Source organism: Mixophyes fleayi, chromosome 4 (genome assembly GCF_038048845.1).
Source record: "Mixophyes fleayi isolate aMixFle1 chromosome 4, aMixFle1.hap1, whole genome shotgun sequence".
In the NCBI taxonomy this organism is placed as follows: Eukaryota; Metazoa; Chordata; class Amphibia; order Anura; family Limnodynastidae; genus Mixophyes; species Mixophyes fleayi.
Genome location: NC_134405.1, coordinates 218908450 through 218972439, shown reverse-complemented (window position 1 = coordinate 218972439; position 63990 = coordinate 218908450). Strand labels below are relative to the sequence as shown.

General features: G+C 40.6%; 2 protein-coding genes across 2 annotated transcripts; both read right to left on the bottom strand.

Moving 5' to 3' along the window:
• Window positions 1–4834: 4834 nt before the first annotated feature.
• Window positions 4835–6907, bottom strand: MYF5 (myogenic factor 5). The gene is made up of 3 exons (XM_075205316.1): window positions 6279–6907; window positions 5473–5545; window positions 4835–5262 (listed from the first exon to the last, which is right to left on the bottom strand). Exons 1-3 carry the CDS (start codon window positions 6771–6773, stop codon window positions 5069–5071), a joined length of 762 nt encoding a protein of 253 aa, XP_075061417.1. The 5' UTR covers window positions 6774–6907; the 3' UTR covers window positions 4835–5068.
• A 6447-nt stretch (window positions 6908–13354) lies between these two features.
• Window positions 13355–19748, bottom strand: MYF6 (myogenic factor 6). The gene is made up of 3 exons (XM_075209351.1): window positions 19182–19748; window positions 17364–17454; window positions 13355–16964 (listed from the first exon to the last, which is right to left on the bottom strand). Exons 1-3 carry the CDS (start codon window positions 19689–19691, stop codon window positions 16831–16833), a joined length of 735 nt encoding a protein of 244 aa, XP_075065452.1. The 5' UTR covers window positions 19692–19748; the 3' UTR covers window positions 13355–16830.
• Between the last annotated feature and the right edge of the window lie 44242 nt (window positions 19749–63990).

Sequence of the window (63990 nt, the reverse complement as noted above, 5' to 3'; positions counted from 1 at the left end):
ACACCAGGCAATGGGAAGCTGTGTACTATGTGGCCACACCAGGCATTGGGAAGCTGTGTACTAAGTGGCCACACCAGGCATTGGGAAGCTGTGTACTATGTGGCCACACCAGGCATTGGGAAGCTGTGTACTAAGTGGCCAAACCACGCATTGTGAAGCTGTGTACTAAGTGGCCACACCAGGCAGTGGGAAGCTGTGTACTAAGTGTTCACACCAGGGGTTGGGAGGCTGTGTACTAAGTGGCCACACCAGGCGGTGGGAAGCTGTGTACTAAGTGGTCACACCAGGCGGTGGGAAGCTTTGTACTAAGTGGTCACACAGGCGGTGGTAAGCTGTGTACTAAGTGGCAAAACCAGGCGGTGGGATACTGTGTACTAAGTGGCCACATCAGGCAGTGGGAAGCTGTGTACTATGTGGCCACACCAGGCAATGGGAAGCTGTGTACTATGTGGCCACACCAGGCATTGGGAAGCTGTGTACTAAGTGGCCACACCAGGCATTGGGAAGCTGTGTACTATGTGGCCACACCAGGCATTGGGAAGCTGTGTACTAAGTGGCCAAACCACGCATTGGGAAGCTGTGTACTAAGTGGCCACACCAGGCATTGGGAAGCTGTGTACTAAGTGGCCACACCAGGCGGTGGGAAGCTGTGTACTAAGTGGTCACACCAGGCGGGGGAAGCTGTGTACTAAGTGGCCACACCAGGCGGTGGGAAGCTGTGTACTAATTAGTCACACCAGGCAGTGGGAAGCTGTGTACTAAGTGGTCACACCAGGCGGTGGGAAGCTGTGTACTAAGTGGCCACACCAGGCAGTGGGAAGCTGTGTACTAAGTGGTCACACCAGGGGTTGGGAAGCTGTGTACTAAGTGGCCACACCAGGCGGTGGGAAGCTGTGTACTAAGTGGTCACACCAGGCGGTGGGAAGCTTTGTACTAAGTGGTCACACAGGCGGGGGAAGCTGTGTACTAAGTGGCCACACCAAGCGGTGGGAAGCTGTGTACTAAGTGGTCACACCAGGTGGTGGGAAGCTTTGTACTAAGTGGTCACACAGGCGGTGGGAAGCTGTGTACTAAGTGGCCACATCAGGTGGTGGGAAGCTGTGTAGTAAGTGGCCACATCAGGCGGTGGGAAGCTGTGTACTAAGTGGCCACACCAGGCAGTGGGAAGCTGTGTACTAAGTGGCAAAACCAGGCGGTGGGATACTGTGTACTAAGTGGCCACATCAGGCAGTGGGAAGCTGTGTACTATGTGGCCACACCAGGCAATGGGAAGCTGTGTACTATGTGGCCACACCAGGCATTGGGAAGCTGTGTACTAAGTGGCCACACCAGGCATTGGGAAGCTGTGTACTATGTGGCCACACCAGGCATTGGGAAGCTGTGTACTAAGTGGCCAAACCACCCATTGTGAAGCTGTGTACTAAGTGGCCACACCAGGCATTGGGAAGCTGTGTACTAAGTGGTAACACCAGGCAGTGGGAAGCTGTGCACTAAGAGGCCACACCAGGTGGTGGGAAGCTGTGCACTAAGAGGCCACACCAGGTGGTGGGAAGCTCTGAAAATAAGTGGTCACACCGGGCGGTGGAGAGCTGTGTACTAAGTGGCCATACCAGGCAATGGAAAGCTTTGTACTAAGTGGTCACAGCAGTCGGTGAGTGGTTCTGTGCTTAGTGGGCCAAAGGAAAAAGTTTACAAATATGGTAGCTTTACAAAGGGAAGAACATGGTGAAATGGGCCAGTGCGTTAGATTAGCCACTTCTAGTATGTAGTCAGCCCTCACAAAATAAATTGTGTTATCACATTTTCAAATAACCTTTGACAAAGGACAGTACATGTTAAATGTATGCCCCAAACACTGAGACCTTCCTTATTAAGTGACATATCTGTATGTATTTACAATGTAATCATTATTTTTTCAAGTGAACATATTTCCTGCAGTATCAGCTTTCAGACCTTTTGACTTTTGCTATGCCACCAGAGGCGATTATAGAAGTGGCTCATTTGTTCTAGGAAATAAAGTTGTTAAAATGGTGGTTGGTTGATAAAATGTACCATTAAATATAGGGGTATATTGAGCCAGTGGATAAACCCTCCCGCTATTTTTTAATGTTTACATTTGCTTAGATTAGCTGGAATAATAGCCTCCTGAAATATTAAATATATTTTTTGTTTCTTATAGCATTCAAGAACATTTTTTGTCATATAATTATATCAGGGTTTCTTCCCAAGATGTAATCAGGGGCCTAACAGTAGGAATGCATGGTGGCAATGGCTATGGGGCCTAGAAGTTAAGGGGGTTCAGCAATACCTCCCTCCTCTAAGGCCTACACACTGCATGAGGCCCCGCTCTGCTTTCAAAAGAGTAGAGTGGAGATCGCTTCTGAGCACCAGAACTATCTGCTCTACTGAGCCTGGCAGGCGTCAGCGCATCACAAGGCTCAAGGCAAATTGGTGCCCAACCATGCCCTGTTCCGCCCCTGGGTGTAATTAAGAAACTACCATGGTCCTGCAAGGTGACCTCGCCAGAAGCAATTGAATATAGTGTTTTTGCTACCAAAAGACCCTCCTTACATGCTTAAACTTGCCACTCACTTTGTGGAGACTTCAGAACTGTAACACTAAATTAGTTAGGAATATCATACTTATTTGTCTTGTCACAGTAACCAAAATTAAATAATAAAAAAGTTTTATTACCTCTTTCTGGCCTACTACTCTTATTATCTGTCATTGGGGAGAATAAAGTGGCTATGCATGCTACTGATATGTATTGGTTTGGCATCCATAGCAGGGCCATCTCTTCTATTGGGCACAATGGGCAGGTGCCCAGGGGCCCTGCGGGCAAGGGGGCCCGTCCAAGGCAGCGCTGAAAAAAAAATCCTGCAAAAAAAAAAGAGAAAGAAAATACTCACCTTGCGGTCACGTCAGCTGGCGATTCGGCTCCCTCCCTGGTCCCCGCTCCCGTCCCATGCTCGCAGTGAATGTTGGGTGTGATGTCATGCCCACATCCACGGCAAGCACAGCACGGAGGAGCATGAGAACAGAGAGACTCAGCGTGGAAAAAAGAAGAGAAGGGGATCGGACTTAAGGTAAGTTAAGGGGGCCCCTATATATATATATATATATATATATATATGTGTGTAAAAAAAAGTGATTTTATATACATATATATATATATATATATATATATATATAAAATCACTTTGTTTTACATACATATATATATTTTTTACACACACACACTATATATATATATATATATATATATATATATATATATAAATATATATATTTATTTTTAGGGGCCCCGGAGCACTGCATTGCCCAGGGGCCCATAATGTAGTTAAGGTGGCCTTGAGCCATAGTCCCTATTACTACACCTGTCAGTGTTTCATTCACTATGCATTGAACATATTGTGGTGCAGCTTACTATGAACAGAGTTCAGTATACCTTAGTACACCTGAAATATCCTTTGGAATTGAAATCCCAAACAAGGTTTCACCTTGCCTGCACTGGCTCCTTGTTTAATATATGATTATCAGTAAGTATGGACCGTTGAGAACTTGAAGTCATCAAGTGAAAAGGGCAATATATTGCATTGTTACTGAGCACAAACTTAATGCTTGATAAACATTTTTTGCTGTTTGAACATAATTGAAAATTATCTGATTTATACAATAAGCATTAGATCAACTATATTTCTGATAAATATCTGTAATTAGATATATCAGTGATTCAATGATTCAGTCAACAGTGCTGTAACTATATTAATATAACATATTACACTTTGCCTTGATGCTCTTAAGCTTTGATGGTTTCCGACATGGGCAACAAAGTAACTTGAGAGTAGGTAAACACAAGCATTCTGGGCTCTGCCAGTAGTGAGTTACTCTGAGCAAAAATATAAATATGTTATCCTTATGTGTAAACCCAATGGCTATAATTAGTGTCATTATTTTAAGTGGAAGAAATTCATTGATTCCAAATTTTACATCAGTTCATCATAATGCAGTAGCATTTTAGTGGTGTGTAAGTTTTTCTCATGTGAAAGGTGGGGCAGACATTGAATTAAACTGGGTCTTGTAAGAGGATGGATTGATCTACAGCGTAAAAATATGCACATTCTGCACTTTTATGTATGAGTGGGGCTGCAGTAATGCGCTGACTTTTGGGAGACCATAGGGGTAAGATAAATGATTTCTGATTCACAATTAAAGGCCTTGTCACTGAAAACTCTCATTACCTTACCACAAAGCAATGTTTCATCCATTATGTATTGAACTCAGCACCTAAATGGACCTGAGATATGACCTCATTCAATTGCTATCTCCCACCACCATTGGTTAAATCCCCAGAATAGTTCTAAATTCCCAGCACTTTCCTCATGTAACTACAAAGGACCCAGAAAGTGTTCACTTGCTTAGGGGTTAATTAAAGAGGAAGCTTCTTCCAAAACAGACAATCTTTAAATCTGAGATATAGTTCAACTGTAAGTGCTTAAATACAAATTAAATGTTCATAATATGTTATAAATCAGGTTATATTACCAGTACCGCTATCATATATATGTACATGTGTATAAGCATAAATATTTTGAGAGAATGACTCTATATTGTAATAACAAGAAATATATTTTGTATATAAAATTTGTATATTCCACGTTACAAATTACAATACTCATTCTTGAAATGAATACAATTCGATTTTATCTTAAAAATGAGTGTTGATCAAAAACATGGATATCATGCATGTTTGTTTTATGTTAAAATTCAATTTCTAAATGACAAAGTGTGCTAAATGCCATTTAAAGTTCAGAAATCAATACAAAAAAGCAAGGCATTTTTAGATACATGTTGTTGCTAACTGTTCATTGCCACAAATAATGTCATTTCAGAACGGTTCAGTTAAATAGGATATGTAGCCAAGTAGAAATATAATTTAGGCATATAAAAAAAATGTCCTTTCTGTACAAATTTATATTTGTACCACTTCTTTACAGGAAGTGATAGTGATCCTCTGACTTAAAGGAAATGTCTTTTAGGTACAGGACCTGGAATGCTATAGTTGAATTTAGAGCACGTGGTACACTGGTCTGGAGTCGGGGGTCTCAGGGGTACTTGGCAGAGAGTCAGTGCTGTTGGAAAGAGATGAGGAGATGGAGTCTTGAAGAGAAAGAACACATTGCTCAGAGGAGGCAATTCGATCCACTATATTAGACAGGCAGTCAAGGCTCGAGAGTGCTGTGAGTTTGTTTGCAGGAAAGGCTGTGGACAAAGAGATATATTAAAAAGGATTCATTAATATCCAGATTGATGACAAAATGTGATTATACTTGATATGTAAGGGTGCAGAGGTAGCCAAACTGACCCTTCTGCTGTTGTGGAACTACAAGTCCCAGGGTAACTGCAGTTAGAGATCAATAGAGTTCCTTAAGTCTGTCTTTAATCAACAAATAGTGAGTCTGAAATACTTACATGTTGGTAAATCAGCGCAATAGGCATTGTCAAACCGATTTCTTCTAGACCATTGTGGGCTGCTGCATTCCGTCTACAAAATAAAATTAAGTGACAATAAAATCTCTGTTTGAAAAAGACATGTTCAAAAGGTTGTTTTAATGTAATTGTCTGTGTGCCACATTAGGAGCCCTCTGTGTAACACCTTAACTGTGTGGTTTAGATTTATTTTTTTTTCCCCCCTAAAAAAATCTCCTAGGCTTTTATGACATTAACTGGTGCTAATTCAGAGGTTTCTTGTAAAACGAGCAGCATAGCAAAATTGAAATCTCACAAAAATGTGTAACATGTTAAGCATGAAGAATGAATTGGGGCCGGGGGAGGCCACACTAATTTAACTGGAGATTTTAGTTCCCCAGAGTTTTTCAGAACCTGGCAGATATAAACAAGAGGACAAGAATACATGGTTTCTGAGGGCTCTTTTCACATGGGAATATTTAGAGAGTTCTCGGCTTATTGCCCACTCTCATATGTAAACCTTCATAAATGCCTTACACAGTAAATCTTTATAGTACCTCTATATTTATTACTTTCCCCTGTAATGACTACTACTTTTTATATCTGCACTTCATAAAGCAAACTGAAAAGCTACTGTATAAACATGTCCAAAGTACTGTACTTAAAACATGCAACACTTAGTCCAGGTATACACAGTGTGCACATGCATGAAAACTGATTCATAGTATACATGTAAGAGTAAACAGGGATGCCATACATATGTATGGCAGCATCACAGATCACAGTGATTTATTTATTTCAGCACTTACCATGCGATCTGAGCAGCTGGACACAGGGCTGTTAGGTTCAGAGCAGCTTTGTCCTGGGAGACTGTAATAACTCTCTACTTGTTCTCTTAGCAGGTCTTGGAGGCTCTCTATGTACTTGATGGCATTTCTTAAGATCTCCACTTTGGGCAGCCTTTGATTGGGGTTTGCTGTAGTACATCTCTTGAGAGTTTCAAACGCCTGATTTACTTTCTTCAGTCGTCTCCTCTCTCTCATGGTAGCTGCCTTTCTCCTGTCCATTGTGGATGATTTTCTTTTGCAAGCTTTGCAAGCCCACATGAGACAGTGGCCAGCCTGGTGATGGCCAGTGGGTGCTCTCACGTGCTCCTCTTCATCTGATTCCTGGAAGTCTTTTTTGTGCGCTCCATAGACAGACATCCCATGCTCAAAGTCATCTGTAAATTCCTCCTCCGGAGAAGGGATGCAAGAGCTGTCATAGAAGAATTCAGATGGGGAAAAATGGCAACTATCCACCATCTCGACTCTTTATGTGCAAGTAAATGATAGACTGCGCTTGATCTGGTTGAAGTGATAAAGGCTCAGGAAATGGCTTTGGAGAATCTTTGGCTGATTTCCTCAATAATTAGTAAGACTAGGCTAAGTGCCTCTGTATTGAAACACCAGCTTTATATAGATCACCTTTAAAGGAGGTTGGTCCACTGAGACTAATATCCATTAGCATATCCCAAAACATCCCCCTACTGGGGGCTGTCTAAGAAAGCCCTTCCCTCCCCAAAGTCTGGATGCAGTTTATTGACTTTTTGACACTTTACTATTTGTTTTAGGTTATTTTATATGAACAAGGAAACACATCATATGGTTGCCTCCAACTTAAACTATGTAGTTTATTTTTTAATTTTTTGGGATATTTGTGTGTGTGTGTGTGTGTGCGTGTGTGTGTGTGTGTGTTTTAGAAAATACCCTGCAACAGGCATTTGCTTGAGAACATTTACAGTTTCAAATGATTCCCAAATAATGAATCTATCAGTTAATTTTACCATGCAAATTTAAATTATATTTTTTTTCTTTCAAATATTTGTCTAGATATATCGGATGACAATAGTGTTAAATGATGCAGACGATGTGGTTAATGAGCAAACCATTGTAATTTCATGCTTTATAATTATGACTGAAGACGTTCAGAGTCTAATATTGTGTGAGTAATTAAAGGTGTAATAGCTCTGGAGCAGCCCACCATTTTCATATTGCTAAATGGCTTTTTGCTAGTGCAGAAATAGTAATTGAAGCAAGATGCTGCTTGTGTTTAATTTAAAGTATATTCAATATTATTATTTTATTTTATGCCACTCTCCTGCAATGTACCTGAGCTTTAGTTATCAACACAGTACAAGTAGCAGCTTCCTTGCACTGTTCCAGATGGGTCCCAGCTGCTTTAGGAATCTCCACCCCTGGCTCTCTCAGCCAGTTCACACAACTTATTGACAAGTCTCCCAAAAGCTGCAGCACATCACTGGAGCTGTTAGGGGTAATTAAAGTGGTAATGAAGCCATTAGCAGGCTTCTGCCAAGGTGCAACAATACTTGGGTCACATTGAGCTGGTGGGCACATTTGGTTCAGGAAGGAGGATGGTAGAGAGGATGTCAGCAATTCAGTGCATGGTTTTCTCACATATCAACCTTTAATGTATGCCCATTGACGATGTAAATCATATAGTAACTTCCTATAATGGATTTCATGTGGATAATGTATTTTTAGGACAACGCTGATAATGTCAATTTGCAAGCTTTTGATATCTAGGGTGCGTAGCTATAAATTATTACTAGCACAATGATAAAACTCTAAAGATGTGTATTTTGTCATCTTTAAGACCCTTTTGGTGCACAAATGTAAAATATGTGGAAAGGAAAACTGTGGCATATTTACACTAGTTTTGCTATCTTCTTTTTGCTTAAATTTCTTGTTTGTTAAATGAGTATAAATGTTTTTTCTTGTGTGGTTCAAGCACATTATGCTGTTTTTGTATACTGTTTTGTTAACATTCGCTAGGTATATTTTATTTTTGTGACATTCTTGCTATTGAGCTTGTGCTCATTTAGGCATGCATGTGTCAATATATAATATCATCATCATCATTTATTTATATAATAAATATATTTTACTGTGTACCACATTTTTGTGGGGTAATTTTAAGATCCAGCCATAATGATGTAGATACACTTGTGTCTTTTGGAGTTATGAGATACAACTAGATCTTAGTTAAAATGTTTTGAGCATAAAATGAATTAATAAGTTGCATTGTATATATATATAAATATAATATATAATATAAAATATTTATTACACATATCACCATGTTCTCCATGTAAGCATAGTGCAAACACCATCTTGGACTTTATATTGTTTGTGTAAATTGAGTACCTGCATTATTGTATATTCTAACAGCTTAGAAAGGAGCATTAACAGTTCTGTGATTTTGCTGCAAATGTTTTGAAGTAAACACATGTGTTCTAACTTAATATAAATTGTAGTTCGCTATAATAGCAGTAGTATTAAAAATGCATGCACAGTTTTATATCGAAATTCATAATTTTATACCCAATTTGGTTTTACTAACATCTGTGCACAGTACCAGGGCTTATTTTTTTTTTTTAATACATTTTTATTATTTTTCACAAGTTAATAGACAGAACACAAACATTGCTTTGTGTCCATAGAGTATTATCGTGTAGGGATTCTTACAACTCAAACACAGCAATTATCAGTGTGTACATCCAGTAACTGTTTTTGTCATTAATACATTTTGTACCATGTGTATGTTGTGCATACTTTTTATATCAGACATTTAGGTATTCATTTTGTAGTGAAGTAGTATAATTTCTTTCCTAAGTAATAGTTCACGGTTTTAGTTGGTGTTATGTTTGAAGTTGCAAGTGAAGCAGAAAATCTCTCTCTCCGCTGAGTGTCACTGGTTTATGTGTGGTGAGTATCCCTCAGGGATTACACTTTTCTTTTGTAAATTGATCTCCAAACAAATTAAGCAAAACTAAAGCAATAGGCAAGTGGAACTAAATGGGGCAAAAGAAAACACCAACTACAAGGTCAGTTAATGGGGCAGCAAAGAATCTGTGCCTCTGGGATTTGGGTATTGAAGTGCTGAAAATGGGATCACAGTGCACCCAAACAAGGTCTGGACAAGACGCATGTAGCCTGTCACAGTGTACTGACACAACGCCATAGTAGCCCTCCATATCACATCACTTGTCTGAAAATACTGAGCTAGCATACTAGTTTCTTTATCTTCTGCACAGTCTATGCGTCAACTGTTTTGTAATGCAGCAATGCATAAACATTTACCTTTTTAGAGACAATGGGCTAGATTTACTAAACTGCGGGTTTGGAAAAATGGAGATATTACCTATAGCAACCAATCAGATTTATTTAGTGCATTCTACAAAATGACAGCTAGAATCTGATTGGTTGCTATAGGTAACATCTCCATCTCCATTTTCAAACCCGCAGTTTAGTAAATATACCCCAATGTGAAGAATTAATCAAATAAGTTCCCAGCAGAAGTAACATAGCTGATGAGGTTGAAAAAAGACACCAGTCCATCAAGTTCAACTTATTTGGGATCTCCTGAAATCCCCCTTTGACATTTGAAATTGATCCATGTGAAGCAACCGTTTTTCTGTTTCAATCAGGAAAAAAATCCCTCCTGATCCAATATTACAGTTCTGTGTCTCCCAGGATCCACTACTATCCTTCATTTTAATTAATGGTCATAACCTTGGATAGTCTTTTCCGCTAAAAAATTGTCTAACCCTTATCAAACATATCAATTGAATCTGCTATCACAGCCTTCCCTGGCAGTTAAGCAGTAGAATTATTAAGTGCATGGGGCAAGCAGTGAGGACTGTTTAAGCACTTAAAAATAAGAAAAAAAAGGAACATAGAACTCGGAGTAAATCTGTAGTCCCACATTGCTGCTTTATGTGCACAAGTGTATCTATGTGTCTACTAGGTGCATATTAAGGTACGGGTCCATTTCACGGCTCAAATAAACACCCAGGTAGAAGAACTCTGTGCCTTGTTTTGCAGGTTGGCAGCAGAAAATTTGCCAAGTGCAATCCGTAATCTGAAAGTCTAACCTACCATTCTGGAACCACAGCCTTTATTCATTTCAACTTTTCAACTTTGCTCTGCCAGTTTTACTTCATTAATGTAATTTCAGTTTATGAGTAGTGTCAGTGGATGTATTGTGTGTACATTTGTGTTTAAATTCATTGGTCAAAGGAATGTGTTATGGATGAAACCCCAGGTGAATGTGACAAGCCATGTCCCAGGCATGTCCTTGAACTTCCATCATTTTGCAGGGTAGGTAAAGTCTGTAGGCACTCTTGAAAAGCAGTGGACATCCCTGTATATGTGCTTTCTCTTTACCCCTTTATTACATTTTGTTACTACATTTTAGTTAAAAAATAGGCTCAGCCAAGCATCTAACTCGGACTTATACTGAAACACACTTGATCCTCCCATCAGCTGACATAAGCTTTACCAACCCTGCAGAAGTTGTCATGGCAAATCCATGTGCTTTACCATACAACTAGTGTGAGCATGAGATCACGAATGAGCATTTGTGCCGCAGCTTTGCATTTTTGTGCTTCACAATGGACCCTCAGTGTCCTAATTAGTTCAATATCAGGGAGAATACAAAGTTCTGACAAGAAAGAAAATGATTAATAGAGGTGAATACCTTTTATTAAACAACTTATTATTTGTAAGCATCTGTATTTCTGGTGCAGTTGTATATAAAGACTATTACACCTCTGTTTCACAAGTAAGCCTTTAACCTCTACTTTGCCTGACTCACATCAGGTGGAGGAAGTTAAAATTCGGTAGCCCAGTGTTGTGTATACTTCTCGCTGTCCAACGTGTGAGGCGTTTGCTGCCTTTGGGCTCTGGGAACCCTGCACACTTAAGCAAACAAATTAGTACCTGGTAGAACTGCAGGAAGAATGTGTGTGTGTGTGTGTGTGGAAGACAGCTGAAGAAGACATTGGTTTCTGCTTGGATTTTGACTCCCAAGGGAGATCAAAGAGATGAATACTTTTAGCAGCTCTGGGAATACAAGGAGTTGCTAGTTCCTGCTCCATACTGAGGAAACATGAACAGGAGTGGGACTATGAAAAAACTTTGTGTAACCCCTCTCCTGAGCCATTTCCAATGTTTATGTATCCGTGTCAATTACCGATAGTAAATCATTTTCATGTTTTTATTATTATTGCTCCTGGATCGATAATACACTGACACGTTAGATAAAAAATAAATAAATGAAAAAGTCTGCAGTTCCACAGTATATTAATGACTGCATGTATATAAATGAAAGTGTGTGAATTCTATTTTAAAAAAGTTATAAGTGTACACTATGTGAACCCTATCCTAAGATATTAATATCTTTATGCATTTTAAGAAAATATATTTACGTCCTTTAGTCTTTATACAATTTATAATTTTTTTTAGATTCTCATTTCATTACTTCATTCTTTTATTTCAATCTATCCTTATTTGTGATGGTTATGGTATACCTATTATATATACCTAGTACAATATTAATATGCTCTATATTTTATAATCAATATTTTATGTATTAAAAACAGTATTTTCTTCCTGCAGTGATTGTCTTATACAATTTTCAGGGTTTTTTTCTGGTTCTTTTGACTATATTATTGGTCTAAATCTCTCATTAAATATTTAGTATTTTAATGTTTTTTTTTCCTTTGTGGAACTGATTATTTATCTGGTACACTTATATAATTAACTATATAAATTGTCTTATCATTTTTAATGTTTTCTGCTGCTTGTTGTATTTTTTCTTTTGCTTTTGTAAATATCAAGAAAATGTTCATTTTGTAACAAATATGTGGTGTTAGGATGTCCTCTACATGACTATTTTTTGTGGTCTATTTGTCCACATTCACATTTTGTGCATAGGGTATAACACTTTTATATACTGGAAATAATGTACTCCTGCTGTAAAATCAAATGCTATTAGCAGTCGTTGATGAGTGCCAAAATATATTGAAGTGCAATACACAAGTTCCCATCTGTGACACAACATGGTGATTGAATGAGTTAGTCTTTATATCTGGGTAAGTGATGCCTCACTGATAGTCATTCATCCCATCATGGTCTATTTTCCCAACGAGTCATGTGACATAAACAATGTCATTATTCTACAAATAGAAGTCATAACATCAGTTCAGAGATGTATGAAGAATGTATTTATAGGCTCCAGCATCATGCTAGATGTATTAAAGTGCATGTGAATCTGATTTACACCAGGGGCTAGATTTACTAAGCTGCTGGTTTGAAAAAGTGGGGATGTTGCCTATAGCAACCAATCAGATTCTAGCTGTCATTTTGTAGAAGGTACTAAATAAATAAAAGCTGGAATCTGATTGGTTGCTATAGGCAACATCCCCACTTTTTCAAACCCGCAGCTTAGTAAATCTAGCCCCATGAGTTTTTAAAAGCATATTTTTCATTTGCTTGAGAAACAGGATCTCTGAACTAGTACACAAACTCTAAAGTATAAAAACAATGATTATGGAATGAAACTGGTTTCTTCTTTAACGGTTTAACTTCTTGCCCACTTAAAATGGTAGACTGGTGACCTTTAACTTGAAATGAAAGGGGCATTAAACAATAAATAATTTTACCTATTTTTCTATAAATTAGAAAAGTAGTGTATATTTAATCCAATTTACTAGCAAAAAAAAACTATATTGCTCCAAAGAAGAAAAATACACATTTTACTTCTATAGATGCACCAAACGAAGCTGACACAACCTCAATTCTCACTCCAAATTGGTTTGACCACAAAGTGGTTAAATTAGAGAATTTTCAGAGAATTTGAACTTTTTATTTTTACTTATCTATTTCACAGTCTGGGGTTGCACGCGTAAAATATGAATATACAGAAATGCAGAAATAATGATGTTTTCATGATTTCAGTCTAGTAAATGTAATCCTGAATAAAATAAAGAGCACATCAATACCTTTGCTGAAAGCTCTACAAAGCATGATAATTAGCATTGCACTAGAACTGATGTCATAAATAAGAAATATGAAAATTATTACATTTTGGTTTTGGCTTTTCTATATGAGAAAATTAATTAGTGCATTTTTATTGGAACGAAACTCAACGTTTTGTACTGGTATTTTATAGTATCATTTCTGTTTTCTATTTTGTTGAACTACTTGTAATTAAAATATCTAACAACAAATATCGGTAACTGCATGCTATTGTAAAATAATTTCCGTGGCGTGGATTAGTTTATTATGGCACATGTCACACTTAAAAAGCTACTATACGATGTGCTTTGGACAACGGCCAAGCAGAATAGGCTATTTATACCTCCCCCACACACACCACCACACCCAATCCACTTGTTATAGTAAAGGGTAGAATTGGAGAACAGATGGATAATGTGACTCCCTACCACAGCTTGAAGAGTGCAGTAATTTTTTTGCACTCAGATATTTAAAGATCATTAAGGATGTGTAAAGGCGAAGAAAATCACTTGAGCAGATTAACAAAAGCAACCTAGCATTTCTTGTCTTCAGTGGTTTCATCCACTAGGGGGCAGTATACTTTACAAAAGTATGGTATACAGTATTTATCACAGTCTATACTTGCTGTATACTGGCTTTGTCGTCCTAATCTTTGTGCAGTATGCAATCTTCTATGCATATTTATCGTGCTGAGAAGCATACAGGTGTGAAGGTGCAGTATACTTTGCATGGAAATGGGAAAGTAAAGAAAATTTGATTATTATGTAAAATATGGGAATTATTCAAACTAGAAACAATTTTGAATCCACCACCACAGAAATATAAAATTTCAGTGCCCCAACCCCCTTCCATACAGATGAGAGTGAAGCTAACAGAGTCAACCACATAACAACCTAACTGTGTGAGATGACATATCATCATCATCATCATCATTTATTTATATAGCGCCACTAATTCCGCAGCGCTGTACAGAGAACTCATTCACATAAGTCCCTGCCCCATTGGAGCTTACAGTCTAAATTTCCAAATATAGTCACACACAGACAGAGAGGGAGACACTAGGGTCAATTTAATAGCAGCCAATTAACCTACCAGTATATATTTGGAGTGTGGGAGGAAACCGGAGCCCCCGGAGGAAACCCACGCAAACATGGGGAGAACATACAAACTCCACACAGATAAGGCCATGGTCGGGAATCAAACTCATGACCCCAGTGCTGTGAGGCAGAAGTGCTAACCATTAGGCCACTGTGCTGCCCACTATGATTATAACAGATGATGTATCTATTATTATATTATATCACTGGCAGTGCATGCTTTTCCAGGCATTATTAGCACATTTTCAATAATGCACTATAAGAAGACAGTGGTTATTAGTATTGGAAATTTACATTCGTGTTGCATTACCGTTTGGAGCCTTAGCTTAGAAATACTTTTGCTGTTAGTATTCTTTACTACCCCATTTATGTCCAGAAAGAAAAATTAGTTATGTAGCTGAGTGTAATTATGCAGATAACAAAATCTTACTATGCAAATAATGCAATACGTTTTTAATTTTAGATCAATTTCATATACTGAAAAAAAAAACATTTACAGTAATTTAAACAAACTGAGTAAGGTTGCTTCTTACTGTAAAAACGTTGGTTTATTGGAATAAACTATTATTAATAATGTGTCGCAATACATGACAGCTTTAAACTTGTGCTTTGTTGTGGTAAGAAAGAACTTTGTTAGTCTGTGGTAAACTCCCCTACAAGTGGATAATTCCAAAGCCCATTCGTACAGACTTATCAATAATGAGGTCCACACCCACGGGATGAGTCACGCCATGACTATGATGAGTAGTTGCAGGATTTTTGCCCCAAATCTCCATTCTGCATATTTATGTATTATAAAAAATAAAACACTATTAGCTTGCACTTTGTTTTATTACAATTTTATAAATTTATTTAGGAAGCCTTAAGGGCCTTCCTGAGCCTTTAGGAGATATTATTTTTGAAAACAGACCTTGCCTTTGTAAGTTTGTATTTATAACATACTTGTGGACAATTTATTAAAGACAGATAAAAAAAAGTGGATAGCCCTTGGAAATGTAATGTACAGTATGTTGCCCTTTAATGTTATGTAGGAGGACATATATGTTTGTGCATGTTCTATATCAAAATTCCCAACATTTCAAAATACTTTCTAAAGATGGTTTTCTGCTCAGCCTGCGCATCCATGTAGGATATGTGCAATACTGCTTTGGTGGCCCATGGAAACCTTCATCCCCATTGTGTTTACTGTTCTTTTTATCAATTTTAAACACTCCACCTCAATAAATAATACTTATAAAGCCTAGAGAGTAGGAACAATAATAATTGTATTTAACATGCAGAAAAAAAGAGTGACTTTACTTTTCTATACTGAAAAATAGGGACATTCCCAGGCACAAAAACTTGGGGCTTCCCCTGAAAATTAGGGACAGTTGGCAACTAAGCAATATCATCATAAAAGGTGAATATCTGGAGATATTTGACTTTGATATCAATCATAATCAAAGTGCAAATGCTACAACTGTATCTATCTATCTGGGCCCCATAACCATGATGATATTAACATATTCTGCTGGAAAAAGTCCCTCAGCCTTTGAACCTTTTGGTGAATCCTCTGGTAACTTAATATCAGTGTTTGCATATCTAGTATCTTGGATAGTTTGCAAATGAGCATTGCTGAAACTCAGCCACAAAACCTGTAGACCAGTGACCTGTGACCACTGTAGACCAGTGACCACTGTAGACCAGTGATGGTCAACAGGTGGCCCTCGGAGCCTTCACCTGTGGCCCCCAGCTCCATCCTGTTTTATTGTCAGATGTGTTTGTTATAGCTTGTAACACTTCATTAAAATGCCTGCTGATATGTTTTTCTTACTACTGAGATTACTGTGGCCCTTTTGAAGGTTAGAGGGCCGCACAATATGGCCACTAAAATGTATCAGGTTGCCCATCACTTCTATAGACCATCTGATAACGCCTCTAAGAATATTTCAGAAAATCATCCTGTTTTATTTGCAACATTGGAGAATGGACCTGGAATATATAATTTATAGAGCAAAATGTTTTATTCAACAACATAGATATATATATTTCTATTAATAATTTTACATACATTATACTATCCCATATTTGAAATGAAACACTCACTTTGGTAATTAATTAAACGGCACAAAAGAAGCTAGGGAATTATTGGTATGTAAATAAGAATATAAAATAGCATCTTTGCACTTTTCAAAGACAGGAATGAATTTGTGCTGAATGTGAAGGAAATAAATGTTTTTCACAATGAAAGACATTTCAGTAACAAATAGAATTGTGCTTTTCAAAAAGATTTTGAGGATGTCTTTTAAGCATTAAATAGTATTTACAATGTTATCTAGTTGGGGGACCATAGTGTCCAGCTCTTTACTAGTGGTAGAAGAAATGGCTCTTGGTGTCCTGCGCTGGCGGACAGTCATGATCTATTACATGGGGTTACTGTTTTCTACCAGTTCCTGAATAGTGCATGGGACCTTCGGCTCCTCAGATGATATACTGTCCACTATAGAGGAGAGACACTGGAGGCTGCTGGAGGCTGAGGACTCGTGAACAGATCCTTCTGTAAAACAAATGCACATATGCTACAAGTGAGCATAATTACAGCTAAATGTGCAGTGCAATGATTGTGGCATTCATGTATCAGTATAAAACTAGTGTGTGTTTCAGCTTCTTACAATAGGGAAACAGATCACTGTTTTGGGAGATAACTAGTGTAATCTTTTTTTTTTAAAGTGATGCTCATGTATTGATATTTATTTCAAGTTTGTGTGACTTGATGGCTGTAATTCATCTTCATAGTTTGCTTTTAATGATGTCTTTTTAGTGGTAGGATTGTGTTGCTTGTAATACTTCTGATTTATTAGAAACACTTGACACCAGAACAGGGGTGGGTGAAGTGTATAACTGGCTGTCATGTACATCGGAATAGTGTAAGCCATTGTAGAATGCATTGATTTACCTTCTTTAGGATTGAGTTCTGTCATTGTGGAATGATTGGGAAGTTTGCGCCAGTCAGCATGGCAGTTACATAAGAAATCTTCTCTTTGAACCTGAGATAATCAAAGTACATATATTACATTATTTTCATATACACACAATTCACACACAGATGACTGGTTGCCACTAGACTACAGTACTTTATCAGTCTGAATTTAGGGTGATACATTTTCTAAATAGGGTCCTGTATAGCGTGTGTAAACATTGTAAAGTTAGAGATGCACCAAAACCAAGGTTAAGTTTGTGATTTTAAGACTTGTCCAAAAAAAAAAAATTCTCTCCCCAGAATAAATGAATAAAATGTCACCGGTGCAGCTGAGCCCAGCTCCCCAGCTATACTGGCGGGCAGCGGTAGTTGGAGCCGTACCATTCACCAGGCTAGTGTAATGTTTTTTGCGCACTGGAACTGGAAGCCGGGACTTGAACTTAAAGTTCCAGATTCAATTTAAAAAAAATAAATAGAAAAATAATATAAACTTTATTTAAAAAAATAAATAAATAACGCTTTATATTGATAATAAAGCGTTGTTTTCTTTCTTTATCAGCACCCCGGCTATCTCCAGATGGCGATATCGCTAAGGGGTACAGCGGTGGTACAAGTACCGCCACTGTGCCATTTTCACAGAAGTTAAGTATTGATAAATTAGTCCCTAAGTGTTTTCATCAACTTTCAGGTTTGGTTGAATCCAAACAAATGTGAATCTTGATTTACCTGCAGTTTTAATAGGCCGAGCATAGTCGTCATTTGTAGGAGTTAAAAGTAAAGAAGTTATTTTATGATTTAGGACTTTCCTGACTAATTGTCATATGCAAATTGGGATACAGCTTCTGGTCAGCATTTTTGTACTGTTTACATTTTGTAAAAAGATTTGCTATCCAGATAGATGCTATAATATGGATTCTCTGCATCCCTATTAAAATACCAGTGGTACAGGCATACATGTGTTACTTGCATAAAGCTGTCACAATTTAGTTTACAAGTGCAAATACAGCACTCTAATAATACCACTTTCACTTTGGAGTTAAGTCAGGAAATGTATACTTTACATCTCCCTTTTAAACTGATTAAAATTTTGTTAAATTCTTCCTAATTTTAGGTAGTTTTGCCTAATCTTTGCAGCAGTGTTTACATCTTTAGTTTCTTTACCACATTTTACTACCAGTGTCGGCATTAAAAAGTGCCCCATTGTATTTACATTTTTTTCTAGATTTGTTTACCAGAAATATCTTACAGCATGAGTAAGATTAGTGAAGGTTTTTTGCAGCTATTATATTATTGAAAACATTAAGCATATTGCTGTAGCTCTCTAAAATGTTCTTTTTCTATTTGTGCTACAATTAACCGGCTTGAAATAAGTTTCTGAGACAGCTGCAGCAACAAATTCTTGGCTGAAAAACGTCTGAGAGTAACATACACTTCTCTTTTATGACACAGTAATACTTTATGTTTTTTATGCTTTTGAGCATGCATTGGTTATATTTTCTGCTATCTTTTAATTGTTAGAGAAATATGTTATTTAGGTCTTTTCAAAAACAGAACTTTATACAGTTTGTGTTCTGTTTCAGCCTGTTTTGAATGCAAAATTGTATTGCTGTTGTATAGTAGTTATACCCTGTGCCACTGTTCTGCAGCACACACCCTAGGGCTATATGTTTAGTTTCTTCCTCCTAGTGCAATTGTTTGATTAAATTCATTACAGTTTCTACTGTTATCCTTACCAGTTTAACAATTTAAAAGAGTACTTTGTACAAAGTGGACCAAATACAGTTGTTTGCTTACATCAGGATCCTTAGGGTTATATGTGAAAGGTTCATCTGGTTTCTGAGGCTTGTCTTGCTGATCCAAGCTGTGAAGGAGGTCTTGCAGTCTCTCTATATAGTTTATTGCACTGCGTAGGATTTCAACTTTGGGGAGTCTCTGGTTTGGGTTGGCAACAGTTCTTCTCTTTAGAGCCTCAAATGCTTCATTAATTTTCTTTAACCTTCTCCTTTCCCGCAAAGTGGCGGCCTTCCTTCTGTCTGTTGGAGCTGACTTCCGTTTGCATGTCTTACAAGCCCAAATCAAACATTGTCCAGGGCAGTGGGTCTGTAGACCAGGTGGGACTAAAACATGTTCCTCTCCACTGCTGTCACTTCCACCGTCTCCTGGCAATTGATCCTGACAAGGGGATAACGTGCCCTCACTACCTGGGTACAAGGGAGATCCATCTGTCATTTCCAGTTGTTGAAAGGCTCCATTATCTCCTTCCAAATAAAAGAAATAGGAACTTGTTTCAAAAAGGTCCATCATTATGCTTTGCCCTTGATTACTGCAACTGTCTTGGTTAAGTGATGTGCTCAAAACAGCACAGCCCTAAAGGAATTTAATTAGTACAGTGACATAAGTCTGTGTCTTTATATAGCTACTGTAACTCTACCCAACTTTTATCTGTCGCAGTGCATCACCCTTCAAAACTGATTTCAAAAGTCTCCTGGGTGCAGCCCTCTCAGCTATAACATCTATGGAAATGAAATCCCCTTCAAGGTTAACATGGAAGCAAATGGAAAATTAAATGGCTGCTTCCAGGAGTAACATTAGCCTTAGTGCAATGAAGTCCTAGTTTCACACAAATGAACCCCCCCCCCCCCCCCCAAAAAAAAAAAACAAGGAAAAGATAAACATAGATTAATTACTAATAAACCCAGGTTCTTGGTATAATTCTGTTCAGCTGGTGCATTGCTGATACTGTACAGTATTTTAGTTCACTTTAGTTACATAAAAAGTGTAACTTAAACCACACACCATCTATGTTTTACAATGTAAAAAGAGCACTCTAAGTTGGTCAGAACAGTGTACTGAATCTTTATTATACCACTATGACCTTTATAGTAATTATGATATCGGTGATATATATTGGTACACTACATAGCTCACCCAGTTTTACATAATTCTTTATCTTTTTAAGATCGGAGACACTAATCTCTGACTGTGTAAAAATCCGGCTGTTCTTGGTTTGGTGTTTCATAGTCACAATAGCATGTAGGATAATCTGTAAAGTGATTTAAATCGAAATGACCACACATCCTGTGTCCATAGCTGCCAATTGGCAAGTCATTCAGTTCCCTCAGCATTACTTCACAACATGAAATATACACTCTGACCCTGGCACTGGTGATATCTTCTTACCAAGGTATTAAGCTTTATACCACTGTACAATTTCTTTGTCATAAAGGGTGCATTTGTATAGAAAAACAGTTAACAACATTTTACTTACTGTTGTCTACTGTTATGCAGAAGTTAACATTTGGCATTTAGCATAGTGCGGTATATTTATTGATGGGTGAAAAGCAAGGACTATATATTGGCTTTTTACTATTTTACTATTGGCCAGTGAATTTGTGATGTATGATATGCAGACTCAGTGAATTATTTTGTGATTGATCTGGTGGACGACATTGGTCCTGTGGTTACCTAGCTGACACATAAGGCCATTGTAAAGGGTATAGTATATCTGCATTCTGACCATGCAATGAGATTCCTTGTCTGCACTGAAATAAGACATGCATACAGTGCTGGAGACCCTGGGCAGAGGCAGGTAAGACTGGGGGCAGGGGGGCATCTACATTTTTTTTTTCCTTTAAAATGTTCTTAATAGGCTGCTGAGTCAAGTCTTGCCCACCGGGCTAAAATTTGCCAGCCCTCCCCTGGCCCTGAGCTAGGAGACCTTGGAGGCCCAAACTTAATATCATGTAAGAGTGTTTATAAATTTATAACCTTTAATAAGTTTACAAAAGTATGATATCAATGAAGATGTTCACACAGAACATTCATAGGGGGATCATAGCTATACACTATATACAAAGTCAGAACAGTTTTTTTTTTTAACTTTTTTTGATGCAAACTTAGCAACTAAATCATTAAAATCAGTAAGTCGCAATTTATAGTTTTCAATGCAGAGAATGCTTAGATCAAACAGCTGATCTTGGGACATTACTGAACCTTAGATCAATCTTTATCATTTTAGTCTAAAAAATGATCTTTTGCCAATACAGTTAGTAACCATTACACACAGGAACAATCTGAAAATTGTTTCCACATTTAGAAAAGCTGTCTGAATTTTCTCCTGGAATATTATTTGATACATATCTTGGTGGCTGAAATTTTCTTTTTCAGGGTGCGCTTGTTTGCTGTACAGATGGAAGAGCAAGAGTTTATCGGCTAGACCAAGCATCCTTCGGATACTGTTGCATCAACATCTCAACGCCATTGTGAATATGTTCCTTGATTGCTTGCAGGTTCACCAAACATGAAAACTTGCCAGCTACACTCCTATACACTGATGCTCTTCTGTCTAGGTTGGCTTCAAGAGCATCTATGACAGGGATAAATTAATTTACCCTAAACTTGTCTCTTGGAGAAACTTTTTCTAAGGCTACGGGTTCTGTCCCATCCTTGTTTTGGTTTTTTTTGTGTTCTCTGCCTTAATTTGACAGTTTTGCACTCTTAAATGGCTCACCGTGTATGTCCCCTTACCTTCACAAACCTTTATAACTTATCAACATTAATTAAAATAAACACACAGAGACATGTATAAGGTTGGCCAAAATGGAGGTCACAGTTTATTCATGTAAATAACATTTTGGTGGTGGAGAAAGGGCACTGCGGGACAGGTATCAAGCCGATGCAACCAAATAAACGTGGGAACTGGCGAAACTGCCGTACATTCACTAACAGGGGATCTCATCCCTAAAACTGGCATGCGCTAAATTGGTGTCAGAGTGACTGTACCCCTTCTAAACTCACGATGCCCCCCCTCATTGAGCCGGACATGGGACCCTCCTCACTGAAGGACCAAAGAGTTTCCTCTGCCTCGAAGGGGACAGTGACCTGTGGCCAAACAAACACTAGCTCCTTACTAATCAGCCGCTGAACACAGTGCCTTCCTACCAACTGTGCCTGCTCTGTGACGAAGCGAGAAAATTGGTTAAAACAGCAACAAATACCACAGTAAGCTAGGCGTGGGTGGGCGGGTTCTCGTGACGAAGAGTTAAGAAACCAGAAAATGCTGCCACCTATATGAAACCAGGACCCTCCCACAACATCTATCATTGGTCGGGCCAGAACTGCTGTTAACCATTAAAGGTAAGTGTGAGCTTAGTTGCAAACACTGTCGCCCTTTAAGTGCGTTCGACTAAGGGGCCTCACTTGTCAATATACAGTAGAGTAATTTTTTCTTGCTGTTCAATTTCATCAAAATTAGCCCAACTGTTTCATAGGAACTGAGTAGTGAGCTGTAAATATTTGCACATGTGCTCAATAAAATTTGCAAACTTTGGAGTGCCTTATTAACTTTATGAAATTGGTCTAATGTGTCCAAATGTGCAGTATGAAAATTAATTCAAATTATTCCATTTTCTGCAGAAGATTTTCAGTCTGTCATCTAGTGTTTATGAACTTTTAACTCAGGAGGAAAACTTTTTTTTATCTTTTTGCAGAAGCTGAGAAAAAATAATAATTTATATTGCCAAAAAAATTCACTATATCCAGACACGAGTCAACTGCAGTTCATCCAACTAGATTTAGGGAAAGATCAGTACAAGGAATACACTTGCACCTTTCCAGAATTTTTTGTTGAACGCAGCTATGCTTTCCAGCCATATTGGCTGCATCGTCATATGATTGTCCTCCACATTTACTGAAATCTATTTCAAAGTCACTGACGTACTTTAGTATCAGCTCAGCCATGCTTTCATTGCTGTGATCTTTCAGTTAAAAAAACTCAGAAAGCGTTCGACTGATAATCCATCACAACATAGCTAACAATGACAGTAAGTTAATCAAAATGGAAAACATCAGTGGATGAAACGACTAAACTAAATAACCTGTCTGTCTGATATAGCTCAGTATCGCTTCTCAAAATTTATTCAACTGGATAACCTCTTCACAAATGGTTTTGGATTAATACAATAGCTGACCAGAGCCTTTACCTTCATACTAATTTATGTGAGCACACAGGAAGAGATGACATTTTCAATTAATTCAAGCAATCCAAGACAATTACCATTGGCTGGTGAACCAAATGTTTCGTCATCTACCAAGCCAAGCCACATTCTGCCAATAGGAAAACACTGCAATAACTTGCTGAAACACATGCCTCCAGTAATCCTGCCCTGCTTTGATTTGCTTTTTGAGTTTTGAAGTGACGTTTGACCATGCTTTCTTGTTAAGTATGTTAACACAGGGTTCATAAGCTACTTAGAGTTTCATGGGTTTAGAACAAGATAAACATGTTGCCAATCATTGAATCATGTATAAGCTAATACTGTAGTTGAGGTACTTTAGTTTGGTTAGAGAAAAGTTTGCACACAAAACAGTAGATTTTTCCTTTTTAAGAAAATACACTAGCCATTCTCAAAGGTAGGTTTCTCCATTTACTTTGGTGGAATAGAATAAATTCTTCGAGCAGAACAGTGTTTGGTTTTTGTATGTTCGCATCAAATTGGTAAAATGTCCATCCCAGTGCTGACATACCAATGGACCTTTCCCAATCCAGAATAATATTGCCTCGTTATTTAATGTGGTGCATAAGCCTACGTCATTATTGCCTCTGAAATCACTAGTAGCATGAAGAGTTTGTATTTTTATGTCTGCAATGGGGTTTTTTTTTGCTGATATCATTTGATATTTTTTTTCAAGTCTTTAAGACTGTAATGAGCATGAACTGCTTCTTTTGGTGTAACTATCAGCGCCTTGCCTGTAGTCACTGTCACTTCACGGTCACTTTCTCCAGAAGTTTCTGTACTTTCTGCTTATCTTCTGTTTGTAAACATGAATGTTCTGTATCTGAGGGATTATGTAGGTCTGTTTATGCCTGCTGTGCAAAGCCATATGACGTGATTGGCTTTAAACACATGAGCGTTTCCTTCTGTTCTTTTTGTTGCTTTTATTTACTAGCACCACTTTCATATCACTTACTCATTATTTTCCCAAAAAGTTAAAATGAAATATTATTGTGATTCCCAATGATATAAAAGAATACTCACTTGTTCTCAAAACGCATGTTATAATGATAGACAGTGAGCTGAACACTTGTACTGCTGCATAGCTGACTTCATCATTTGATTCTGAGTAGCTTTAAAGCCTCCACGAACTTTAGTAAACAGTGAATATGCACTTGTGTGGCTGTTATCCAGTCATAGACTCATACGTCACGTGTTTAATGTTTACTTAGCAACTGGGCCTATAGAGTAAAATCAGTAAGTATTCAAGGGCGAGTGTGTTTGGCACTCCCATCAATGTGTTCCTGAATTTTCGACTTGTGCTTATACATTATTTTGGCTTAGGTACGCCCCTGCTTTTTATTATTACAAATGAAATAAAATTAATGGTAATTTATAAAAAAATATTTTTGGCAGGAGGCCAAAGCCCCCCTACATTATGAAGCCCTAACCTGCAGCCCGCTGAGCCAATATTTAAATCCGGCACTGCATGCATACCAACCTTCACAATTTCACTTTTCAGAGACTAAAGGGTATATTTACTAAACTGTGGGTTTGAAAATGTGGAGATGTTGCCTATAGCAACCAATCAGATTTTAGCTGTCATTTTGTAGAATGCACTAAATAAATGATAACTAGAATGTGATTGGTTGCTATATGCAACATCTCCACTTTTTCAAATCCGCAGTTTAGTAAATCTACCCCTAAGTCTCAGAGTGTACTCAGTATATATAGGAAGAAATAGCTTCAGCAGACTAAGTCCATGGGCATAATGATTAGGTATTCCTCATTTTCATTATTCTCCAGTAATCCCCATTGAGGCCTGATACTACCCTTTAAATAGTGGTCTTTGTATTGCAGGTTTGCTAGGTCATTGTTTGTCACTACACTGCAATCTTTGAGTCCTGTTGCTGCACATGACTGAGATTCCAGACACCTGAACTTTGGCTAAACCTGTGATGTTATGAACTTCCATTAGGACCCCAACTTGTTGTTTGGACTGTGCTTTTGTGTGCAAGATAACTACTCCACCCTTGTTTCCTGTTCAGCATATTTGCAAATATTACCAGTGTGTTTCTGTATGCAATCCTTAAGCTCCTGTTACTACAGTGTGTCTCCAGTGCTGCTATTACTCAGACTGGGTACTTACATCACCTGCTCGGCATGTTTGAAAGTACTACTAGTGTGATACAATCTCCTTAACTCCTGTGACTACAGTGTTCTTTCAGCCTGGTTATTTGCATCTGCTAATCCAGCCTTGTGTCCTGTTCAATGTGTTCACAAGTATTACTATTGTGCTCCTGTATGCAATCCTTATCTGCTGTGGTTTCAGTATAACTCCAGCCCTGCTATTGTCAAACTTGTTGTTTCACATTTTTTATATAAGCTCATACTTGCCAACTTTCTAAAGTTGGCTTCTGGGAGCCTGCCAGGGGGAGGTGGGCGTGATGGGGGGCGGGGCTCCAAAATGTGTGTCATTTTGGACCCGCCCCTGTGACGCAATGACGCAAATGCATCATTTTACAGCAGGGGGCGGCGCCATTTTGGACCTAATTCTGCCCACTTCCTAGTGAAGTGGGCAGAATTGCAGGAGATTTCCACACTCTCGCGGGAGAGTTGGCAAGTATGTATAAGCTATGTAAGTTTATATTTTAGATGATCCCCCTCTGACATGGCACTGAATGCTCTGTTGGTCTGAGAGTAAGTTACGTCCTGTGGCTGTATGGGGGATACATATTATAACATATATTATGCATGACAGATAGCTTCTGTCTTGGGAGCAGTTGCAGACCTTATATCATTTGCACCACAATGTCACACATTTTTAAAGCTGGCTAGTTGTATCCCCTCTAATGCAGCTAAAGATAGAATGTGAATTTGAATCACTGGCAGCCAAAAGCATACTTGCCAACTCTTCCGGACTGTCCGGAAGACTCACGAAATTCGGGACTCCCAGGAGAGCATGCAAGTCTGCCGCAAACCCTGCAACTGCCTGGCCAAAATGACGCGATTTGCGGTGAATCTCGTCATTTTGGCCCGCCCCCCACGGAAAAACTGCATTTCTGTCGCGGGGCCAAAATGACGCGTTTGGCCGCGCCCCGCCCCTCTCGTCCTCTAGTCGGGCCCCTCTCCCGGACTACACTTGCCGAAAGTAGGCAAGTATGGCCAAAATTATTGGGGTTATAGAGTAGTTACATCTATAAATTGCATAAGTTATTATTATTGACAGTCTAAAATTGTTTAGGAACTGTATCAGAGTGATTCACTTTGTATTTTGTCATATATAAACTATTCTTTGTTTGCATATCTCACAATTCAGGGCATGTGTCATTGATTAATTATTCCTGTATCTCCTAGAGCTCTCCTGTCAATACTGATTGAATTCTTAATGTGTGATGATCCTCACAATGCCACTGGTTGGAGCCGTGGTTTAATGGCAAGGGATATGTGTAAAGGTAAAGAAATAGTAGACACAGCTCCACACTGAGTGAGCTCATAGACTGCAAAGTAAAGTACCATAAAATAATGTGTAGTATATACATCCTCATGTGCTAGGCACAATTAGAGCAGACATTTAGATGTTAATGTCCCTTTAAGATGACACCTGTTAAGCTCCTTCATGCTGCTTCTGGATCTAGGGCGACCCTGCATATTTGCTTGTATTGTCTGAAAATAGTATGTCTCTGATAAGGATATTTGGAGATCTGGTCACATCATCATTACAAGCTCAACATTGTTTATTGGAAATAGAGTTTATTTTACATTACTTAAGAATGGTAAATATGCCCTGTATCGGGACATTTTATTCTCATAAAATCTCCATCTTAGGGTATGTGCACACAGGTGAATCTGATCCACCCCGTGTCCTGTTCTTTTTCTGCATTTGGATGTAGGAGAGACAGAGGGCCTGATTTTGAGTTAGGAGCAAAGTAAAGAAAAGGAGCAAATTTGCACCTTGGCAAAACCATGTTGCATTGGATGGGGAGGTAAATTTAAACTGTAGGCACAGATTTATAGTTGAGATACAACATGTCATAGATCAACTTTAATTGCAGTGTAAAAATAAAGCTATCAAGTATTTGTGTGGTACATGAAAAAACATCCAGTATATTCCTTGTGTGCAGAAAAATAAGTCAATGTGTACCTCTTGCATTGTAACATGGTTTGTCAAGGTGCAAATTTGCTCCTTTTCTTTGCTTTGCTTCTAACTCAAAATTAGGCCTAGAATGTGCAGAATCATCTTACCAAAAAAAGTCATGAGTATGTTTGGAAGAATGTAGAACTTTCATCATTGACACCTGTGGACTTCCTTCTTCCATGTGCCGGAAAGATGAAATGTATACTGGGTGGATAAATCCTCGTTTGTACACATACCCATACTTACAGCATACTTCCTACAGGTCTACTTGTTGTAGGTTGTCTTCAGCATATTCAACATTCTCCAGCTACAAATTAAGTAATTGTAATATTTCCATACAAGGGTTATTCTACCAATAAACATTAGTAGCATAGATCTTTCACTGTTTTCCCACTTAAGATCTGTAATGATAAATGTTTTTCTTTACATGGAATTTTCCTGATAATCAAATATTATCTCTGCTGGAATTATCTTTTAAAATATTTGTCACCCAGAAATTGAGAGTGGATGTTTTTCATGTACTGAGTAGTGTTCATTTAAATGGGTGCCGTGGTTTTAGTTTCACAATTATAGGAGCCCTACACATGTGCAACGAGTCAATGGTTAGCTTAATACATAGTTCTTAATTGTATGCCACAAGAGAATTGAAACATGACTTATGTATTGTGAAGAGATCCCTCTCTTAGCATTGTTGGTTTAAATGTGTTTGACACTATGCTGACATTCAGGGCCGGACTGGGACTAAAAATCAGCCCTAGCATTTAAGGTACACAGGCCCACCCCAGTTCCAGCAGTACGTTGTGAAGCGGGACATACCTCCCAACTGTCCTTGCAGTCGGACCAAATCCTGACTAAGGGAGACATTCACCCAAATTCAAGACTGCCCCACCAGATTCAGGACAGTTGGTAGACTGTCCTGCTCTCTCCTACCTGTCTTGGTCACTTTCACCACTTGTAGCAGCTGGTTTCTTTAGTTTAGTCTTGATCCTGGAATATTGGATGCCCTATTTTGAAAAAAAAAAATGGGTACATGAGATTTAGAAAACTCCCCGGTGTAAAAACAATAGCACTCACGTTTTATAATTAGGCCTCCCTCCAGTCCCTACAATAATAATATTCACATTTAATAAGTAGACCTATTTCCCTCCAACCAGCCCCAACATTAAATTAACTGTATACCCATTTACTCAAAACATATTTCCCTCCCTCCAAACAGTCCCAGCAATAAATTAAATAGCATTAAAGTTTAATAAATATAGCCATTTTCCACAACCACCCCCGACAATAAATAATTCATATTCACATTTAATACATAGCCCTCCTACCCAAAATCAGCCCCTTATTTAAATGATAGCCCTAAACCACCCCAGCATTAAATTAAAGGTTCCTTCACCTCACCTTAAATAATTATCCCTCACCTACACTCCACCATTAAATAGCCGACCTCCCACACTATATTAAGATCCTCCCTTCCCTCACATATTATATTAAAATACTGCATGCGCACACACACACTATATGAACATGGCCAAATGCACACTATAGCAACATGGGGCCACACAGAAACAGTATTAGCCGCACAGCCACACTATTAACCACACACACTATTAGCCACACACACTATTTGCCACACAGACATACTATTAGCCACACAATTTTCCACACAGACACACTATTAGCCACACACACTATTTGCCCCACAGCCCCACTATTAGCCACACTATTAGCCACACAGACACGCTATTAGCCACACAGACAATCTATTAGCCACATGCACAATTTATCACACAGACACACTATTAGCCACACAATTTGCCACACAGACACACTATTTGCCACACAACCACACTATTAGCCACACAGACACGCTATTAGCCACACACACTATTTGCCACACAGACACACTATTAGCCACACAATTTGCCACACAGACACACTATTAGCCACACAATAACCACACACACTATTAGCTACACAGCCACACTAATAGCCCCACACACACTATTTGCCACACAGACACACATATCATTGAAAATAATCATTGTATAAATACAAAGAAATTCATTAAAATACTAGTATCCCTTACTAATGGGTAATGAGTACATTTAATTGACAGTAAAATATATTACTTTATTTAATAATGCTGAAGCCCTATAGAAAATCTTATACATTTAAGCCCCCACACACACTATTTGCCACACAGACATATTACACAAACACACACAGACACTTACCTTACTTCCAGCAGCAGCACTCAGCGCGCTGCATGGAGAAGGAGAATCAGTGACAACCGCCTATGCGAGCAATCACATGGGACAGCACCACGTGACAGGTGCCGTCCCATGTGATTTCTCGCATAGGCGGCTGTCACTGATTCTCTATCCGCCGAGCAGCGCACAGAGTGTTGCTGCTCGGCGGACATGGGGACCGGCCCCTCTGGCCATCGGCCCTTCTGGCATTCGCCAGAAGGGCCAGATGGCCAGTCCGGCCCTGCTGACATTATATGAATAATATAAAGTATTATTGTATGCTTCTTTCTGTAAGTATGCTTCTCTCTGCTTGGCAATATAATGCCAAACAAGCTCTTTTCTATTTTAATTTTCTTTAAATTTTTAATAAATATGTTGTTATCCTTCCAGAGTTCAGATTGAATGCTTCTCAGTTGTGCTTTGTGCTTAACATTTTGTAGTGTCATAAGGTAGCTCATATTATCCAGTCAGTTTTAGGGAGATGCATCTTTGCTAAGTAAACAGACATATTCAATCCGTTATGATGAACTGTGTATTCATTCCTCTTCTCCAGTTTCCAAATTGTTTGGTGTTTATGACATATAGGATTAAATGATTTAAGACATGTGTCAGGAACCGTATTGACAAATGGTCACCACTGCACAAACACCTTCCTATTTTGGTTGTTTTCTTTAAAGACCCTTCAAGCCATCAAAACAGATCGGCAAACAGTCTCATTACTCTAAACATTTGTAATACGTATGTGTGATGTTATGACCACCTTGGTCAGTCATGATATGCTGTATACTGGGATATTTTGTTTGTTCACTTGCGGTGTTGACAGTGTTGTTCTATAAAATATTTCAATTGTACATCACCTGTATTTGTTTTGTAATTGAATTCATATTCTCAAGCTTAATCAGTCTTTCAGACCCCCTAAAACTAAAATGACATCTTATTTTGCTATTTTTGTTCCATCATACTCCAAATAGAAAATAAAATCTTCTTTTATCCAGCACCTCCTACGTGGGCGGTTCTTCTTCCCACATGATTTGTCTACCAAACACATTACGGCGCATGTGCAGTTGCGTCTGGGCTCTCTGCTCTTAGAAAAACTTTCAATCAGCTGGCCTGGCAGTCCAAACAACGGAGCAGGCGGGGGCATAGCTAGCCAGCATCAGGGCCTACTGGTGGATTCCCTGGCTCCCCAGCAGGCCAGTCCGACGCTGATCCCACCTGGATAGCCATTTATTATAAGGATTATTTTTAATGCATTTTTTGAAAATCACACAGTACACATTTTTATATATTATAGAGAGAGATTTGACTGTTAGTTTGCATCTCATGATGTCAGGAGAAGATGCAACAGTACGGTGAGGTGCTTATATGCTGCTCTGGCAGACTGATCAGATATGATTGTGCCAACATGTTTTGTAATAGTTAAACGTATTAAACAAAGTCAGATATGTTTCTATGAAGGGAATATTGGAAGGATGTGTTAGTAGGCAACTAAACAGGTTTGAGCACAGAGGCATAAACCAGTCGTAGATCATGCAAAATGATTAATGTATTTTTATAACACAGGCCTGGTAGCTTTTTCCCTGCACTGCTTTAGAGATGACCCACTGTGTATGAACTCATCACATCTAGGTTTTCCTAAATGTTACTATAAATCCCGCCTACTTTTGACCCCACCCACATTTTATTTGGTCCCGCCCACATGAAGCCACTTCAAGAATTTTTTCCAGGGCCACTTTAAGTTCCCAATTCGCCCCTGCTAGGGTCAATATGATAGCAGCAAATTAACCTACTAGCAAGTTTTTGGAGTGTGGGAAGAAAACTGGAGCATCCGGAGGAAACCCACGCAAACACGGGGAGAACATACAAACTGCACACAGATAAGGCCATCGTCGGGAATCAAACTAATGACTCCTGTGCTGTGAGGCAGAAGTGCTAACCACTAAGTCACCGTGCTGCTCAATTACATGTTCACACTGAGCCATGTGTAAATGATGCAATTACTGCACCTCCTCCTGATTCAGTGGTGCACAATGAACATAGCTGTGACTCTGAAAATAAATCATGACCTCCCATGGTGATTGAAGCGAGGTGCTCACCTCATGGCATCAATGTCCGTGTAAGTGAGCCTTCTACTACTCTGTTACTTGCACCTTGTTTATCCCTTTGACCTTTTCCCTATCTCTGATAACTTGCCCAGGCATGTTCCACCTAAACACAGAACTTCTATTTAAAAACAAAATCTACTCCTCAGCAAAGAGTTCTCAGTCTCACCCCTTATATTTCCATGTAATTATACAAGATATTGTGTACAAAGGTAAGAAATGTGCACACTAGAATATGCATTAGCTATTATTATTATTATTATTATTATTATTATTATTATCTTTTATTTATAAGGCGTCACAAAAGGTGTGCAGCGCAGTACAAGACATATACAAAAAGCAGTGATCCATTACACATTACATGATACATGAAGAAACAAAATACAAAGACCATACTGAATAAACAAATATACAGATAATATCACCATATATTATTATAACTATGCTTAATATATGGTGATATATATTATGAAAAATATCTTCGTTATTTTTAGCTGACATTTGTTAAATGTCATATGCATATACTAATTAAAAATTTCTTCCAAATATTTTATTTTATAAAACAACCTTTATGCTAGACAGTTTAGGGAAAGAAATATCTTTTAAGGCTATGTACACACTGACATTAAAATTGTTTAAGATGTTTTTCTAGCGGGAATGTAATTAATGTAAACGGATGTTTATGCCTCTTGTTCTATTTCAGTGTGAATGATGCGTCAACAAAGATGAAAACTTGAATCTCAATGAGAGGATGCTAGTGAAGGATTACTTGTGACTTCCACATGGATTTGACTTGAAGAACATAACTTCATGTTTTTCACAGACCTGTTTAAAAATCCATTCCATCTGCGTTTTTTTTAAACTCACTTAAACACCTATAAGACACACATTAAACAGAATGCATTTTACTTAGTTTTTAATATGCACAGGGGCATGCTGAGCTGGGGATCATCTGCGCCCTGGACCAGGCCCATAGCGGGCCACCTTGGACTGGGTTATTGGGCCATCTGCATTTTTTTTATTTAAATGTTCTTAATAGGCTGCCGAGTCAAGTCTTGCCCCCTGGGCTAAAATTTGCCAGCCCCCCTTCCTGAAACAAAATACATTGCAAATGACAGTGTGTATGTAGCCCAAGTGTAGTGATGGATCACGTGGAAGGAGACTCAATTTGCTAGCCATCTCTTTAGCACTGAAGTAGAAATTAGAATGTATTATTATATTTTATTTATAAGGCACCACTCAGAGTGTGCAGCATCATATAGAGAACATATAGTAAAAGAGTACCTTAAAACTATAGGACCATACAATACAGACATAACAGTACAATACACAGCAGAGCTACAAATACCAGAACCAGCATCTTGGGGGTTGGGGGGGGGGGGGTGGGAAGGTAGTATCTTACTATAACTTAATGAGAGAGGCATAAGAAGTGGGGGACAGAATGTTGAGCAAATCAGTGCAAGCATAAGCCTATCTGTGACAGATTACCCCATCCACTCGATACAACCGAGCCTGCCCCACCGTAATTACCAGGTGGTGTATCACTACCCCCCAAGGGACCGAATACCTGGGCCAAGGATCGATTGACTTTCTTGACTCGGGTCTTTATTATGAGAGCAGGGATACTGGTTCTCCAGGAGAGTCTGGGGATAACGTTGGACCACCATAAGTGTAGCCCGGGCTAGTTAGATTAAATGGCACGCAGATCCTCCCTAATGGAGCTCAATAAATGCAGTGACTTGCTCTCACCCAGGTCATTACCAACCAAGTAAATAGCTAGTACATCAGGGGGATGTCTGAAAAGCACTTTGGCAGAGAAGAGTGGCAGCAGGGCCGCCAAAGCCATTCTTCGCTTACCCATCTCACATCCACCAGTTGAGTGAAAGCTGACCTGTCTCGAGCCAGACAGTGCCTGGATGCCCAGTACATGTAGGAGTGTCTGATCAGCCATATCTGCCAGTCATGCCTATCCAAGAACAAAGAAAAATGCACTCATGAAGCCTTTGGCACAAGTTGTAACACCTCCATACAGGTTGTTCGTTGTTCCCACGATCGGGAAGCAAATCGGGAAAGGAGAGGAGATCGATATGAAGGTAAAAAACCTGGAAAACCCTGTAGGCACATAGCTAATCAGGCCAGGGAAAAAGCAGGAAAAAAATCCCTTCATGTCCTCGCTAAAAGAGACAAGCAGCAAAGCCTTGGGTTACCGAAAGGAGAAAGCGGCCGAGAGCAGACTATCTCTTAGGTCTAATGTATACCTTATAAGCATCAGACTTCCACCTGCCAAGTGATTTAATTGCAGCAATGAAATGGCCCTCTTCGGCTGCACAAGTAGATGCCCCAATCCTGAAGGAATGGGTGCCATAGAAGGCCGGCTCTAAACTCGCATGCTCTAATGAGCGCTTAAACAGTGCGCTAATTTGGAATTTGTTGAGGAGAGCCCCGCTGGCATAAACTAACCAGAGTTCTCCCTCCACAGGTCTAATACCCTGAATTCTCGAGCACAGCCTAACCAGACCTATGGCCCGATCACTGTGAGCCGGAATTTGTATCCACTAACCACAACCACTCTGATCTGAGGAGCTTACAAGAATTCATGTTGTCATGTACCGTCATGTGCCTAGAAAGCAGCGCTGCTCCTACCTCAATTTTTGATTGTTTGACCAACTCGCTAACTTGGAAAGTGCCGAAGAAAGCTAGTGAAAAAGCCTTGCTAAACAGTGGTGTCTCATACCCATCAGAAGCGACCTCACCTAGAGCAGAAATCAATTGCCACAGTATGCATGCATCTATAGGCCTCCTGCTATCCTCCAATGCTGGTTGCATTGGGAGGATAGCCACCATGAACATTTTTGTGGCTTCCTCCTATAATCTAGCCCACATGTCATCTGACCTGTTTTGCACCAGGCCCGCGACATCAGGAACTCAACCCATTGCTGTCAAGCCACCTGATAAGCTCTACTGGTTGAAAGGGTCAGTCCGACACTGCAAGGCCTTATATGCCTGCTTGGCAATCTGCCAAACAGAAGAAGAACTAGGTGTGCAAATGTCAACACTCTAAAGCTCGACCTCTGGAAGCTAGAAAGAGCATTCGCTATGTCATTGTTTGCGCCAGGGTCATGCCTCGCGGTAAAGTTTGTGTCATGCTGCAATCAATGGAGCACTAAGCGACGCAAGAGGTTAACTGCCAGAAGGGTTACGAAATTACCCCGTGAGCCGTCAGCTTTCAGGCCATGGGGCAGTGTCAGGCTGGAAGAGCCGCTAAACGCAGAAAGCACAAACTGGTATTAGCGCCACTGAACTGGAGGTGCAGAATCTAACTTACCCCTGGTTTTCACCAGGAAGCCCTGCAAGGAGGTATGGGCTTTACTGCAAGAGGTAGGCAGATCGCGGTCCACCTAGACAGCTACCAGTAATCAAAGCGAAGTCAAACAGGCCAAGGTCAGGGGTCATGAGAAATCCAGAGAATAGTCAGCAAGCTGGGGTCAATAACCAGGTAGAGAACAGAAACCAGAAGAGGAGTTAATGGAAGACGATCAGAACCAATATCAGTACAGGAACAAAGGCTGAAGAACAGGAGGACATGATACTCTGGCAACCTAATGGTGCCAGAGTGAGATTTAAATAGAGGTTGCAGCACGCTGATAGGAGGAGAAGCTGGGCGGGCAGAAGCGCTGGCAACAGGGAGGAGGCGGCACGCCTGCACCCAACATAGTCAGGGTGGCCATCAGGTGACCGTCTCTGCTTCGTGGAGGAACAGCGGGGTTGGCGCCTTACAGGCAGCACACCAGTGCCTGCCAAAATATGCCCCGAAACCTCTAGACAGAGAGGCATCCGTGTGCAAGTCTAACTGCCAACTGGAAACCACAGGGCTGAGACAAATGCTGATGCCATTGAATTTTTTTCAGGAACGATAGCCAAACCCAAAGGACCCCTTTTATCTTGTCGGACAGCAGCAATAGGGTCATGTGAAGGGGTGGGCCAGAGGAATCAGCTCGGTCACTGTGGGCTCCATCCAGAGCAATAACAGAGGCTGTGGTGGAAGAGGATCTCAAAATAAGATAGATCCCCAAAAGGGGTTGGGAGCCATTCTGGTAATGGGCAGGGGGGAGGAGCTACCTTTTTTGGCCTCTACATGGCGGTGGGTGGAAAGTATAAAGGGGGCACACAGAAATGGTGGAGGGGAATGGGAATGAAACGAGAAAGGGAAGTTGGGTGGGGGGTGAAGTGAGGTCTGCCTAGTAGTTAGGCGGAAGGAGCAAAGGAATTATAAGACAGGTGAGAGGGGTGAGGGGTGGGGGGCAGGATGTTATGGCAAAAGAATAAGCCTAGATAAAGGACAGGGTGAGACAGACAGTAAAGGAAGGGGCAAAGCAGAAGACAAAAAACACAGGAAAGGAAAGCAGCAAAGAAGGCAAACACAAGACAGCAACAAAATACTGAGCCTGATAAGCTTGGTGTAATCCTGCTCCGCGAAATTTGTGTGCAAAAAGAGTCCCAGCAGCCACTGGGGGAAGAATATATAGGGCAGACGCAAGCCCTCCCCCTTGTATACTATTGGCTGGAGTATGCAGTGAAACTTAACCCATGACAGGTAAGTGAATGACTTGGCACAAACAAATGCGTTTAAGTGTGTTCATTTTATGGCCTCGCTTGTCATTATGGGAGTGTTGGAGCAATTGTGACTTATGCAAACTGAGACTCAGACACATATGCACCTGTGAGGAGATGGAAAACTTGCAAATGCTCAACCACTGGTGTAATTTATGAACTGATAATGACGACGATCAGCTCAGATGCATTCGGCATACAGATTCAACATACCCATGGAAAATGTGTCTATTTTTCAGATGTAATTTACCTCTGCATTTTAGAAAGACATTGCGTCCAACTCTAAATTGGGCCCTGAATGCTTTTTGCAAGTTTTACAAGAGACAAGTTCACCATCAAGATAGCTGCTGTACACTGACCTGTGATGCTGCAGTTTCATGGGACATACTGTACCTGCAAAGTTCAATGTTGATGGATTGGAAAAGTCTGAATAGATCTCAGGTTGGTAATAACTAGTGTCCTGAGTTTGCAGTGTTTGCTGATGTACATTGCATCTTTATAACTGAATAAGATTCTGATCTATATTATATATGAGATAAGACATCCAATAATGTCAAATTCAATGATATTAGACATCAGAGAGGTGTTTTGTGACAATATAGTGCTTTTAAAAAAGCTTTATTGTGCCTTATAGCTGAAAAATAAGATGCATTAGCTTTGCTGAGGATAAATGGGTTTTCCTCCTATGCCTTTGACTTAATACATTGATTTTCATTTAGATGCTTTCCATACTTTTCGGCTATGCATTTATATCATCAGGCAAAGTAGCTTAATTTTCTTACCTTGGCATATGGCACAGTTCTGCTATGTTCTCTGCACTAAGTACAGTAGTAATGGTTACTGATCAACTCAAACTATTTTAAAAAATATATAATTCATACATTTGCTGAAATCTCCTCTTCAGTAGTAAATAGGGTAGGAACCACTTTACACAATGTTTAGTTTCCTCCAGAAAGTAGCAAAACAAGAAATTTTAGTTACAATAAATTGCAAATCATCTCAGTATTGTTAGGAACTCCTCCAGCCGGCACAACACAACCCGGGATCTACTCTGCCAGTCAGGTGTTCACTGGAGCCCCTGATGGTGTGGACAGGCTGGGCTGCAGACTGACAGAGGGTCGTGAAGTGTGTACCGGCTGGGGAGAACCCAGGCAAGCGGAGTGGAGTCCAAGCAGAGGTCAAGGGCCGGCAGCAGATAGCAGATCCGATAAACAAGCCGAGGTCAGGGGTCACGAGCAGACAGGGAGGTCGGTATTCAAGCCAGAGGTCAAGGTCACGAGAAACACAGGCAGGGTCCAAATCCAGGCAAGGGATCATACACAGGTAATCAGTAGAATTTCCAACAGACAGGAACAAGGCACAGAGCAGGTCAGCAGACTGGCAAACAGAAGCTATAACCGGCAATGAGGCTGCAGACCTCACTGCCTTAAATACAGACACAGACCAATCAGGGCTTGCCCCTGGGAGATACACAGCTGCAGACTAATTGCCTGCCATACCAACAGGCCAATCAGGGCTAATCCATGAGGAAGACAGTTGCAGGCTAATGCCTGTTAATTAAACATTGCTGCAGCTAATAAACATTAAACACTTAATAGCCATCAGGCTATTAGAGACCTCCGCACACGCGCCTGGCTGTCCCCTTGTTGCCGAGACGCGGCGCTGCCTTGCAAAGCGTCCGGCCGTTGCCTTGGGAAGTGATGTACCGGTCGTCATGGTGACGGCCGGGACGCCAGGGCACACAGAAAGCGAGCCGCGGCGGCTGTGAGTACCGTCGCGGCTCATGACAGTACCCCCCCCTTGAGGAGGGGTTAAGGAACCCCGACACCAGGTTTCTTAGGAAATCTCCGGAAAAATTACTTCAACTGTCTTGGAGCGTACAGTCGTCTTCGTGGGATCCAGGACCGCTCTTCTAGCCCACGATTCCTCTACTGTACTAGGAAGTGCACCTGACCCTACACTTTTTTAGAATCAAGGATTTTCTGGATAATGTATGTTTGTGGTTTGTTTGTATTTCTCACAGGCAAACTTGCAGGCTGAGTTTGATTAGGATATAGTAAAGGCTTCAATAGCGAACAATAAAATGTGTTGGGGATTTTAAACGAACCCGGAATTTTTAACCTAAATGCGACAGATTTAACCTGCTTGATGATAAGAAACGGACCGATGAACTTAGGGCCCAATTTCTTGCAAGGCTGTCTGAGCCTGATATTTTTTGTAGACAGCCATACTTTCTGACCCACCTTGAGGGAGCAGGTGGTACGGTGGCGGTCCGATTTTTTTTTTGCAACAAATGAGGCTTGTCTCAATGATGACTGCACTTTCCTCCAGATAACTCTGAGATCCCTGGCAGTGGAGCGGATCTCATGGATACCAACGGACTTGAGTGAGTACAAAGAGTTACATCTGGGGTGAAAGCCATAATTACAGAAAAACTGAGAGGTTTTGGTAGATGAGTGACATGAATTATTACAAGCAAATTCCGCCCAGGGTAACAAGGAGGACCAATTATCATGGAATTCCGACGTGAAGCATAGTAAAAGTTGCTCTAAAGACTGGTTAACCCTTTCAGTTTGCCCATTTGTCTGAGGGTGGTATGCGGATGACAAACTGATCTTGATTCCGAGCAGGGTACAGAAGGATTTCCAGAATTGTGCAATGAATTGTGAGCCACAATCAGAAACGATATCGGAAGGAAGTCCATGGAGACGGAAAATATGTAGGATAAGGAGAATGGCCAGATCTCGAGCAGTAGGAAGCCTGGTTAGTGGAATGAAATGTGCCATTTTGCTGAAGCGGTCTACCATGATCCAAATGGTATTGTGTCCTGCAGAAGGGCAAATCAACAATAAAATCCATGAACAAATGTGTCCAAGGTTTTGCAGGAGTGGCCAATGGAACCAACTGACCTACCGGGTGATTCCTGGGAATTTTGTTCCTGGCACAAACCTCACAAGAAAGGATATGACTCTTAATGTCAGCAGACAAAGATGGCCACTATACAGTGCGGGAAAGGATTTCCAATGTTTTGAAAACTCCAGGATGTCCAGCAGTCTGATTATCGTGTGCTTCAGCAAGGACCGCTTTCCTTAGATGAACTGGGACAAACAAGCATCCTACTGGAGTATTGTCAGGAGCTAATCTTTGAAACCTTTGTAGGGCACTACTCAGGTCTTGGGTTAAGCCAGCATGGATCATAGACGAAGGAACAATAGGCTCAGGACTAATAACTGGAGCATGGTGTGCCAGGAAACTTCTGGACAGGGCGTCTGCCCGGACATTTTTAGAACCTGGACAATAAGCGATTACAAAGTTTAACCGGGTGAAGAACAGCGCCCAACGAGCCTGCCGGGGATTTAGTCGTTTGGCCGACTGTATATACTGCAGATTCTTGTGGTCCGTTATAACGGAGATCTGGTGTGCAGCGCCTTCCAACCAATGTCGCCATTCCTCAAAGGCCCATTTGATTGCCAACAGCTCTCGGCTTCCCACATCATAGTTGGTTTCCGCTGAAGAGAACTGATGGGAAAAGTAGGCACATGGATGTAAGCGGTGAGTATGGGGATCCTTTTGTGATAAGATGGCACCAGCACCGACGTCAGAGGCATCAACTTCCAGAATAAACGGTACCTTAGGATCTGGATGTCTAAGAACCTGAGCAGACACAAAGGCTTTCTTCAGAGTTTCAAAGGCAGTTATTGCCTGGGGTGACCAGTCAGCTGGATCGCTTCCTTTGCAAGTCAAGGTGACAATAGGAGCCACAATATCAGCAAAACCGCAAATAAATCTTCTATAATAATTGGCGAATCCCAGGAATCTCTGGACCGCCTTGAGGTTATTTGGTTGTACCCAGTCCAGGATAGCTTGGACCTTGGTTGGGTCCATGGAGAATCCTTCCGAGGAGATTATATAACCTAGAAAGGATACCTTCTGAACCTCAAACTCGCATTTTTCGAGTTTAGCATAGAGATGGTGTTCTCGCAATTTTTGTAGGACTTGTCTGACATGACCCTGGTGTACTGATAACGACTCCGAATATATGAGGATGTCGTCCAAGTAGACAACAACGAAATGTCTCAGGAACTCATGTAAGACCTCATTAATCAGGTCCTGGAATACTGCAGGGGCGTTGCTAAGACCAAACGGCATGACCAGATACTCGTAGTGGCCAGAAAGCGTATTGAATGCAGTCTTCCACTCATCACCTGCTCTTTTACGTATGAGGCTATATGCACCACGAAGATCGATTTTGGTGAAGATGGTTGCACCTCTTAGTTGATCAAATAGTACAGAGATGAGAGGAAGGGGATAAGTGTTCTTGACTGTAATGAGATTCAGCCCTCGGTAATCGATACAGGGTCTTAGTCCTCCGTCTTTCTTGGACACAAAGAAGCATCCTGCTCCTACTGGAGACTTGGATGGCCTGATGAAGCCTTTCTCCAGGTTCTCATCAATGTATTCCTGCATGGATTTGGTCTCTGGACCAGAGAGGGAGTACAAGCGTCCCTTAGGTAATTTAGAACCAGGAATAAGCTCGATGGCACAGTCGAATTCACGGTGCGGTGGTAAAGTATCAGCAGCCTTTGTGGAGAAGACATCCCAGAACTCATGATATTGTGAGGGAAGCTGCTCCGGAATAGACTAAATCATCCGCAGAGGCAGTGTCAAGCAAGACTGTGTACAATAAGAGCTCCACTGGATAATTTCTCTTTTTACCCAATCCATGACAGGGTTATGACGGGATAGCCAAGGGTGGCCCAGAATCAAAGGAACTGACGGACATTCGATAAGGAAGAATATTATGGACTCTGAATGGAGAGCTCCAATGTTCAACTGTAATGGCGGGGTCTCCCAGGTAATCTTGCCGCCAGGCAATGGACTTCCATCTAAGCCAAATACAGTAATGGCAGATTTGAGCTTTACCATCGGAATTCCAGCAGTGCGGGCAAACCCGATGTCGAGGAAGTTGCCTGCAGCTCCGCTGTCAATGAAGGCCGGCAGGTCCACAGATCCAACACTGGACGTGAGCTGTGCAGGGATTAATACAGCATTTTTCGGGGAAACAATTTGCAGACCTAGGTGAACTTTCCCCTCATTCCCTAGGCATGCTCTTCTTCCGGCTTATTAGGGCAGGAACGGGAGAAGTGGCCCTTAGTGCCACAATAGAGACATAGGCCTTGTGATCGCCTTCTGTCTCTTTCCAGAGGGGAGAAACGATAAGCTCCTAATTGCATAGGCTCCTCACCATCCATGGTAACAGGAATACAGGCAGATGGAAGAGAAGATGACTCCTTCTCAGACTTTCGTTCCTTAATTCTACTGTCGATTTTAATGGCGAGGTGCATCAGATCCTCCAATGAGGTAGGAGTCGGGTATTGCACCAAAGAGTCTTTAATCTGTTTCGACAGGCCTAGACGAAACTGACTACATAAGGCAGGGTCATTCCATCCACTGTCAGGGGGACCATCTACGAAATTCAGCGCAGTATTCCTCTGCCGACCGCTGGCCTTGTTTCAAGGCCCGTAGATGAGCTTCAGCGGAGGCCATTTGATCCGGGTCATCATATAATAGACCTAATTGCCTCGAAGAAAGCATCTACTGACTGCATGGCAGGACTGGTCTGCGGCAAGAAAAAGGCCCAGGACTGGGGGTCACCCTGTGGGAGGGAAATGATAATCCCAACTCATTGCTGCTCTGAACCGGAGGAGCGCGGTCTCAACCGAAAATAGAGCTTGCAGCTCTCCCTGAAATTCCGGAACAGGGATCTATTTCCGGAGAACCGATCGGGTAAATTCATTTTAGCTTCACAAGTGGAACTCGGAGTGGGTTGTGAGGTTTTTGCAACTTCTTGAACGGACAAACGCTCAGACAATCCCTGGATCATTTGGTACCGGGACTCAACATGGCCCGCTAGGGCTTGTGCCGGAGATGGTGTAGTTCCGCTTCCATCCATTTCAAGCTCGTCTCCGGTACGTGTTTAGGCCGGTTATAATGTTAGGAACCCCTCCAGCCGGCACGACACAACCCGGGATCTACTCTGCCAGTCAGATGTTCACTGGAGCCCCTGATGGTGGGGACAGGCTGGGCTGCAGACTGACAGAGGGTCGTGAAGTGTGTACCGGCTGGGGAGAACCCAGGCAAGCAGAGTGGAGTCCAAGCAGAGGTCAGAGGCCGGCAGCAGATAGCAGATTTGATAAACAAGCCGAGGTCAGGGGTCATGAGCAGATAGGGAGGTCGGTATTCAAGCCAGAGGTCAAGGTCACGAGAAACACAGGCAGGGTCAAAATCCAGTCAAGGGGGTAATACACAGGTAATCAGTAGAATTTCCAACAGACAGGAACAAGGCACAGAGCAGGTCAGCAGACTGGCAAACAGAAGCTATAACCGGCTGTGAGGCTGCAGACCTCACTGCCTTAAATACAGACACAGACCAATCAGGGCTTGCCCCTGGTAGATACACAGCTGCAGACTAATTGCCTGCCATACCAACAGGCCAATCAGGGCTAATCCATGAGGAAGACAGTTGCAGGCTAATGCCTGTTAATTAAACATTGCTGCAGCTAATAAACATTAAACACTTAATAGCCATCAGGCTATTAGAGACCTCCGAGCACGCGCCCGGCTGTCCCCTTGTTGCCGGGACGCGGCGCTGCCTTGCAAACGGCAACGGCCGGGGGTTAGGAGGAAGTGACGTCCCGGTCGTCATGGTGACGGCCGGGACGCCGGGGCACACAGAAAGCGAGCCGCGGCGGCTGTGAGTACCGCCGCGGCTCGTGACAAGTATGGATTAGGATGTACAATTAAAAACAAAAAAATGTGTGGGCTTCCCTTTTTAAGATAATTTAATTATTTTCCTAATGAGAATTGTTGATGTGCAAACATAAAGCATACTCCTTCATTCTTGTTTTGTAACTGCAGTAACCTGTGCTGAACTTAGATCCATTGGTGCTGATGCTGAGTTGGACACATTAGTGTAAAAAACGAAAACAAAAGCGACACATGTAAAATGGCATATTTACACCCATATACTGAGTCAGAGGAACCCTAAATGCAACCTGCTCTGCACCAGCAGTATATGAACCAGATGGAGGGCAGGCATACTTACAGCCAGATACACATCCACCCAACCAGGTCATAAGTACAAGAAGCTTTTTTTTGCACTTGTGTTTATAGTTTAAAAGTGCACCTGCTATTAGGTTTGATTTAAATGAAAATCACTCTATAATACAGCAGATATAATCTTCCTTTGCATGTGTGAATAAAAGTTGCAAAAAATGAATTTCAAAATACGCCCACAAAATCAATCAATGAACAACACAATAAATGAAAAAAGCACCTATCAGCTACAGAGTTCCAATCCAATCAGCCAATCAGAAGCTTGCTGGTGATCATCATTAGTATATATTTGAGCCAGTCCCCACGCATCCGCAAGTGAAACAATAACTGACAAGGGTATCTGCATCTCCGAATGGGTGTGCGTTTGTTTGCAATTACTGTACATTAGCTTCTCTTTATTGTACTTGGATTGCATTTGCACACTTCTTCCCTCCCTCGTTCCACCTCTCCAAATGTAAGGAGGTGCAAGTGTTAGATCTGCATATGGAAGTAGGAATGGTAATATGCTTTTTTGTATGGATACACAGTACAAATTTGCACATTGTAAGCTAAGCTAATGGGCATACACCCAACTTGAGCCCCATTATGTTGAAAAAACTGGTATAATTAATTTTTCAGAGGACCACAGAAACTTACTTTAGCATTTCAGAACAATGTATGACAGTTTTTTTAATTAAATGTCTTACTTTATTCCTGTTGTCCCGTCTGCCACTGGGGCGAGTAATAACTACTTTTTATCACATACCTACTGTTTTTGCCCTGCCTTCCTTTGTGCATGTTTACTGGGATATGCAATTTTTTATTGGCTCTTTAATTTATATTATCCTGGAAACACACTCAAATGGATGCTCATACAAGTACAAAGGGCTCGTTTTTAATACAGACAGATGGATCTGACATGGAAAATAAGTCATTGTTGCCTTCTTCAATCATTTATGGATAACAATTTGGAAACACATCGTTATTGCCTCCAAACACACAATGAACTATTTTATTAGCTCTAGAGAGAGGAGAAACACATTTTCCTTGCCGCTGGAAACCAGTAAAATAAGGAACTTGTGTTTTACAAAGCTAATTTTTATCTAGTAGACTCTCTAATACATTCTAGGGCATGCATGACATCGTGATGGATTTAGTTAAGAACAGCATTAAGCTATTTTTCTACAGACAATCGCTTTTTTAATATAGATTCAGTTTTTTTCCAATGCTACATTATGAATCCTTTCGGAATTGACAACAACTGTCCACTTTGACACTTGTTCATTATATTCTGTTCAATGGAACAAATTCCCTTTCATTCAGCTGTTGTAGCAATTTTATTTTGTAAGAAGTCTCCTTGTAGGGCTCTTTGTTGAACACGCTTATAGGGTTTAGAAACCATGGCATACGGGTGTCTAAAATATTTCACAGATCCATGGTACAGTTTGCCACTTGTTCTGCTGCACACTTACACAAAGGAAAACTATGATTTGACCTCTCTTAAAAGCCAGAGAACTCTAATCAATTGGTTCTGTAGATTAAGCAATAACGTCATGCTGATGGCAATCCATGCCCTGCTTACTTCTGAAACCTACACATGCAACTTTTTTTATTTTTTATATTTTGCATTCTCAATCATTCCAAAAAATGCATGTATGTTTCCCATGTTGTTTCAATTAAATTCTAGCATTTTTCTATTACAGTATGATACTATGCATGTTTATAGTAAACTCTCATAGTGTATTTGTCCATTCCCTGCCCCCTCTTCACAGCTGCCAACATTTTCCAATAGATTCCAGGGACACTTTGCTGCTGAGCTGGTGCATGGAAGCACGTCACGTACTATACTGCTTCAGCAGACCATGGAGGCCACGCTGCATGATGACAAACTCACTGAATTTGTTTGGCATTTTACATACGCTTCGATTAATATTAACATTTAAGTTCAAGATAATAATATTAGATGAAAAGGGTTGCATTCAAGATGTAGAAAAAAGGAATGTTATTGTGTCGTTGGTCAATATTAAAAAATAGAGACATTTCCAGGGACAAAAAAATTATTTTAACTAATCTGTAAAACCTAGGACCGTGCCTGAAAATAAGAGAAACTTTGCAAACATCCCCTTCCCACTCCCAAATGTGTATAGCACTGTTTCCTGTGCAGTAAGTATTGTGGTATTGTGAATACTATGCACCCATCATCATCATCATCACCATTTATTTATATAGCGCCACTGATTCCGCTGCGCTTTACAGAGAACTCATTCACACCAGTCCCTGCTCCATTGGGGCTTACAGTCTAAATTCCCTAACATACACAGACAGACTAGGGTCAATTTTGTTAGCAGCCAATTAACCTACTAGTATGTTTTTGGAGTGTGGGAGGACACTGGAGCACCCGGAGGAAACCCACGCAAACACAGGGAGAACATACAAACTCCACACAGATAAGGCCATGGTCGGGAATTGAACTCATGACCCCAGCGCTGTAAGGCAGAAGTGCAAACCACTTAGCCACCATGCTGATGTATGACCAAGCTCGCCAGTTCACACATGAGCAGTAGAACAGAAAGAGAATAAGTATTGTGGCGGTACATGTACAGCCTCAATGCCTGCTAAATGGTCTTCCCCATGCATTGCCCTACCACTACTATGGCCAGCAGTGGCCCCTTATAGGAAGTCATTGCCAACTTTCAGACACTAAGGGGTGTATTTACAAAACTGCGGGTTTGAGAAAGTGGAGACAGATTCTACTTATCATTTATTCTGATATATTTAGTACATTCTAAAAAATTACAGCTAGAATCTGATTGGTTGCTATGAGGCAGAAGTGCTAACCACTTAGCCACCATGCTGCCCACCTATGAAGGTTTCCTTTGCATAGAACAACACTGCATGTATTTTACACTCATGTATTTTACTCAGTGGGTCTGATTCATGTTTGGAAGCACATTCATTTGCATAGTGTTTGTTGTGTGAAATAGCTGTGTGCATGCCCAGAAATGGACTTTATGCCGATGAATTCAGTTCATGTCCGAATGCAAATGATACTTACTACTGCCTATGCCTTGAGATGCGGCCGATTCAAGTCCTTGGTTTCTCGTAAGTGCACTTGTTTTCAGCCATATTATTTGCACCTAATACAGGGCTAGTGTAAATGCCGGCTGATAGTAATGACTGACACTCCATAGTTTATAAAAACGCACTGTATGTAAGGTACGCATTGACAGCATATTTATTAATGGATTTAATGTAAAAAAATGTTTTTAAAAATTATTACATGTAATGTAATATTTATATATATGATTATGCTGGTAACAGTTGTTATTTAATTTCATGATCAAAATTATGTTTATGCCTTCTGATGTGACCTTTTGTTGTACATAAGCATATACGTATACCGCAGTCTGTTCTGTTTGCCTATGTATGGGAAGTACTGTGTAGGCCAGTGATGGCTAACCTGTGACACTCCCTGCTTTGCCAGCTATCAGCTAGTTATCTACTGGCAAAGCATGCTGGGACGTGTAGTTTCACAACACCTGTCACAGGTTAGCCATCACTGGTGTGGGCAGTGCATATTTACGCTCAGATTCAAATAGAAACGCATCTTGAGATAAACTTGAATTTGAATACAGTCAGAACTAAGCACAGGTTCCATGCTAGATGCGTTTCGATTTGAATCAGTCCCTGTATGTGGATATTTAACAACCAAACTATTACCTAAATGGATGGATTCCAAACTTTCTTTCATGTCATGCCACACATTTTATGTGCCCAGTATAACAGTGGCATTTATGTTAAAATATTGTAATAAACGAAACCCTAATTTTTAACGAATATGAGTGTATTCTAATTTCCCCCCCCCCCAAATTTTTTTACATAAAATCTCTATTGCATAATTTCACATTGTTTGAAGACATTTCTTAACTAACACATGTGTTCCTAGGATGTATAAAGCCTGCTATGATGAATGTGAGTTTTCTGTATAGCGCTGCGGAATTAGTGGCACTATATAAATAAATAAATGATGATGATGATGATGATACTATTGCCAGCATAATGAAGACATGTTCACTATTTTGCATAGCTTCCTCCTCTTTTGTTGATGAAGCTCCATTGGGTTCACGTTGTTGGTTCTAATGCAACAAGAGAGAAGACACTGGTGAAATTCTTCCAGATGGTGTGTGATGCAGTGGTTTTGATAGAGGAAACCAGCAATATTTCAGTAACAAAAATAAATAAATTATAAATAAAATATTGATTACGCTAATAGTGCTTGACAGAAGTCATATGTCTCAGCAGCAGACTGCATTATGCTCCTCACCACGACGTAAGGTGCTATCATGTCTTGCAGGAGTAACAGGGAGTTTCATGTAGATAATCACTGCTCTTTGTGCATGACTGATCAAGCTACTTCCCGCAAATTGCTTTGCTCGCCACAATAGCTTAACCTTCAAGACTGAAATCACCCTGACAGTTTTAGAGTTACACCACTAGGGCTGTAACTGGAAACTGCTTGTAGTGCAAGATGTAATATTTTTCAGTTGACGCAACTATTAGGTATATCACGGTGTGTTGGTAGTATATATGAAAATGCAAAAATTACTGCTGTTGGTTTTTGATATATATTTAAGTATGAAGACGAAAACAGGGAAACCGAAATTACATGGTATTAGTGATTATGTATCACTGTGTAGTATGAAATTTATGGGGCATATTTTCTAAACTGCGGGTTTGAAAAAGTGGAGATGTTGCCTATAGCAACCAATCAAATGCTAGCTGTCATTTTGTAGAATGCATTAAATAAATGAAAGCTAAAATCTGATTGGTTGCTATAGGCAACATCTCCACTTTTTCGATCCCGCTGTTTAGTAAATATACCCCTATGTGTTTTCAGTGAAGGTAAAAATGATGTATGTTGAAATTGGTTTTTACAGTGATCTGCAATGCCACTGTTTTATCTTTCTGTGTTATAGCAGGGTTTACCTGAAATGAGGTTGCTGCACGACAGTGAAAGGATCAAATAAAAAAGAAAAATTTCATTTTATTGTTGACTAGGTGACGCAGAGAACATCTACTTAAATTGGAAAGGTTAAAAGTGTATTGATACAATGTGAAGCTAATGTGTGATACAACTTACATCGTAACACCACCAGAGATTCACTTTAGATGAAAAGCATCTATAAAACAGTAGGAAACATTCTTCAGAGAGAAGTATAGTGAATAACCAAGTGGTCTCCAACTGCTCAGTTTTTAAATGGCGTGCTACCTCACATGGAGTGTAACTTGAGTTTAATGGTGCACAACAGTGTCCCTGTATATGATAGCCAGCATCGGCCACCCAGATACACCACAGGTCAGTTTCACATTCCACGTTAATTGATCGATCTTGGTCTAAAACAGCCAATTCATTTATCAAGAACCTGAGACATTTAGAGAGCAGAGGGGATGCTGCAATTACACTGATAGCATCACATGAAGTTGACTTGACTTATGCCTTTATGATTGTATGTATATATATATATATATATATATATATATATATATATATATATATATATGTATATATATATATATATATATATTACTTATAATAGCAGGATATATTTACAAAAATGCTTGGGATGTAGGATTTTCTGGACAAAGTGTTTTCTTGAAGTTTGAATAACCATGGCTAATATTTAATAAATACCATTTAAAAGTGATCCCTTTCTTTTCACACCCTACACTGCATTCTTCTCCTAATTTATTAAATTGTATAGCTGCACTCATCACAGTAACTGCAACAATTGGAAGAGCTCCTGGACTCCCGGGAGGGTAGACTAGGCTCCTGAATTTGTGCAGAGAATTGGCTGCGTATGTGCATGAGGACACAACAGGATCATACGACTAAGCTTCACAGGCCATTGCGGAGCAATGCACCGGACTTCTCTGCTGTCATTACAGGTCAGTCTAGTAGAGCCACGTCTCTCCCCCAGACTATATGTTCTCCTCCATTTAGCAGCAATTACAAGTGACATAAATCGAGAGAGTCAGTATTAGGATGTCATCCACTGAGAATGAGAGAGAATACCTTTCCGTTAAGTTATACAATTTTAATTTTATTGGGGTTTAGTGTTTACAGGGACAGACAAAGCCTTGGTGAGGCCAACTAAAATGTATTTAAAATTAAAGTGTTTAAAACTTATTACTAAAATGCGGTTAATTTTATGAATTTGTGCAACTACAGCTCATGTGCTGTAACTAATAACAAACAAACAAAAGCTATGGTTTGCCTGACTAACCTGGCACAAGATGATATGACCGTGGTTGCTATGAGTACATAATTGTTCTTCACACCATATTAGTAAAGCCCGTTTACTTCAATTTATGAAAAAGTTGGTCCAGCTGTTTTTTGCCATTAAACCCTTCATTTGACAATTTCAGAACTAATCCAGTTAAATATTGTCCTTTCCCGAAGCATCAGTGCATAAATATAGCATGGCATTATACTTTAACCATTGTTAGATTTCTCTTCGGCATCTTGTGGTTATTACCGACATTGCCATAAGTTTTACAGTAAAATAAAACTAATCTTCCCTTCAGCTCTGTTTCACTATGTAGCCTCTGGTGGTGTGTCACCTATACAAAGCCCATAGGCAAACCGAGGGGAGTTTCCTAGTGCCTGGAAACCCCCCTCTAAGGCTGGGGCACTGTATAATTGAGGTGGCTGGACCCTGCCCCCGCTTCAGACAGCTCTGCTTGAAAAGGTAGAGCTGCGTGCACCTAACAGTAGTGCATGTAGCATTGACCATGTATATTATGGGGATAGGAAGAGTTGGAGAGCAGCCAAGCACTGTCTAAAATTATAGCCACACCCCTATGCATGTTGATCATGCCCACTGGCGGCGTGATGTGGAAACCCCCTCTACAAATCCTGCATTTGCCCCTGAAGCCCCCTCCGGTGGCATGCTACTCACTGTACTGTAGGTGCTGGACATGCCCCGGGTGACACTAGGTATGCCCACCAGGGGAACTACACGTGCCCCTTAAATGGAGGAGTGTTACTTGCACAGCCTCCCTGACATGATTTTTACAAAGTGGGCAAGTATGCTGCTGATGCTCACACATAAGTTTAAAAGCACATGGCAGATTCCTGTGTGAAAAAAAGAACATTAATTACCTTGTGTTAAGTTTTCAGAAGATGAAAAGCAAGTTGATATTATGCACATCAACTTTCACTTTTTTTTTTAATATAATCTGTTTTTATTGAAGTGAAACAATATATACATATGAATGCAACAATATTAACACATATAGATAGTATTTCAAGCATTCCTTTGCACAAACAACAATTGCAAGTTCACCCAAGGTGGGGAGTGTCTGCTTAACCTTTCTTATGAGATATAATGAAAGAAAGTAAGGGGATAGGGGACAGGAAGATAGAAGGGGAAGGCAGGTAGGGAAGGTATGGGAGGGGGGGGGGAGGGGGGAGTTGGACCTCATACATTCCACTGAGCGAACAACAATGTATTTTTAAATTCGATCCATTCCGACCACAGTATGTAAAATGCACTATTTTTATCTTCTGCCGAATAAATTACTTCATCCATTACCATGTAAAAGTCTATTCGAGAAAACCATTCTTTTATAGTGGGAACTAACGGTGATCTCCAGTGGACCGGTATCACAGCCTTTGCAGCACTATTGAGATATATATATTACCGAGAATTTTTTGTATTGAGAGACTGGCATATTAGTGTCATTGAGTAGCCAAAATATCGGGCAGTTTGGTAATTCAGTTCCTACAATTATTTTGGAGATGAGAATAACCGCATCCCAGAAAGGTCTAATAGCCGAGCATTCCCACCAAATATGTAAGGGGGTGCCTGCAGCTCCCTGTCACATCCAGCAGAGATCAGGGACCCCCGGGAACATCTTTGCCAAGAGACTGGGACACCGGTACCACCGAGTTAATATTTTGTAGTGTGTTTCAACCACTCTTATACTAACTGAGCTAGCTTGAGTGCGCTGAAATATTTCTCCCCATACTGACTCAGATATGTCTATGTTTAAATCCCGCTCCCAGTCCCTGGTGAATTTGGGTAGTGCTTTAAATGAATGTACGATCAACATCTTATATATAGATGATAGAGTGTGTCTGGGGTGCTGGGCCGCCGTACAGAGGGTCTCAAACTGCATACAAGTCCTGCCTGCCTCCTCACGGACTCCCCTAGAATTTGCAAAATGTCTCAATTGAATGTGCCTCCAAATTTCCGCATTGGGTAGGCCCCATTTCGCCTGTAGCTCAGCAAAGGGTTTGACTCCAGACCTGCCCACCAGCTGGCCGACACGAGTTATCCCAGCTTGGATCCAATGTTGGAAAGACTGTCTTAACTTTCACTTTTTAAATGTAACCTGCCAATTACATTGGTGTCATGTGCAATCAGTTATAGCAAATTTGTATTTCTAACTCATACTTCACTCCATGATCTCAAAGCTATGCTGTGTTAGATGCACAGACATTCATTATCCAATGTCTGTCACACTTCATGGTGAGAATGATACTACATGAGTGTAAATGGGCATGCTCGGACTTGTCTTGTTAAATACTAATGAGGAATAAAATGTTGTTCATCACCAGTCACATAATTTATATAAATTAGAGATGCTCATTGACCCCTGTGTTTTGGTTTTGGTTTTGGTTTTGGATCTGGATTACCTTCGTGTTTTGGTTTTGGTTTTGGTTTTGCAAAACCGCCCTTGCGTGTTTTGTTTTTGGTTTTGTTTGGTTTTGTTTTGCTATTTTCATTAAAAATCAATGTTTTTGGCCCTAAAAAAAACAAATTTAGTACTCCACCTGTTTCTAGGATAAGTAATGTAATTGTAAAGCTAATAAATTATCTAAAAAACAGTTTCATTCCTGGTAGGCCTTCATTAATTCTACACACAAACCAGATTGTCTTCCTCTCCATCTATGAATATTGGCAATGCAGCCATCGTCTTTGGATGTATATTACACCCTACACTTATACTTAAATATGTAAAGAAACGGACAAAGGCAGTTTGGTTTCTGTCTCTCTAGCCCCACCCCCCCCCCTCCAGTTGTTGTAAATACCAAATAATTCAGCCGTTATAGACTGTACAATATTAATAGAAATGGACAAAGGCAGTTTGGTTTCTGTCTCTATAGGCCCCCCTACATTTGTAGACAATACTAAAAAATTCAGCCATTATAGACTGTACAATATTAATTGACATGGAGAAAGCCAGTTTGGTTTCTGTCTCTATAGGCCCCCCTCCACTTGTATAAAACACAAAAAAATTCAGCCGTTATAGACTGTACAATATTAATTGACATGGAGAAAGCCAGTTTGGTTTCTGTCTCTCTAGGCCCCCCTCCACTTGTATAAAATACCAAAAAATTCAGCCGTTATAGACTGTACAATATTAATTGATATAGAGAAAGCCAGTTTGGTTTCGGTCTCTCTAGACCCCCCTCCACTTGTATAAAATACCAAAAAATTCAGCCGTTATAGACTGTACAATATTAATTGACATGGAGAAAGCCAGTTTGGTTTCGGTCTCTCTAGGCCCCCCTCCACTTGTATAAAATACCAAAAAATTCAGCCGTTATAGACTGTACAATATTAATTGACATGGAGAAAGTCAGTTTGGTTTCTGTCTCTCTAGGCCCCACTCCACTTGTATAAAATACCAAAAAATTCAGCCGTTATAGACTGTACAATATTAATAGAAATGGAGAAAGCCAGTTTGGTTTCTGTCTCTCTAGGCCCCCCTCCACTTGTATAAAATACCCAAAAATTCAGCCGTTATAGACTGTACAATATTAATTGACATGGAGAAAGTCAGTTTGGTTTCTGTCTCTCTAGGCCTCACTCCACTTGTATAAAATACCAAAAAAGTCAGCCGTTATAGACTGTACAATATTAATAGAAATGGACAAAGCCAGTTTGGTTTCTGTCTCTCTAGGTCCCCCTCCACTTCTATAAAATACCAAAAAATTCAGCCGTTATAGACTGTACAATATTAAGAGAAATGGACAAAGCCAGTTTGGGGTCACTCTGTCTATGACACCCTACCCTTAAGGAGAAATTGCCCAAACAGCAGCCTTTCAAGACGGTACGTGATATGGAAATGCCACAAGTCCCTTTCCTCTTTGGGGGTAGATTGCACCCTACACTTACATAAAAAGTTTTAAAAAGATGTTATCGTCATCATCTTCAGCTTCACCCTCACCCTCATCAGTGTGTACGTCATCATCACAGACTATCAATTCATCGCCGCTTGAATACGCCATTAGAGAAAAGTCAGTGCTTGGATGTCCTGGATGGTGAAGGCCTTCCTCGTGGAAAATGTAGATCATTTTTATAAACATCATTTTCTCCACATTTTTGGGAAGTAACCTTCTACGGCGATCACTGACTACGTTCCCTGCTGTGCTGAATACTCGTTCAGAGTACACACTGGAGGGTGGGCAGCTTAAGTATTGCAAAGCAAGTTTGCACATGGGTTTCCAAATGGACTGCTTTTTTTCCCAGTAAGGAAAGGGACTGTCTGATATTTCCATATCAACTACCTCTTGAAAGTAATCCTCCACCATCTTTTACATGTTAATACTCATATTGGATGGAGTTATGGGCAAGGTCACACATTTTTTAGAAAAATCCTTCAAACCAGCCCAGATGTTAAACTGTTCTGATCTGCCCTCTGCGTCCTCCCTGTTTTTTTTGGGAAAATTAAATTTTTTACGAGCAGCAGCTGCTTGAGAAACTGAAGGAGGACACGTCGGCAAGCCAAGGCCCAGTTCAGCGGACAACTTGCTGAGCAATAGCTCCTTGCAAAAGTTCACATCTCGTTCATTTTGAAGCAAAGACTCAATGTAGTTCTTAAACCTTGGATCAAGCACAGTGGCCAAAACGTACTGATCCGAGCTCAAGATCTTAATAACTCGAGGATCATTGTGAAGCGAATTAAGTACTTGATCGACAAGGCCAACATGCTTTGCGGAATTGCTTGCTTTCATTTCCTCCCTCAGTTTCTCAAGCTGCTTTTCCAATAGTCTAATTAAAGGAATGACTTGGCTCAAACTAGCAGAATCTGCACTCACTTCACACGTCACAACTTCAAATGGTTTCAGCACCTTGCACAGCACTAAAAGGATTCCCCACTGTGCAAGACTGAAATACATGCCCCCCTCCTTTCCCAATGTCATGGCTTGTGCAATACGCTTGGATGGCTTTGCACTGTTCCTCCATCCTCTGCAGCATGTACAGGGTGGAATTCCACCTAGTTACCACCTCCTGTTAAGTTGATGGCAGGGCAAGTTAAACTGCTCTTGGAGCTGCTGCAATCTCCTACATACTGTGGCCGAATGCCTGAAATGGCCTGAAATCTTACGGGCCACCGAAAGCATCTCCTGCACCTCATGGTTACTTCGTAGGAAGCTCTGCACCACCAAGTTGATGGTGTGAGCAAAACAGGGAATGTGCTGGAAATCACCCAGCTGTAATGCTCGCATTATGTTGTTGGCGTTATCAGAAATGACATATCCTGGGGAGAGTCCAAGTGGTATAAGCCATGTATCAATCACATCTCTCAGTTTGCGTAACAAATTGTCAGCTGTATGCCTGTTAGTGAAGCTGGTGATACAAAGAGTGGCCTGTCTGTGACAAATGTTACGTAGTGGTGTACATGCTGCTGCTGTTCCTGCTGGTGAAGGTGAATGACCAACCCAGTGGGCTGTCACAGTCATATAGTCTTTGGTTTGACCACTTCCACTTGTCCACATATCTGTGGTTAAGTGGACAATGGGCAGAATGGCATTTTTCAGCGCAATCTCTACATTTGTACACACTTTTTGGTATAGTTGTGGAATAGCTTTACGGGGAAAATGGTGTCGCGATGGAATTCTGTAGCGCGGACACAAAACCTCAATTAACTGTGAAAAACCAGCTGCGTTTATTGTGGAGATTGGACGCAGATCTAACACTAACATGGCAGCCATGGCGTCTGTGATTTCGCTTGGCGACTGGTTGACTGCTGTCATATTTGCTTCCCCTAGCAAATCATTGTTTCACAGTTAATTGTTGAAATGTAGGACTGCTCTTTTTCTTGGCCTTCCTCTGGGCTGACGATTCACCCCTAGCAGCAGCAACAGCAGCAGCAGTGGGACTAACGCTTTCTTCAGAGGAATCAATAATAGTGCAGGAGTCATCCAGCCTTAATAATTGGGATGCAGGGCTAACTTCGAGTGCTACTGAGGATATTGATGAGGATGGTGTGGTGGGTGTATTTTGTAGCCGTCGGGATGTTGGTGAGCGGAGAGTCCTAGCTGATGATGGAGTGCTTGTATTTTTTTGGGAAGAACTTTCAGCTTTTCCCAACACTTTGCCATGAACTCTCGTCAAATGGCGTAACATAGATGAGGTTCCAAGATGGTTAAGGTCCCTCCCTCGACTGACTGTGGCTTGACATACACTACAAATGGCTATACAGTTGTTGTCTGGATTGGGGTAGAAATAATTCCACACATAAGAAGTGGATTTTTTTGTTTTATGGCCTGGCATGACAATGGCCTTTTTCTTGTCATGTGCCAGAACTGCTGCCACTGGTGCAGGACTTACACAAACAACCTCATCCTCATCAACATCCTCATTAGCGCCCTCGTCACCTCCACAAATCTCCCCCTCATCCTCTTCTATTTCCAAAGTGGCATCCTCAATTTGTGTATCACCGGCTACATTCGGGCTGTTGAGGCACACATCAGCAGAACTGCTGAAAGGGTCCCTCTTTATGGGTACACTAACAGAATGCTCACAATTAGACATCCCACTGTTAGATGGACTCTCCACAGGGATTGGTGTCATTTGTGATTCAGAGCAAACATTATCCTCTAATGCCTTACTGTTATCTTGCAGCTCGGCTTTGACCCATAACAGTAGTTTTGAACCACTTGTAGGCTCGGTAACATTTTTTGATCAGCCACTAATAGATAAAGGTGAAGGCCTCATTCTCTCTTTGCCACTGCGTGTATAGAATGGAATGTTGCCAATTTTTTTTTTTATCGGCACTTAACTTTTCCTCAGTTACACTTCTTTTGCGCTTCAACAAGGTAAACAAAATTTTGGTGTGTGTTTTTTGGACTGATTTCAAAAGACTGTGTAGTTTGGCATCGCCTTTCCCAAATGATGTACTGGGAACACTACCATCAGGACTGGTAACAGAACCTGGTTGCTCATTCTGCTCATAGGTGGACTGCTTTGAATCCATTCTGAGCCCAACGCACTTGTAGTGCTACAAAATTGTTTTAGATACTGCTGACAGATAGTACTTTTGACAGACAGAAATATTAATGTAAAAGAATAGGGGACACCCCAAAAGCACTTTGGAGTGCTACAAATTATTTTTTCAATCTGCTGACAGATACTACTTTTGACAGCCATAATACTTTTGACATATTAATGCAAATCCTCTATCCTCCTCTCTTCTCTATCGATTGTTAGCAGAATTGGAATCAGAATTGTATTGTCTGTCCCTGCTCTAATCAGCCTGTGACTACACCCTGCTCTCTTCCTCTGTCAAATGGCGATGGATTGCTGTGGAGGCAGGTATTTTTAATTTTCAAGTATCGCGAGAACAGAGGCCCGAGATCCGACGACGTCACGATGACGTTCGGCCTCGATTTGGATTCCGAGCGGGTGGGAGAGTACCGAGCCTGCTCGGCTCAGTACTCGGATAGCCTAAGTTCGGGTGGGTTCGGTTCTCGGGGAACCGAGCCCGCCCATCTCTAATATAAATAGCTAATATAATGTTTAGAGACATTGATAAAATAATTTTAGGTTATGCTGTAAAGGTAGATTATTGTGTTTGTGTCTGTTTTTAGTAATACACTCATCTGAAAAGAGAATTGCCAGAATTCTCAACCAATATTAGTTATTACTTGTACAAAGGCTAAGGCTGGGTACACACTACAGGCTTTCAGCCGAGTATTGGGGCAATCAGACAGTAAACAACTGATACACAGTAGTGTGTATGTTCCAGCGATGAACGAGGATCATTCCAAAGCACAGATCATGATTTCATTGTTCAGCAGAACTATAAATCTCATTCAGCTATGGAACGACGTCCTTCCAATACTGCAGTGTGTACGAACTCATGATCAGGATCTCCATAGAATTTACAGAGTTATGATCTTTTCAGCCAATGGTTATGACAGATGAAGAGCACAGATCTGAGAGTAAATCTTTTTAAACATGTATAGTGTGTACACAGGAATCAACATGCTGATTGGGACTTTTTTTTTAATTTAGCTGTTGGTACAATCGTTGTAGAAAACACATTGGTTGGAAATTTCTGTAGTGTGTACCCAGCCTAAGTCTGTTTGGAAAACAAATCAACATTTGTCAATGCTGTTGATTTTAAAGGAAGATTCCATCCAATACTGAAAGGTCAGTTTTTGGTGGAATATCCTAAATAAAACCTGGTCTCATAATGCTTTTGTTGGGTTCAGCATTCAGACTATCCACTGCTGATTTGGTCTATCCTGCATGCTTCCATGGGTAGTGTTTTGTATGTGATCATTACGTTACCTGTCTGAGAAAACACCAAGGGGTATATTTACTAAACTGCGTGTTTAAAAAAGTAGAGTTTATGCATGTGATTGGCTGTCTAAAAACTCCTCTGCATTGCCAGCCAATAAAAAACAGCCAATGATGAAAACCACTTATGATTGGCTACAGGCAAACCAAAGTCCCAGGCCCCACCTGCTATGATCATTTGGTGCACAGCACTAGTGAGCAGATACATCTTTTTAGGTGAGGGTCTTGCCTTTTTTCCTTTTCGGCTATGGCAGATCTAGACAGAAGAAAGAGGAGAATATTTTATTTCCCATTTAGAATATGATGGATCAAGAATGAACATTTTATTTTAGATTTTAAGTGGAAAGTAATTTTTTTGTTAATTAAAGTTTGTGTGCCTGATTCATAAAGGCATGCAAAACTAACATAAGTGAGTTCTTTTAAAAACGCACATAAATGGGGCATACGCACATCTGTATTCAACTATAAGCGGAGCTGAAGGAATGTTTCTTGTTGAGTATGGTTGTAGATATGCTCTACATATACGGCATTTGCTGTATTGTGACATACACTACACCATACTTGCCTACTCTCCTGGAATTCCCAGGAGGCTCCCAAATTTCGGGGAGTCCCCACGGACTACCGGAAGAGTAGGCAAAGCTCCTGCATTTGACGAAATTCACGGCAGTGAATGGATGGGTGGGGCTTAATTGTGTCATTAAGCTCTGCCCCCTCAATTCAATGCCGTGAATTTCAGCTTTTATAGTGGGGGCTGGGCTATGGTGATGCGACAATGTCACCACGCTCTTCTTCTATCCCATGTCACATGACTTCTCCCTTAAAAGTTGGCATGTATGCACTACACACTGCAGGATATGTGCAATATAAAGTCCCAGCAGAAGACACAGAAAAAAACAATTATTGTCACTTGCAAATAATATAATCACTAAGAAAAGTACACTTTCTGTTTTTGTTTTTCACCAAATACATCTATGGAGATGTTCTCAATGTGTACTGTATATAAAATGACTTTTTACAGTTGCTCTTAATTGCAAACACGTGTCCTAGTATGCATACTCCCAATTATAAAACGCTACGGCATTTGCTGGCGCTTATCAATAAATGTTGACGATGATACACATCCGTCATCATTATCACTTGCCACTTACACTTACCCTGTAGCTGGTGCAAATGAAACGACTGAAAACACGCACCTTAGAGATGCCCAAAGCTTGATTCGGACGCTGGTGCATGTGCTCAACCTTGGCACACCATTTCTGTTCATTGGCATACACATCTTCCCGTTCTGCAATTCAATTCCTAGGCAGTCGGAAGTGTCCTTTACGTATGAAAATGAATTGCGTTTTCTGGTGTATGTTTCAGTGAGTGAAAAAATGTAAAGTACATCACAGAAATGGACTTACGATCCTTAACGAATCAGGTCCTGTGGGTTTTCTTTTACTCTTAGCGTTATATTTACTAAACTGTGAGTTTGAAAAAGTGGAGATGTTGCCTATAGCAACCAATCAGCTTCTAGCTATCATTTTGTAGAATGTACTAAATAAATAACTAGAATCTGATTGGTTGCTATAGGCAACATCTCCATTTTTTTTCAAACTCGCAGTGTAATAAATATACCGCTTAGTATAATGGACAGGGATCTTGGTGTTGATTAGAGCCCTAGTACTTTTTCAGAGCAGGGCTGCTAGTCTCTGAGAAGGGGGAACACATTGTTTGGTTGCAACTCTCTTCCCCCATAGAAGCACCAGCCTCGGATGGTTTTCCATATGGCAGTTGGACTTCAAACTGTTAATGTAAACAAGCCCAGACTGTGGAACACTGTGGCTGACTGAGAAGTTTGGTGAGGATGCGCACTCTGCCCATTCATTCGCTAATTAAGTTTTTCTCATTCATTTGAATGGGCCATTCATTTTAATAGGGTTTCTACATGTAACGCACACAGTGGAGAGTTTAATTGAAATTGAATGGATGTGGATTAAATGGCAAATGTACACAAGCAATACGTTTTATATAAATTCTTATATCATTCGTCATTTTGTCTGAAATAGTTTTAGACTTTACCTGTTTCAGCCATGGAAGTAGAGCATTTATACGTATTACTTTAATTATATCTGTTGTCCTTTGCCATAGAATATTAAAACACTTCCCAGCTGAATGTGAATAGGAAACCCATTGAAACATTACACTATTCTTTTAGCATAGTCGATTTTTGCTATAAACAGCATTTATAGGAGTGTTTATGGCATTTTAGAACAGACCCAAATCATCTCATTTTTATTTGGAATTTTGTTTTGGAGGGAAATCTAATCTGCTTAGATCATTTTTAAATTCTAACGTGAATTGGGCAATAATTTCATGGATATCACATATCTAGCTCAATTTTTCAGTCTCTTAACATCCAGGAATTAGGCTAAAACAATAGACTTTCTCTGTTACTTATAATAAATCACAGCAGGACCAGATGGCTTCACTGTATGTATTCTCCACTGACGTGCTAAGTTATAAATATTCTTTTTATACTGCGAGAAATAAGAGCACCCGATTTAGCTACTCATACAAAGAAATGAACCAGGGATTCAGAGTTAGTATTTATATATAAAGTAAAACCATACTGCAATGATACCTTTAGTATAGTATAATAAAATGAAATTGCGGAATAGAAAATGTTTTTTTGTCATATAATTTTAATACCACGTTTTCATGACCAATGATGGGAAGCTTCTGACCCTTTTTCAAAGTGAATTCCACTTTCAACAAAAAAAGTGCCAAAAAATAACCCATACAACTACAGATAATTTGGCCACAGTCTTTATTTAACGCTTTAAACAAACTCCAGCTTAAGGTGAGCAGTGTTCCAGCCAAATAAATGCCCCAATGGGCCATAAACGGTACACAAATACAATCTATCAGGCTCACAGATAACATTCTCCAACTCCACTGCCTGGCTGTCACCCTCGACTCCTCCCTATCTTTTGCCCCCCACATTCAATCTCTTGCCTAATCCTGTCACTTCCAACTACCCAGCATCGCCGGTATCCGGCCCTTCCTTTCTCAGGATGCCACCAAATCCACCATCCACGCAATCATTATTTGCAGTCTTGATTATTGTAACCTTCTCCTCACTGGCCTCCCCTGCTTCCACCTTGACCCCTTCATGCTATACTCAACGCGGCTGCGAGACTTATCTTCCTTTCACGCTGTTCTTCCTCCCCTCTATGCCTTGCTTTACACTGGGTCCCCTTCCCCTATAGAATCATTTTTAAACTCCTCACCCTAACCTACAAGTCCCTCTCTCACTCCATTGCCCCATACATCTCCAATTTCCTTTTCATTCATACTCCCGACCGTTTCCTGCCATTGGCCAATGACCGTCGCCTCTCCTCCACTCACCTCTCCCCACGCCACCATTCAAGATTTCTCCCGGTCTGCCCCCCTCCACTGGAATGACCTTCCTCACTCTATCCGACTGTCCTCTAACCTGTGCATCTTCAAACGGGCACTTAAAACTTATCTGTTCCTCGAAGTCAATCAGCCATGCTCATAACCTTCTTCATACTTGTTCTTCTCACCTCCCTCCTCCGCTGTCACTGTACTAGCTCCTGTTGCGTCTGATCCCCTCCACTGACTCCCTCATGCGTCTGCTGTCTATTTACCCTTCCTTTAGTATGTAAGCTCTCATGAGCAGGGCCCTCTTCCCTCCTGTCTCAATACTTATTTTTTCTGCACCAGCCACACTGATTCTGGTCTTGCTTGGAGCCTTTGGAGTCCAAGTAGTATTTGTTTATTTTTCTGTGCTGATTATCCTGTGAGGTCTATTGTTTCTAATATGTGAGGTATTGCGCATACCTTGTGGCGCCTTATAAATAAAGCTTAATAATAATAATAATAATAATAATAATAATAATAACATGCCATCCTATCTGTTGTTCATTCCCAGTAGCAACCTCAAACAACAATATAAAGGAAGGGAATCCTTAAGGACTATTTTCAAAACCAGGTTCCAGAGATTCCCCTCCACCGCACCACACAGTCTCCTACTTTTTCAGGAACAACCACCAAGCCTCCTCACCTTAACTGCCGCAAAGAGGCCATTTCACACCTCTGCTACCCAACACTACTTCTGAAATATGCAAATTGAGTATGTAACACCCCTTTGTAGTAGTAGGGGCAGCCTGAAGAGCCACACAATGTCCCAATCAACTTAACTCCTGAATTAAGAATTCACTATAATAACTTTATTGTCAATTCTCAGTTAAATTCTACTCTCACTTGTGCCCGGTAGAATTTTTGGGGTTAGGTAGCATCCACAATAATGTCAGCTTTCCCTTTCGTCCATTTCTTCACTGACTTTCTTTAGCAGACATAGCAAAACAGTGACATCCATACAATAGTCTCTTTGCCAAATAAATGATCTCTTTAAATATTGCATGAAAAACTGAATACTTTTATAGCTTTCTTGATTTGACTCAGTCCAATCACTCTAGTTAACTTTCCCTATCCTCACCCTTGTAATAATATATCAGTCCAGCAAAAGGGTGTAAATTAACTCTCTTCAGGGCTCCTCACCACAACCTTATCTAGCAAAAATGGCTTAGTCCAATCACAAACAATATAGAGACATTGGTTCTCAGACTCTCTTTCTTTGCTCCTTTGTTCAGATTGATCACAGCAGTCCAGCTTATAGTGTCTCCTGTTATGGCACTCTCCTCTGCCTATACAGCGCTGGTCTCTCTCATCACTGCTGTAGCCCTTGCTCAATACTGTTTCCTCTCCTCTCCTTCATGCTCCACTTATATTCTTCCAACTGCTGCCTTCCTAGAATCTCTAACTGCATTTTTCTAATTGCTTCTTCACAAGCTCCTCTTCCCCACTGCATGCTGGGAGATTTTGTGCAGCCCACTCAGTTTGCCATTGCCACACTTATATCAGTTGCTATATCTGCTAAATGGTGGCTGGTACGTTCTACTAGTGAGAGAAAGTAGGAACCTCTACATCAGCCACTATGTGGGCCTTCAGTGTCTGCAAAATAAAGAGAACCGACAACAATATGACAACTGCACCCCATGTTTTCCTAACCTTTCTATAACTCTCATGTACTTACTACGCATGTCCTCTTCTGCAAACCAATTGTTTTCCTGCTCCCAATAGGGGCTCTAATGACATCAGGGCTCCATCTTGCAGGTGGCCTGGCCATTCTTGACTCGACCTTTTGGACCACCATCATGATCCATGCCAGCTGTGACATCTCCATTGCCTTCTTTTTGCCCACCAGCCTGCTCTTGTCCTGCATCTTGCTTAGCAGGTATTGACTCTGAACCCTCTGACCCGTTTCATTATTTGAGGCCAGGATTATTTACTGGATGCAGAACTCTGCCTGAGGGTGACTTCTACCCGATATTCTTCCTTAAGGCTTCCTTGATTCTTACACCCCATAACTCCTATCCTGCCTGGTTTATGTGAACCTTGAGAAACAGGGGTAGTTCTTTCCTCCATTCCTGCCATCTCATAACTTCTTGAGAAGGCCATGTTGTAGACAGACACAGCCCCGGCGGGGCGACCAAAGACCCTTTTACTTACCCCATAATAAAGAAGAGGACCAGTCCGGCAGTCCCCAAGGTAAGTTAAAGTTAAGAGGAGACTGTGGGGGCATCATTATTATTTTCTATGGGGGTGGGCATTACTCAAGGGGGAATGATAGACTACAAGGGCATAATTATTATTCTCTGTGAGGGGAGGAGACCATGACTCAGGGGGAAGAATAGGCTTTGGGGGCATAATTACTATTCTTTATGAGGGGGGAGGACCTTGATTGGGG

What these genes read in the sequence shown, in the direction of transcription:
- MYF6 (XM_075209351.1), bottom strand. Translation starts at nt 19,691, where the DNA reads ATGATGGACCTTTTTGAAACAAGTTCCTATTTCTTTTATTTGGAAGGA. An exon ending in ATAACCCTAAGGATCCTGAT is followed by an intron (nt 17,455 to 19,181) that starts GTAAGCAAACAA and finishes TGATTATCTCAG; the next exon opens with GTTCAAAGAGAAGATTTCTT. An exon ending in AGAACTCAATCCTAAAGAAG is followed by an intron (nt 16,965 to 17,363) that starts GTAAATCAATGC and finishes TTTGTTTTACAG; the next exon opens with AAGGATCTGTTCACGAGTCC.
- MYF5 (XM_075205316.1), bottom strand. Translation starts at nt 6,773, where the DNA reads ATGGTGGATAGTTGCCATTTTTCCCCATCTGAATTCTTCTATGACAGC. An exon ending in CCAGCTGCTCAGATCGCATG is followed by an intron (nt 5,546 to 6,278) that starts GTAAGTGCTGAA and finishes TTTATTTTGTAG; the next exon opens with ACGGAATGCAGCAGCCCACA. An exon ending in TTGCGCTGATTTACCAACAT is followed by an intron (nt 5,263 to 5,472) that starts GTAAGTATTTCA and finishes CTTTGTCCACAG; the next exon opens with CCTTTCCTGCAAACAAACTC.